A 72089-nucleotide genomic window follows, 5' to 3' on the forward strand; every position below is an offset into this window, starting at 1 on the left:
GCTCACAGAATAACAGAGTTGGAAGGGACCTTGGAGGTCTTCTAGCTCACGTTAACTTATGGTTCTGGCAGTTGAATGATAGTCCTCTTGCCTATTTGTAATAGCTGTCAGTTTCTAGACATAACCTCTGCTTCCCCATCTGTAGACTGTTTGTGTTCACCTTTCCTGCTGCACCCTCTCCTCCCCACCCTCCTTCCAATCTGGCTTAGCTTTTGCTTTTATAAGCTCAAAAGACTGGATGGGGTGAGGCTGCCTCCAGACATCAGACCATCTTTGAAAACACCAGGGTGTGTCTCACTTAGCCAGGCAGCTGGAACGCCAACTTGAATGCCTATGAGTGCACTTTTGAGAAGATAGATGAATGCCCTGTGTGCATAACTGCACTACTTAAGAGCAGGCAGCAACCCCAACCTCACCACCTCACCACCTCATCTCTGATATTATTGAATAGGCCATAAAACCATGGAAAGTCTCAGAGGGAAACAGTGAAAATGCTGCGACAATACATGGAGAAACAGCATCTTGAAATTCCTCCTGCTACCAACCAATTGTATGTTTTGCTGCTGCTGTTGGGTAAATACTGCCATCTGTGTAGATCTGTTGCACTTCATATAATTTCACTAACATGCAGGAAAGCTGAGAAAAGATTGCCACCTTGTGCTGGTTTGTAAAATTCCATACAATGTTTGTAAAATTCCATACAATGTTATTAGAGATTTATACGATGCAAGTGAACACACAATAATTTGGTCTTATTTCTTTCTATACACTTCATTTCTAATAAAGCTGTATTTTACAAAGATTTTGGTGAGGTTTATGTCATCCTTGCTCATATATAGGAATATAACTATACAAATCTGATAAGGATGGCTGATTGTTAAAATAATTAAACAAATTAGAAATATAGTGAGTTACTTTTCCTGATAAAAGGAAGAGTATGCATCCTTGCAACTTTGTAGATGTGCATCCTGGGAGACTCTATATGTTTCTGATCTTTTCCATTTCACACTCTTTAAAAATATTAATTTGGGAAAACAGGTATCATGTAGAACTCACAAATTTTCCTGCCAAGTTCACCATTCATACTTTAACATGAATTAATATAGTTCACATTGCCAAACCAGTATACAAATCAGAATAACATTATTCTCTTGTGCTTCTAGGTCTTTCGCTTTTTCAATACATTTCTCTGCTCAAATGGAAAATGTATTTGATTGATTAATGAAAATTCATTAGGGGAAATTTCATAATAATAGGTATAATAGAGAAAATGTGTAGAAAAATGTACCAGGGAAAATATTCACCAAAGAGCGCTTATGTACACTCATGTATTTGTGATCTTCAAGAATCAAGGCAAAATATATTTTACAAGCACAACAATAATAATGCATCAAAATGCACCCTTATTTTCCTGAGAATCTTTCTAAAAAACATTCACAAACTTAAGCAAAAATGATAGAAAGTATAACCTATGTAGTATTAGGAAATAATTAAATAATTAAATAATTCTTTTGTTTGTTTTTGTGGAAAAATCAGTAACATTGTCTGGTCTTTCAAGCTTTGGCTTACTAAGGTTCAGTTCATTCTTAGTATCTTCCACCAACAAGGTTAATTCCAGGATTTACATACGAGTAACTTTTAGTAACGATTGACTATTCACTCGCACAAACAGTATAATGGACGGAGACTGTTCTTCAGCTATACTGTCAGAATCCATTTATATCACATTTCATAAATGTATAGGTAGAACAATGTGCTTATTCTGGGGATTCTGCCATCTCTCTGAAGGGGGGGGAGAGGATAGACTTTAGGCATCTTCAAACAACAGGGAACAAAAGGAAGCAATAACCATAAAACCAAGGAGAGTTCCCTTTCCCATGGAAGGGCCTGACATCTGACCAAATGGATGAGGGGAGGGGCTGAAATGGGAATGGTTTATATAGGATTGAAATGTAACTTTTCTCAGATTCCGTCTTGTATTCCCACAATCGATTCCATCCTAGTAAACATTTTCCTTTTGGACTAAACTTGCATCCAAGAGTTCTTATTTCCTAAGATGTGGATTGAGGTGGGTCCTGACAGTAGACGGAATCTGCTTTAAGAGTCAACCTGGAAGGGAAAACCTTACCGGGGGACTTTGCAACAAATACAATGTCTGGCGACGAAGCAAGAGAGGAGGGAAGCCCCATGGAGGGGGAGTCTTCCCCCCAAATGGAATCCCAGAGACAATGGGAAGCTGAAGCAGCATATTCCCCCGGGGAAGAAGCTGTTGTGACTCAGGGCCAGCCTGTGGGTCCGACAGCCGGCTCCGACGTATCGGAGGACTCAGATGAGGGGGAGGAGGGAGACGAACCGGCTGATGATGGTTTGGAGGCTTTGCAGAGTCCTCAGCCGGGGACCTCTTCTCAGCTGCGTGAGCCCGAGAGTGCGGAGGATGATGACCCACAGCTGGCCCTGTTCAAGGACGCCCGACGCAGGAGGCAGTCGAGCAGGAACAAACAAAGAAAGGCTATGGGACTCCTCGGGAGGAGGCACAGGGAGACCACGCCCTGAGCTCTCTATAAAAGGAGTGTTTGGGGAGGGGCTGGTTGCTGAAAGCAACTTTTCCGCTTGAGAAGACAAGCTCTAGTGTTTTTGTTAACTGCGTAATTAAATCTTGGCAGAAGCTTTTTAGCCTTGGACGCTCTCCAGTCTCTTCTTTCTGATAAGGGGTTTGTTAGAAGAGGGCTGGTTCAGAACAGTTTGCTTTCAGCCTCCCACCCCTTACAACTACGATGGAGCAGCTTCTTGCCGAGAATGCTCAGCTCACCCAGCAACTCACTTTGCTGGCAGCTCAAGTGGGGCAACTACAAGCCCAGGTACATGCTGCACCCCCACCCAGGAGGAAATGTCAGATAGCTATGCCGGATAAATTTGCTGGCAATCCAGAACTGTTTCCTGCCTTCCTGGGACAATGCCAGCTTTTTATCAGCGTGAGAGCAGCTGATTTCCCCACTGACCGAGATAAGGTGGGTTTCGTGTTGAGCCTTCTGTCGGGAGATGCAGCTCGTTGGGGCACGCCTCTGTTGGCACAGCCTAGCCCTTTGTTGGATAACTTTGGGGGTTTTTGTGACCATATGCGCCTCATGTATGAGGACCCAATTAAGGCGCAGACGGCCACCCGACGCCTGAAAGCTTTGAGGCAGGGTCAGCGTCCCCTACAGGCCTACATCAGCGATTTCCGGCTGCTTAGCCAGGATTCCGCCTGGAATGAGGCTGCGCTCGTGGATGCCTTCCAGGATGGCTTGTCGGAGGAGATGTTGGATGAGCTGGCCCGCGTGGACATTCCCTCAGACCTGAATGGGCTGATCCATCTTTGTCTGCGGATCGATGCCCGGCTGCAGCAGCGAAAGAGTCGCCGTGCCACCCCACAGACCCCTGCCGCTCCTGTTGTGCGTGAGCCCCCAGTCCAGAGGGAGGAGCCAATGGAGCTGGGTGCCGCCAGGTCCCGTCTATCGGAGACGGAAATGGACAGACGACGATCGGGGGGGTTGTGTTTTTACTGTGGGGACCCTGGACATTTGGCTGCTTCTTGCCCGAAGAAGCGTCAGCGGGCGTCAGTGATCAAGCCTGCCCCGAGAAAGTCCCCTGCTTTGCTGTCGGGAAACGGCCCGAGCCCGATCTAGACGGTGTGAAAGATCGGGCGACCCACAACGACCACGCCGAGCGACGCCGTTCCGACGGTGCCTGTGAACCTCCACGGCATTTGATTCTGGAGGCACGTCTGATCCTTCCTGGCAAGCCAGAGGGGATTCCGGTCCATGCCTTAATTGACTCTGGGGCTACCACTAACTTTATGGATTCGGCCTTTGTGGCCAAATGGGCTGTTCCCCAGTGTCCAGTGGATCCGCCCATGCTTGTGGAGACCATCAATGGTCGAGTGCTCCTGTCCGGGCCTATTATGGCCGCCACGCAACCCGTGTGTATGGCCATCAGTACCCATGTGGAGGCCATTCAGTTCTACGTCACTTCGGATCTGCACTTCCCCGTGGTCTTGGGACTGGCGTGGCTCCGGGCGCATGATCCACAGATCTATTGGTCTCAGAACTTGGTCACCTTCCCAAGTTTGCAGTGCGTGGACCACACCCGCCATATCTGTGCCGGCCAGGTGGAGGGTTCCCCAGGGGTTTCCTTGCCTCCCGAACTGTCCGACTTTGCTGACGTGTTCAGCGAGTCAGAGGCGGACCAATTACCCCCGCACAGGCCCTACGACTGCTCCATTGACCTAGTCCCTGATGCGCCTCTCCCAGTGGGGCGTTTGTACTCCATGTCGGAGCCCGAGTTGGCTGCATTGCGGGACTTCCTGACAAAGAATTTGGCTCGTGGTTTCATCCGGCCCTCGTCCTCGCCAGTGTCTGCGCCCGTGCTCTTCGTCAAAAAGAAGTCGGGCGAGTTACGGCTTTGCTGTGACTACCGGAAACTCAACGCCATCACGGTGCGTAACCGCTACCCGCTGCCCCTCATCCCCGAGCTCTTGGACCGACTCCGGGAGGCTAAGATCTTCACGAAACTGGACCTGCGTGGAGCTTACAACCTCGTCAGGGTTCGGCCGGGTGATGAGTGGAAGACGGCGTTTGGTACTCGCTATGGACATTTCGAGTACACGGTGATGCCGTTTGGCTTGACCAACGCCCCCGCTGTGTTTCAGCATTTTATGAACGATATCTTTCGGGATCTGTTGGACCAGTTTGTCGTGATTTACCTGGACGACATCCTGATTTACTCCCCGTCGCATGAAGCGCATCATCAGCATCTCCGTCAGGTCCTGCAGCGCCTCCGGGAACATCGGCTGTTTGCCAAGTTGGAGAAGTGCCAGTTCTACCAGGTGACCATCGATTTCCTGGGTCACCGCATTTCTCCTGAGGGCATCGCCATGGAGCCGAGTAAAGTTGAGTCGTTGCAGAGTTGGCAACCCCCGCGTCGCGTGAAGGACGTTCAGCGACTCCTTGGATTTGCCAACTACTATCGGACATTCATCCCTGGCTTTGCTGCCTTGACAGCCCCCCTCACCCGGCTCCTGCAGAAGAAGACTCGGTTCCAGTGGAACGCCCCCGAACAACAGGCGTTCCAGGCTTTGAAGGACGCCTTCATGAAGGAGCCCATCTTGAAACATCCCGACCCGCAATGGCCGTTTGTCGTGGAGGCGGACGCCTCCGACATTGCCATTGGGGCCGTGTTACTCCAGGCGACGACGCCCAGCGGTACCCTTTTCCCTTGCGCGTATCACTCTCGGAAATTGAACCCCTCGGAGCGCAACTATACCATCTGGGAGAAGGAGCTGCTGGCCATCAAGGCGGCGTTCGAGGCTTGGAGGCATCATCTGGAGGGGGCGCGGCATCAGATCGAGGTCCGGACGGACCACAAGAATCTGGAAAGCCTGCAGACCGCTCGGAATTTGAATCAACGCCAGATCCGGTGGTCCCTCTTCTTTGCGAGGTTTGACTTCCGGGTGCGGTACATACCAAGCGGGCACAACCAGAGAGCGGATGCTCTGTCCAGAAAGCCCGAATACACCCGAGCGGAAGACAAGCTTCCGCCCAGGACAGTGATCCCCGTCGAGTCTTTTGCTGCGGTGCGGGAGCCGGTGGATATACGGGCTCGGATCCGGGAGGCGCAGCAGCAGGAGGCGTGGGTGGCTCAGCGGAAGGAAGAGGTGGGGCCAGATTCGCCTTGGTCGGTCACGGATGGACTCCTGTATTATCGTGACCGGCTCTATGTTCCAGGAGGGCCACTCAGGGGACTCGTCCTCAGCCAATGTCATGATAACCCGGCTGCGGGGCATTTTGGCCTGTTCAAGACTCTGAACCTGGTCTCCCGTACTTTCTGGTGGCCCCGAGTCCGACACGATGTCCAGTCTTATGTCACCTCCTGCATTCCTTGCAGGCAGGCCAAGTCAGCGACAGGGGCCCCGCCTGGTTTACTGCAGCCCTTGCCAACACCCAAGAGACCCTGGGGGGCTGTGTCCATGGACTTTCTGACGGATCTACCCCCATCCTCCGGCTTCACGACAGTGTTTGTGGTGGTGGACATGCTGACCAAGATGGCGCACTTCATCCCTTGTCGCGGCTTACCGTCAGCTCGCGCCACTAGTCGCATGTTCATCCAACAGGTGTTCCGGCTGCACGGCCTTCCCGATAGAGTCGTCTCCGAAAGGGGGGCCCAGTTTACAGCCCGCTTCTGGCAGGAGTTGATGTGGGCGTTGGACATTAAGGTTTGCCTCTCGTCCGCGCATCATCCACAAACCGACGGGGGTACCGAGAAGGTCATCGGCATCTTAGAGCAGTATCTGCGCTGCTACGTTAACCTGCAGCAGGACAATTGGGTGGACTATTTGGCCATAGCCGAGTTTGCCTTTAACAACTCGCAGCACACCTCCACGCAGATGACACCGTTCTTGGCCAACGTGGGTTATCACCCCCGGTTTTTCCCCCTTTCTCCCGTGGACTCATCGGAGCTGGCAGCGAACGAATTTATGACGGAGTTACAGGCGATCCATCGGTTGGTGCGACGGCAGCTGGAGAAGGCCAAGGCCGACTACAAGAGGTTCGCCGATCGGTCGAGAAGGGATACGCCTCCACTATCGGTGGGGGATCGGGTCTGGCTGTCCACCAGGAACCTACCATCCACTCGGCCGGCGAGGAAGCTGGACCACCGTTACCTTGGACCGTTCCCAGTCGAGGCCGTCATCAATCCGGTCGCCTATCGTTTAACTCTGCCACGTTCCCTGCGCGTGCACCCCGTCTTCCATCGGTCCTTGTTGGTCCCCGAACAACCGGCTTGTCCACTTCGCCAAGCGGAACCTCCCCCATCAGGACCTCGTGATGGCGACAGCACCCCCGAGTACGAGGTCGCCAGCATCAGGGATTCCCGCTGGCTGAAAGGTCGCTTCCAGTACCTGATCGAGTGGAAAGGGTACGGGCCGGAGGACTTCACATGGGAAGACGCGACCGCCGTTCATGCCCCTGCGTTGGTGACTGCTTTTCACGAACAGTTCCCATCCCGACCGCATCCGGATCGGCAGACCCGGGGGAAGGGCCCTGCGGTGCGGGATAGTGTTGTGACTCAGGGCCAGCCTGTGGGTCCGACAGCCGGCTCCGACGTATCGGAGGACTCAGATGAGGGGGAGGAGGGAGACGAACCGGCTGATGATGGTTTGGAGGCTTTGCAGAGTCCTCAGCCGGGGACCTCTTCTCAGCTGCGTGAGCCCGAGAGTGCGGAGGATGATGACCCACAGCTGGCCCTGTTCAAGGACGCCCGACGCAGGAGGCAGTCGAGCAGGAACAAACAAAGAAAGGCTATGGGACTCCTCGGGAGGAGGCACAGGGAGACCACGCCCTGAGCTCTCTATAAAAGGAGTGTTTGGGGAGGGGCTGGTTGCTGAAAGCAACTTTTCCGCTTGAGAAGACAAGCTCTAGTGTTTTTGTTAACTGCGTAATTAAATCTTGGCAGAAGCTTTTTAGCCTTGGACGCTCTCCAGTCTCTTCTTTCTGATAAGGGGTTTGTTAGAAGAGGGCTGGTTCAGAACAGAAGCGGTGGAGCAGTACGACCGAAAACCCCGATGGTCGATGGGTGTTGGAAGGAAAAGTGAGTGGGAAAAGGCTTCGGGAGAAGCGACCCTGAGGCAGAGTAACCACCAACCGGAATGGAGGCAAGAGATGGAGAGTTCCCTGCACGCCAGTGAGGAGGAGCGGATCCTGGAAAAGGCCATTGATCTGATGAAAGCAACCCTGAGCTCACTGAGGGAGGAGAGAGCTGAAAATCGCAACCAAGGCAGCGCCTGGGGACATAACTGGAAAGGTAACGGAGGGGATCCAACACCTGAAACCCCGGGGCCGTCCAATGGAACAGGAATTGCTGCCTCAGCAGTACCCACCCACCCCAGAACCACAGACGGGGACCAGGATGAGGAGCGATACCGGCCACGGCGCAGACAACACTCCAGCCAAAGACTCCCGCCCCTGGAAGTCAAATTCAAGGGGGAGCCATCACGACTGGGATTTTTCCTAACCCAAGTCCTCAGCTACATGGAAGAGTACGGACGGGACATCCCCAGTGACAAAGCACGCATCCGAATTGTGCAATCTGCCCTGGACGGGATGGCTGCAGACTGGGTGGTGAACTTGCATGACTCCAACGCCCCAGAACTCAACGACTTCAACCGATTCATGTCATCTTTGAGGCGGCGGTTCAAGGATCCTTTGGCTGACCGTAAGACCCGGGAGAGAATCAAAACGGTGAGGCAGGGCAGGCGAGCAGTGGCTGATTATACCCAAGAATTCTGAGCCATTGCCAGCAAGCTGAACTGGCCAGAAGACATCCTCCTCAGCCACTTCAAAGACGGTCTAAACTACGACCTGTATGACGCTTGCCTGCCTCGAGGAGACCCACCCCATCTCGATGACTGGTACATCCTGGCGGAGGAAGTGGAAATAGACCTACTGAAGAGACACTGCAGAGGAAAACCATGGGGCCTCCTGCCACCCGAGCAAACACGCGAGGGGGAAAAACCACCAGCCACAGCCAAAAAATCAACAGGTTGCTTCAACTGTGGGAGAGAGGGCCACCGTGCTGCAGAATGTCGTTCAAAAGCCCCCCCACGAAAACCAGAGGCATCATCCTCCAAGAAGCCGGGGAAGCCCCAAGGCAACACAAAAGAATCTTCCATGAAGGGGACAGAGGCTGTAGAGTCCACAATTCCTGCCAGGAACTGGGATTGGACTCCGGCCTGCACCGCAGGGACGGTGGACAACTCGGAAGACAGCTCAGAGGGAGAACCATTGGTAAGTGGACCCCTTCCACCCATACTTAAGACAGTGACTATATTAGCTTCTCCTATGCCTGAAGCAGCCAAAATAAAAGCTCTGATAGACTCTGGGTGCATCCGCTGCCTTATCAGCCCAACGCTGGTGGAGAGATTGAGCATCCCAGTGAGGAGGCTAAAACAACCAATCTCTTTTAGTCAATTAGATGGGACAATAGCAGGGGGAGGACCAGCCACCCTAGCCACTTTACCAATCCACCTATCACTGGGGCCCCATGAGGAGGACATAACGTTTATAGTGGCCCCAGGCATGGAATGCCAAATGATTCTAGGACTGGAATGGCTGAAGAAATGGAAGCCCGGGATAAACTGGAGGACAGCAGAACTCAATTTCCCAAAGGGTCCAATATATTTTGGTCCTAGTTTTTTACAGGGTTGGATTGATTTCAGGTATTTTGTGGATAAATATACCATCTCTCCTACCCTAAATGGTGTGGGATCGGTTCTTTTTTTGTCTGCCTGTGTCTTGTATGCTTTTCTGGCATCTTCCAACGCTTCCCTAACAATTGGCCATGTATTTTGTAATTGAGCAATCCATTCCTTCAGATCAGGGATAACCGGTTCTTTTGGGGTTAGTTCTGGTAGTGGGTTGAAACTCTGGCCTGTAGCTACTTGAAAAGGAGTGTAACCTGTGCTTGAGTGGACTGCATTATTATATGCTACTTCTGCGAAAGGCAGTAGGTCCGCCCAGTCGGACTGCTGAAAATTAATAAAGCATCTCAGATATTGTTCAAGTATATTATTAAGTCTTTCAGAAGCTCTGTCTGTCTGAGGATGGTGACTAGATGACAGTCCTTGGGTGGTTCCTAAGAGGGATAAAAATTCTTTCCAAAATGCCGACGTAAATTGCACCCCTCTGTCAGATATGATGCGTTGTGGTACCCCGTGCAATCTGTAAATATGCTGTACAAAAAGTTTTGCTAATGCTTTTGCGGTCGGGATTTTTTGGCAAGGTATGAAATGTACTTGCTTAGAGAACAGATCTGTGACAGTCCAGACTACGGTGTTTCCATTACTTTCTGGCAGTTCTATGATAAAATCCATGGCTATTTCTTTCCATGGGGCTGAGGGGTTTGCCACTGGTTGTAACAGACCTGGCGGTTTCCCTTGCAGTCTTTTGGCCATCGCGCAAATTTAACAGCTACCCACATAGCTTTCTATGTCCTTTTTCATAGATGGCCACCAAAATTGCCTTTTAGTTAAGTGTAGGGTTTTTACAAAGCCAAAGTGTCCTGCTGATTTTGTATCATGGCACAGTTGCATGAAATTGATTCTCTGTGTGGCAGGTATATATAGCTTCTCCCCCACCCATGGCAGTCCATCCTTAATTGTGCACACATGTCTATTTTTCTGGAACCATTCATCACTTTCCAAAGACTTCCCCTCCTCAGAAAATGAGTGGGTTAACAAACTCCATGTTAAAGCACCTAAGTTGCTTAAGAGGTTTCATACAGAATATCCGAACAAACCAGGCTAACATTTATATGTTTTCTTTCCCCACAGATGGACTCATCTTTTTTCTGAAAGGAGAGCCGAATGTCAGAATCCATTTATATCACATTTCATAAATGTATAGGTAGAACAATGTGCTTATTCTGGGGATTCTGCCATCTCTCCGAAGGGGGGGGGGGAGAGGATAGACTTTAGGCATCTTCAAACAACAGGGAACAAAAGGAAGCAATAACCATAAAACCAAGGAGAGTTCCCTTTCCCATGGAAGGGCCTGACATCTGACCAAATGGATGAGGGGAGGGGCTGAAATGGGAATGCTTTATATAGGATTGAAATGTAACTTTGTTAGATTCCGTCTTGTATTGCCACAATCGATTCCATCCTAGTAAACATTTTCCTTTTGGACTAAACTTGCATCCAAGAGTTCTTATTTCCTAAGATGTGGATTGAGTTGGGTCCTGACAGTCTATACTGTTCCCAATCTATTTAAGAATTTATAGGTTAAGAAACCTGTAATCTCTTGAACTGGATTCAAAAATAAATGTGAACATTACCATTGTTTTAAAATGTATGAGACTATTTTTCTCCAGAAAAGTAATTTTCCATTATTTTTCAAGAAGAATTAATACTATGTTCATAGTACTACTCATAAATATGGGGCGATTAAATCTTTGTAATTTTAATTGTTGTCCAGATACACCTTTTCCAGAATGGAGTGCAAGTGACAAACTATCTCAAACTGGGCAGAGGCACCGGGACCATTATGGTGACCTGCCATTCAAGAGCAGGGTTGGGGCTGAAAGTACTTGCAAGTTATATAACTGATCTTTTAGAAAGAATGAGTCCCCATTCGTAATAGCTGTATCCCCATTATGAGTTATCCTATCCACAATAGAGATTTCACCAGACAGTCATAAATGGTGATTAAGACAGTTAAAACATCCTTCTTTCCTAGGTCCACTGCACTCTTACAAGATTGACCATCAGAAATTTTCTTAGTGGTTCATAATGATTACTTTTGAAAATTATATAGTCAAGCATTTCAAAGCTAAAATTGGTCATGATTACTTTGACCTCAACTCCACTGTTTTGCAGATGATAATGAAGTAGCTATGACTCCATCAACTCAATTTCTGTTTTGATGAGTTTCAATTGTTGTAGCCCAGAACAATAGTGGATCCTTAGCAGTGTTCATTTAATACTTTGGTTCTTCAACCTTTGCCTTTATCAAATAAGGAGGAGCTACTGGTTTTGTTGGCTGGTTCCAAGTAAATGCTTTCTTATGGGAAATATTTATTCCCACCACCTTGAAGGGATGGACAGTTACTTCTGAAGAAAGTGGCCTTAAATTCAAATGAAGTGGAATTAACATTGGGCAGAGAAATTCATCAGTATTTTTCCCCAGTGATTCTCACTCAATTTTATTAGATAAAATAGGATTTATTTTCAAAAATTATTTCAAAGGAAAAAAAAAGACTGTTAGAGCAGTCCATAGGGATGGCACATGGAATTCATATACAGATAGTCCTTAACTTATGACCACAACTGAGCCCAAAATTTCTGTTGCTAAGCGAGATAGTTGTTAAATGAATTTTGCCCCATTTTATGATCTTTCTTGCCACAGTTGTTAAGTGAATCTTTGCAGTTGATAAGTTAGTAACACAGTTGTTAAGTGAATCTAGCTTCCCCATTGACTTTGCTTGTCATAAGGTAACAAAAGGTGATCACATAACCCTGGGACACTGCAACCATCATAAATGTGAGTCAGTTGCACAGTGTCTGAATTTTGGTCACGTGACCATGGGGATGCTGCAAAGGTTGTAAGTGTGAAAAATAGTCATAAGTCACTTTTTCAGTGCTGTTGCAACTTCGAACATTCACTAAATGAACTGATGTAAGTCAAGGACTACCTGTATCTCGTTAATGGAAAAAGAGTCAGGGAATGTGTGGGGAAGACTGAACAAAAGATTATATATATTTTTCAGGCTTCACATAGTATCAATTAAATCCTTACTGGAATTAATTCTCACTAAGACTCCTGTCCTTGAGAAATTATTGGAGAATTTCACTTTTTTCTGAAGTGATTTGAGACATTGTCTGTTATCAGGTGCAAACAACCAGACCCACACTTGAAGAGTAATTAGATGTTTTATTGCTCAAGCCCATACACAGGAATATGTGTATGGGCTTGAGCAATAAGAGTAAGAGTAAGAGCAGTTCGAAAGCATGTAAAAATACAAGTAGAAAAATAGGGACCACTACGGTGGGAGGGTAACAGTGTTCCGTGCGCCTTTGGCATCTAGTCTTGCTGGCCACATGACCACGGAGACGTCCTCGGACAAGTGCTGGCTCTTCGGCTTTGAAACGGAGATGAGCACTGGCCCCTAGAGTTGGAAACGACTAGCACGCATGTGCCGGGGAACCTTTACCTTTACCTTTAAGAGTAGATAAGGTTCAATGGTATTCAAAGGGGGAGGTAGGACTTCACCCTCTTGTGCCCACCTAGGGATTTCAGACTAAGTCTCCATTTGATTCCTCCCCTGGCTCAGCCAGTCCCTCCCCTACATCTATCTAGAAAATTGGTGGAGAATTTTAGGTTTGTATAAGACAGAAGCAGTTTGATGTAGTGGTAAGACATCTGACTAGAAATTGAGAGACTGTGAGTTCTAGCCCCACCTCAGGCATGAAACAAGTTACCGTATTTTCCGGCGTATAAGACGACCCGGCGTATAAGACAACCCCTGACTTTTGAGAAGATTTTGAAGGTTTTTCGTCTTATACGCTGGAAAATACTTACATGCCAGTTGCCAAGTGTCCGACACAAGCCCGATTCAGATTAAGCCCCATCTGATGCAAATGGTGCAAAGCCACGCGCTCTTCCAGGCCAGACTCTGCAAACAGCATGCCAGAAGCCGCAACCACCGCGGGAACTCTGAGTCCCCGCCTTTTGGCAGCCTGCACGGCCAAGCGCGATTCGGCTTTGAGATAGCATTTGCAGACGGAGCAGCCGCCGCATCTGGAGCCAAGCCCCACCCAGGAGACGGTTGGCCAGGTGGGCCCGGAAGACGCGCTAGAGAGCTGAGCTTGGGGCGGCCATGCCGAGGCCGGCTGGCGAGGGCCGCTGCATGGTCTGCGGGCAAGAGGGGCGCCAAGTACCGCTGTTCCGCACTCCGTGACCAGGCAAGCGATTCTTCCGGTCGGCGCGGGTCAGGTGCTCCCTTCCTACTGTCTGTCACGGCCTACGGACGCGACATTCAGTGGGGCCCCTCTTCGCAGCACGCCGCATGGGCCTCACCTGTCTCCCCATGGACGCGCTTCCCTCACTATGGGAGCCACCCCCACCATCCCTGCACGCCACAGACGCAGGCCCACCTCGACTCGTCGTGAGCCTGCCTTCCGTGCATCGGCTGCTTCTTCCGACCATCCGACGCCACCTCCGTCCCTCCAGCGATCGCCGGCCTGGCTCGGAGACAGGGGAGGCTCGCGAAGAGGAGGCTTCTCCCTCCCGTCCGAACCCCGGTGGCGACGGCGACAGCGGCAGCTCAGCTCCAAGCCGTTCCGTCCCCTCCCCCGATCCGATGAGTGATTGACACACCGACGCCTGGCAGCTGGCCAGCGTGCGCGCACGCAAGACAACTCTGCCGGGTGTTGCCCGGTGCCAGCGGGCTCCGCGGCGTCCTTGACTGGGACCGGACCCATCCGGGCTGCAGTGCCTAGACACGGTGTGGGCTGGGAAGTTTGGCGGCGACATGCTGGCTGGGAGGCGGCTTCAGAGCGCGTTGCCGGGGACTGCAGATCAGAGAGGTGAATAGTATTTTCCAGCGTATAAGATGACCCGGCGTATAAGACGACCCCCAACTTTTGAGACGATTTTCATGGGTTAAAAAGTCGTCTTATATGCCGGAAAATACAGTAGATGCCCTTGGACCAGACACTATCTTTCAGCCCTAGAAAGCAGGCAATGGCAAACCACAATCTTGCGACAAATTGCAGGGACTAGTCCAAACCATCACCAGGAGTAAAAAACTGACTGGATCTCTCTCACACACATACACACTGTATAGGATAATTGGGTTAGAAACGGCTGGAGCAGCTATCAAACCTGAAGCTTAATTAAAGCATCTGTAATAGATGGCTATTAAGTGCCTGTTTGAACTCAACCAGCAAAGGGGATCTACTATCAAACTTCTTTTTCAGTTTTCCTAATATTCATTTGGAAACTGTCTTCCTGTCTTTAGGTCATTATTTTGTGAACCGGAGTCTTGCACGTAGATTGTTTCCAAGTTTCCAAGTTTTATTTAATTTGTATACCGCCCTTCTCCTTGGTAAGGACTCAGGGCGGTTCACAGGGCATATATAAAAAAAAGACAATACAAAAATTAAAAAAGATTAAACCCATGCCCAGTTAAAAACAGTAATACAAATCTAAAACGACAAATTAAAACCCATAATCCCCTGTCAGGCCAGACCAGCCATTTCAAATAGGTGGGTCTTCAGGCCCCGACGGAAAGTTCGGAGGTCTGATGCCGTCCGGAGCTCCACCGGCAGTTGGTTCCATAATGCCGGAGCGCCCACAGAGAAGGCCCTCCCCCTGGGGGCCACCAGTCGGCATTCCTTGACTGGCGGCACCCTGAGGAGGCCTTCTCTGTGGGAACACACAGGGCGGAGGGGAGTTGATGCCGGCAGCAGGTGGTCCCTGAGGTATCCCGGACCCATGCCATGTAAGGACTTAAAGATCGTAACCAAAACCTTGAACCTCACCCGAAAGACAACTGGTAACCAATGCAGCTCGCGGAGCAAACTCCCAAGACAACTCTCGCGGCCGCATTCTGTACCAGTTGGAGCCTCCGAGTGGTCTTCAAGGGAAGCCCCATGTAGAGAGCATTACAGTAGTCAAGGCGAGAGGTCACGAGCGCATGAGTGACCGTACACAGGGCATCCCGGTATTCTTTTTGTGGTATTCTTTTAGGTAACATCTTTTCACATATGAGTATCTTTTGGAGAATAGCTAATAACTTTTCCTGTGCTTCAGTAGTACAACAAATGGGCTAGAATGATCAGACGGATAGGTTCTCCACTACCAGTATAAATTCATTTAATCAGGTTGGATGCAAGGAGCATATAAATTCAAACCTTTCTGTTTTCAGAAGATGGAATAGGGGAACTGATGGGATCTATTTTGTTTGACCTAAGGTTCCCATTAATAGAGATTTTTCATTGTTCCCACCTACAAGAGTGAAAATAAGAATATGTAGTAGGCATACAGCAGGTATATCTATATGAGTATATATTAAAAGAGGATTTCACTTGCTTGTCATTTTACTTGTCATGCTACTTTAGATCAACATACCTGCCATCCAAGTTAAACTGAGATGCTTAGAGATAGAACTTCATCAGATTACATCTTCCATGCCTGGCTGAAGGATACAGTTACATTTTTCATGTCCATGAATAATTTTTTACAAATACCGATTTAAGAGAATTTTGATGAGTCTCTAGAAAGCTTGGCAAGCATTTACAGTATTTTCTTTTTCCTCTTTGGGGCTTTAACAGATAATAAGTAGGCTTTAAGCATTGGCCTCACATTCCTCTTAAACACTGACAGTTGTGGCAGTTGAGGCTGTTATTTAAAATGATTATAAACTGTTAAAACACAAATTGTCAACACCACATGTCAAAGCAAATACTCTTTAAAATCAACTGGGGAGCAAAAAAAAAATAGAAATGTTATTGAAGAAAGGAAAATGTTTGAGTGAACAGAATGTATTTGGAAATGTATTTGAAAAGCTATATCTTAAGCGTGAAGTGGACCAACATATAGGACTGAGGTTGGAGACAGCAGAATGTTATGGAAAATACAACAGAATAATATAGAGTGGTACCTAAAGCAAAAAGGGTGGCACACACAACATCACTGTTACATAAGCTGCATTGGTTGGTAGTTTGCTTCCGGTTCCAATTCAAAGTGTGGTTACCACACTTTTGAGGCTCTTTGTGGCATGGAACCAGAGGGGCTAGCCAATGGAACTAGAACTCTCACACTGGCAGAAGAGGCCCCCTTCAGACCCCATTGGTCAAGGAATTCCACCTAGAGGGGTCAAGGAGAAGTGCCTTCTCGGCCATGGCCCCTGCCCTTTGGAACATCTTAATGGGGGCACACTATGTTATGTTGTTGGAGTGAGAGACAAAAGTTGACCCCCATATCATCTGTGCTCTTGGTTTTAACTTTTTATTTAATTTATGTAATTTCATTATTGTTAATCCTAATCTTAATTTTAATATGTTTAATGTTTTTATATCTATGCTTCCACCCAGAATCACTTGGGACAGTGAGATTCATGAATGAATGAATGAATGAATGAATGAATGAATGAATGAATGAATGAATGAGACAAAATTACAACTTCAGGAGGCAAGCCATTCTACTGATTAATTGTTCTTACTGTCAGGAAATTTGTCCTTAGTTCTTTAATGAGCTTCTACCTGTTACATTTCGTCATGCCCTCAGGTGCTTTAGAAAATAAATCAGTCCCTCTTTTCTGTGACAGCCCCTCAAGAACTGGAAGACAGTTATGATGTCACCCCTAGTCCTTCTTTTCATTAGACTTGAGATACGTAGTTCCCCTAACCATTTATTATATGGTTTAGCCTTATCATCTTTTTTGCTCTTCTCTGTACTCTTTCTAGGGTCTCAACATCTTTTTTGTACCATGGTGACCAAGACTGGATTCAGTGTTCCAAATGTGGCCTCACTAATGCAGTATAAAGCATTTTATACTACTAGAAGGATCTGTGGTTCCACAATATAAGAGAAAATCTAAATGTTAAGCAATGGAAAAAGCAAGTGCAATTTACAGTGAGTCTTCCTGCCAATAATATTGCAAACAGAAGAGGGCACCAGAGATAACAGAACTGGGGAAAAATTACTAAATAGGTCATTCTATTAGGGAACCTGTTCTATACTGAAGCTAGGCAAATCCTTTAAAAGAAGTGCTTGGAAATAGATAAGAGTCCATAAGAGACATCTCCTCTCAAATTTCTAAAACAGGCACATCTTTATCCACATTACTGCAGCTGCTTCAGAAGCTCTCCCAATTGCCTCTGCATATGTGTACATCCCAAGATCCTGGGAAAAGAAAACAGCGAAGTGGCTTTGCATGCACAGAAGCAAACTCTGAAGTTGCCTTGCAAAACATGTAGCTGTTCTAGCTACTCAGAAAGAGGTGCTACAAAGGACTCCTACTCCCTCTGAAATAGCCATTTTGAAGGATTTTCACTAATTCCAAATATGTAGTGGCCTCATTGTGCATTGTGGAGAAGCAGATGAGAAATTAACATGGATTTCTGACTGGGATTATGTTATAGTACAACACAGTTATATTACACCAGACTATTTAGCTGAAAGTTATCTCAGTTGTGATTGGATCTCACAATCTTTTTCCCCATTGCCTGGGCAGAATGAGCTTCTATCTGGCATTAAAAAAAATCTGTAGGGTAAGCAAAGCACTAAGAGAGCACCTCATAATCCTTCTTATCCAGAAAACCTAGCTAATTGATGGGCAAGTATTGCTCCAGAACACCTATAATTCAGACATTCCCCCTATGGAGCAGTTGACTGCTGATCCTGATAGTAATATTTCTCTCCAAAATATATATTTTTATTTCCCTAAGTATACTTGCTAGTTTGTGGCCAAGTGAAGAGTGTACTTCTTGTTCAATATAACCCCTCCAATGCAGTTATTACCACTCTAATGCACAGGGTTGGATGTCCCCACCTCCCTTCAAAAATGGCATAAACCTAGAGGTAAGGCGTGCTCAGCACTGCAACAATGCACAGGGGAGGAAGGATTGTAACATTATCAAACTTGCTGTAAAGAATCTGGTCGCTGCCTGTTCCTTTAATGACAACTGCTATTTGTGTCTTCTTGAAGAGTTCTGCCACTTTAGCCGAGGAAAAGAAGGGAAACATGAAAAAATAGACTGTACTCACTGAAGAGAAGAGAACAGGAAGTAATCAAACAATCTTTCTTTTGTTTCTATTTTAGATGCATAGGATAATTAATATTCTAATAGTAACTTAATTGAGAAATCTTGTGCACAATTGTAACTTTCAGGAAGTCACCAGTTTATTGATTGCTTATCTTAAGATATATTTCCTTGCATTTCCTAAATATGCAAGAGTCACAATACTGTAGTAATAATGATAAATTAATTATAGGATTATAAATTTCCAATGCAAACCAAATTAGAAATCACATTCATTTGGGATTTCATTCCACATGGTTGGGTATTCCATTTTCCAAAACTGCTTCTCAGATTCTTCCATTCTGTAAAAGTGTGAGGGATGGAGATGGTAAGGAAGAAAATTAAGAGCTTGAGACCATTTTGACATCACAAGCAACACAACCAATGGACCAGCCTGAAAATGGTTTGCAAACAGTCTGTTACAAAAGAGAGATAAAGCTAATACAATCCTTGGTTGTATAAACAGAGGCATAACATCAAAATCACGTAAGTATTTACTGCTTTATAAAGCCTTACTAAGACTACACTTGGAATACTGCATTCAGTTTTGATCACCACATTACAAAAAGATGTTGAGACTTTGGAAAAAGTGCAAAGAGCAACTAACATGATGAAATGTCTGGAGACTAAAACATATGAAGAAGGATTTGGGTATGGCCAGTCTAGAGAAAAGAAGGACTAGAGGGGACATGACAGCAGTAGTCCAGTATTTGTGGGGCTGCCACAAAAAAGAGGGGGTCAATTTATTTTCCAAAGCACCAGAAGGCAATACAAGAAACGATGGATGGAAACTAATCAAGGAGAGAAGCAACAAGGAATTAAGGAGAAACTTCCTAACAGTGAGGACAATTAACCAGTGGAACAGCTTGCCTCCAGAAATCATGGGCGCTCCATCACTGGAGGTTTTTAAGAAGAGACTGGACAGTCACTTGTCTAAAATGGTATAGGGTCTCCTGCTTGAGCAGGGGATTGGACTAGAAGTTCTCCAAGGTCCCTTCCAGCTCTCTTCTGATTGAATTGAATTGAAAGCTCAGGATTTAGCATAATATCTTTGAAGAAGCCTTTGTTACTCATCACTATCTTTGTTGTTTGTATGGGCAATAAAGTTTCATATCTACTTGAGTTCCTGTCTTCCCACAAAAGAGTCAAGTTCCAGACAATCAGTTCCATAATTCTAGAGGATCTCAGAAAAAGAAAAGGAACATCTTTTGTTTGGAGATATAAAATGCTTTTAAATATGTTTTATGTAGTGAGTTGCTTCAATAGGCAAGGAGTGACACAGCGTCATAGCATAGCTTTATTGCAACGAGAACGGAACTGAGGGAATGACAGGAAATGGCCGGTACTTATACCTTAAACCCTCAGGTGTTCACCCAATTACCTGCCTGGAATCTCCCACCCAAATACGAATGTTCCCGCCAAAATGATTGTGACTAACTGTCGGGGTCCCCTGAAGGCTAGCCTTGGCTTGGCAGGAAATACCCACTTAGCCTCTCCACAATAGGTGGGGGTCAAGTGGCTTAGCATATTTGCAATACAGTACACAACACCCCTCCCTCCTTAGATGGCCAGCACCCTCGGTCTGTTCAGCACTCGTAGTCCTTGAGGTAGGGTGGGGGAACCTCGCATCCTAATGAACCTGTGCAATGTCTGTGAGGCATCCGACTCAGGGGGGTTATGATCCTGCTCCAGTCTAATGGACTTGCACTGTCTGTTCAAGTCGCCCACAACTGCCAACTACTCTCCCGACCTTTTTGCCTCCATCTCTCCGGAGGCGGCCATGGCAGGCCAGGGCAGACCCAGGGGAGTGTCATCACCCTGGGAGTCTGAGGAAATATCTGGTACTTCCTTGGAATCCACCCCCTGAATGGTCTCCATTTGCCAACGCCATAACAGTCAATGTAGCATCTAACCACATGCTCATCACCTTTCATGACCTCATACGACAAGGGCCCCTTTATCTTGGTCACCCTGGCCACCACCCAAAGTGGCCCTTCCTCATAGTTCCTGGCCCAGACCAAGTCACCTAGCCGCATGTTCCTGGGTGGCTTAGGCTGAGCCATCTCTGCCGCTACTCTATCTGGATGAAGTCAGTCAAGCTTCATCGTGAGCCGGTGACCCCACCTCAGCTCTGCTGGACTGCAACCCATCGCAGTGCAGGAGGTTGTGTGTTAGCACAGGAGGAAATTCGCCAGGCACTGATTCCAGTTCCCCATGGTTATCCACTTGAACGCCTCCTTTGTCATCTTGACCATCCGTTCTGCCTGGCCGTTGGAAGCGGGGTGGAATGGAGCAGACATTGGCATTTAGGAAAGTCTGAAACTCTCCTGCTGTGAATTGTGTCCTGTTGTCAGACACAATCACATCTGGCAGACCATGCATGGTGAACAGTTGGCGCAACTCATGGATGACTCTGTTTGTTGTCATCAATGAGACCAGTACCACTTCCAGCCACTTTCAGTAGCTGACCACTACGATGAGGAATATCTGCCCTTGGAACGGGCCTGCAAAATCAATTTGCACACGAGACCATGGGGTGTGTGTGGTCTCCCAGCAATGCACTGGTGCGTGTGGCATCTCTGGCCAGGTTTCTTGGCATGCCTAGCAACTCCTAACTCGGTCCTCAATGTTTTTGTCCAGGCCTGGCCACCACAAGTAGCTCCTGGCTAATTCCTTCATCCTCACGATTCCGGGGTGCCTTTCGAGTAAGCAATCCAGCACCCTGGAGCACAGGCTGGATGGAACAATGACCCTGGTCCCCCACAGCATGCAACCCTTGTGGGCTGACAGTTCATCTTTCCTGCACACGTAGTGCTGGAACTCGGTGCCTGGCTGGGTTTCTGGCCATCCCCTCAACACCCAGTTGAGAACGTGACTGCGTCAGTGGCAGTTTCAGCTGCTACATCCCCTGTGTTTAATGGAGTTTCTGGTAAGTCTGGATTGCCAGGATACGCGATGCCAGAGCTGGGTCTGGATCCATCTGCGGTAGGGGCAGTCGGCTGAGCACATCGGCGTGGCCCATTTTCTTCCCTGGCTGTATGAGTAGGCAGCCATGAATATTGACTATTGTAGCATCCACGGGGACAGGATCTGCAGAGTCTGCTTGTCAGCTGTGAAAAGACCAAGCAGCAGTTTCTGTTCTGTGTAAACAGTGAAGGGTCACCCATATAAGAAGTCGTAGAACTTCTTAATACCTGCAACAATGGCAAGAGCTTCTTTGTCAATTTGTGTGTAGTTCCTCTCAGCTGATGATAAAGTTCTGGAATAGTATGCAATGGGGGCCTCGTGATCATCTGCTGTCTGATGGATTAGGACTGCCCCGATGTGAAGCATCACAGGCTAAAGTTACTAGCAGCTTCTTGTTGAAGTTGGCCAGCACGGAGCTGGAGGACAGCAGCAACTTGACTGCCTTAAATGCCCTATCGTGGGTGCTTGACCAGACCCAGGGTGCTTTTTTGTCCAATAGGCGGTGAAGTGGTTCTGCCCGTGCAGCCCTGTGTGGCAAGAATGAATGGTAGAAGTTCAGCAAGCCCAGGAATGCTTGCAGCTCCCCCTTGGATTTGGGTCTGGGGGCTTGTTGAATTGCCTTCAGTTTTGCCTCTGATGGGTGGATCCCGCAGCATCTATCCAGAATCCCAGGGACCCTGTGGATTCCACACCAATTTGGCACTTGTCATTTTTTAGCCTTAAGCCTGCTTCCCAGAGACATTGAAGAATGGCCATAAGCTGTTCTTCCAGGACTGCTGCTGATTCTTCTGTGATCAGAATGTCATCAAATTACGGGCAGACGCTGGGTATGTTTTTAAGTGTCCGTTCCATGATGCTTTGGAACAACCTGGGGGCTACGCTTACTCCAAACTGCAGGCAGCACACCCGGAATGCCCCTCTGTGAATGACTATGGTTTGTGTCTCAGCAGTAGTGTTGTTGACTGGCAGCTGTTGGTATGCCTGGGCAAGGTCTAGCTTAGCAAAGATTCGACCTCCTTGCAGCAAGGCGAGTATGTGGCTTTTTATATCAAGTGTACCAGCTACGCTTACCGGGACCAGGTAAGCATGCTGTTGCAGTGCCTTGTTTATGGTGCATTTATAATCTGCACACATCCCCGTTGGGCTTGACTGGGGTCACTATTGGATTCTCCCACCAGTTGCTGTCCACAGGTTGGAGCACTTCTTGCTGCACCAGCTTGTCGAGTTCTGCGTCTATCTTCAGCTTCAATGCGAAAGGAACTCTGCACGGTTTTAGTCGGATGGACATTACCATTTGGTCAAGGTTGAGGACAATGGGCACCCCCTTGTACTGCCCCAGCTTCAAACTGAACATGTCAGCATATTGCTAGCATACTCTGGCTAGCTCATCTATTTATGTTTGAATATGTTTGATGGATGCCAGTCATGCTGTTGCCCAGGGCCTCAAACCAGTCCAGCCCTATGAGGCTGGTGTGTTGTCCCTCCACAACCACTATGCTGAAGGGACCCTCAAATTCCTTGAATGGCACATTGACGATGGCCTCCCCCCTTATGGGGATGTGACAGTATTGAAAGTCCGTTAACACCAAACTGGATGTTTTAAGTGGGACCCACTATCTGCTTTGCTTGCAGATGTGGTCAAAGGTTTTGGAGGAGATAATGGACAGTGCTGATCCAGTATCTACCTCCATGGGGCCTGGGATGCCTTGCATTTTTTGCTTGAGGGTGCATTTAGTTCCTGTGCATTGGATCCGCTGTCTCCCCAAAGAGTATTTGATTTGGGTCTACCCTGGGGACCATTCCCCTCTTGGCTGTTGCGTTGGGGTTTTTGTGTCCCGCCGTCGGCCTCGGCAAACCTTGGCAATGTGGCCCTGCTTCCCACAGGCACGGCATATAGCTGTGCAGAATCTGCACTCTGCTGGTCCCCGCAGCTCATGCAGCTCAGTGCTGAAGCTGCTTATCCCATGGATCATGGCCAACGTGGTGGCTCTCGTCGCAGCAGGTTGATCTCTTTGTCCTCGCTGGCTTCTGTGGAGCCTTCGGTGGTCTCGTGGTTGATTGCTGCAGGGCTGGTGTTTGTTTTAGGTGGCCAAAGAGTCTTCATTGCTCCTCCGGCAGCCTTGTCCATCATGACTTCCTTCAGCGCATCTTGGAAGGTCAATTTTTCGATGGTGAAGAGGCGTTGTTGCAGTTCTCTGTTCCGCAACCCGCAAATGAGCCTGTCTTGGAGATAGTCTTCCAGGTCAGGGAACTCACAGTTGCATGAAGCTTGGCAAAGGGCTGCCACAAACTCTGCTGCTGACTCCCCTGATCTCTGGTCACATCGCTCAAATGCATGGCGCCAGGCAATGACTGATAACCGGGACTGGAAATGTTCTCTGAGTCTTCTTTTTAGGTTGGCGTAGGTGACCATTTCTATCCTGGCCGGGGCTATTAGGTTCTCCACAACGTCAAATGTGTCTTGCCCACAGACACATAGCAAAGTTGCCACATTCAGCCCATCATCCCTGATCTGGTTTGCACGGAGATAATTGTCCACCCAGGAGACGTACATGCTCCACTGTTTGGGGTGGGTTAGGTTGAACTCTTGAATTCTTTCCAATTTGGCCATTCTTGGGATGTCGCTTGTGCAGGGTCTTGGCTGTGCTGCTGCACTTGGAGCTTTACTGATCCTAGAAGTCCGGGGGACAGATCCTCAGGTCTGTTGTGCCTCCAGTGTGTCTTACTGGCAGGCAGGTGGGGAGCGGGTTCCACCAGGGCTCATAGCCTGATCTCTCACCAGTCCATTGATCAGCAGCAGCCTCTTTCCCTGCAGAATCCCACCTTCGTCACCAGTTTTATGTAGTGAGTTGCTTCGATAGGCAAGGAGCGACACAGCGTCATAGCATAGCTTTATTGCAACAGGAATGGAACTGAGAGAATGACAGGTAATGGTCGGTACTTATACCTTAAGACCTCAGGTGTTCACCCAATTACCTGCCTGGAATCTCCCGCCCAAATACAAATGTTCCCGCCAAAATGGTTGGGACTAACCGTCAGGGTCCCCTGACAGCTAGTCTCGGCTTGGCAGGTAATACACGCTTAGCTTCTTCACAATAGGCGGGGGTCAAGTGACTTAGCATATTTACAATACAGAACAATATGGACATTCTATTCCGGCACATTCTGCCTAGCACATAGAACTTCTAAGCATGGCACTACCATGGAACTAGTAGGAAGAAGCAGCTTGGATAGAAACAGCCTGGAAATTGTGGTGGGAAGATTCAGTCAGATGCCAGGCCTTGCTGATGCACTTTAATAGGTATCTCCTGCATTTGTTTCATAAGACAAAATCATGCAACTTTTCCCATACTGAGTTGCTAGGCAAAAAGTAATCCAATGAACAACAATAGTAATAAATGGAGGGTGTGCTGTGCCCTATCCTCATGATCATGTTTGAATATGGATATGCACATGCTCATGTACAGCTGCAAAAATCCTCTGCTCTTTCCCACATTTGATCAGCCGGCTAACATGAATGACATGGACTGCTGTGAGAAACTTCAACTCTTCACATTGTTTGCGTGCCTATAGCTCAGCCAGATCTGTTAGCCCGCAGATTCCAAGCCAACTACAAGACCCATTTTTCTTTCCTGTATGGGCACAAAATACATGTAATGTTTATTACTACAGAGGCTTTGTCTTGTGGATCATCCTATCAGCTTTCCATACAGAATACTGTCAGCTTAATCTGGGTAGGTGCCAAACAATGTAGAAGACTATTGAAGAAACAGATGCTTAAGATACAGGAATGGACACATTCTCTACATTCATTTGTGTGCCGTTCAGTATTGGAATTTTTCTATTTCACTGTGATGTGTTGGTTGTTTTTTTTTTAAAAATGCAACTTTAATATAATGACCTTGAGGCTGGGTTGCTGGTATCCATTTCAGATAATGAGAGAGAATGGATCTGTCTATCAAACTGTTTTGTACTTATTACTTATTATCATTATGTCTCTGTAAATTTTTTTCTTCTAGTTTTGTTGGAATAACATCCAGTAAAAATGCATAGCACAAATGTTAAAAACAAGTGGTTTTTTTAATGTTAAGTAGCTTATTTTGGGGGCTAGAAAGCACTAAAATAATATTGTTGGCTCACAGGAGAAAAATATTTCAGGATGGGATTTAATCTCAGGTAAATTTTATTCACATCCCATAATTCCTTGTCAGTGTGACGGAATTATGGGGAATGCAATCCACCAAATATGTAGGAAATCTAATCGTAGAAATCTGTTTCTCCTGTCCTAGCCTGTTTCCTCAATTAGTTCCACAGATTAACCATACCCCAGCTTATAAAAACAAAATAGCACAGTTCTATTCATATTTAATCAGAAAAACATGGCTTCTTCTCTAACAGTGAATCTGAAACTGCAGTTTCTTCTAATTTTTTTTTAACAAAAATTGCTTGAATAAGAAATAGTCTAAAGAGATATTTTAAAAAAGAATACATTGTATGTCGCTTTTCTGTTTGAAATGAAGAAATACAGCTTGTAATTCCAGGACTTGATGTGGTTCTGCCTAGGGATCCTCCAGAAGTTGCCGTATTAGAAAATTAAATATAACATAAGGTGGAAATGTGAATAAATATGTGGTAAGCATTAATTGCATTTTAATTTAATTAAATCATTTTTTTAACTAATTAAATGTATTGTTATAGTCCTACACATGTCACTCTAAGGCTAAAAGCAGCCTGGTTTAAGAACACCGCCTATAAGTGGTTGAAAAGGATATAAATGATGAATCATTGAGCTCTCTCTCTTCGAGCTCTCTGGCCCAGGCTGAGAATTTTTTAATTTTAATTTTAATTGGGTTTTTTACTGTTCTCAGGGTTTTATTTAATCTTTTTAATTTGTTTTAACGTTTGTATTGACTCTTTTTTAAATGCCCTGTAAACCGCCCTGAGTCCTTCGGGAAAGGGCGGTATATAAATCTAAATAAAAAAAAATTACAAGAGAAAAAATTGTTATTGCTGCTAGGGTGATACTTCTAACAAATAATGCAACTAAAACATGCCTTAAACCAAATAATGTTATATAAAAAGTAAAGGATTACAGTACTAAGAACAGAAGAAAGTCCTACTGATTTTTTTTTTTTAAAAACACATGTATGTCATTGACATAATGCCAAAGGAAAATCTAAGCTAAACTAAGCTAAACTAAACTGAGGCTCCTGATGGTGTCTATATTGCAACAAATATATACTCAGACATATGTCATGTAGATAAAAATGCAGATAATGGGTTTTCAATATGGGAAACATTCTTGGAGTGAAACATTGTTTAGAACCCAAGTGTGGTTTGGAATGCCAGCAGCCAAGACCTAAAATTCTTTGTGTAGGAATTATAACAACAGGAAACTTAAACAATGGTTCTGAAACAAGAACATTTCCGAGCACTTTGGGGATGGTCGTTCCTGCTTCTTAAAGTGGAATCACGCTATGTGACAGCTAAAAGAACTGTTCAGAATTCTGACAATTGGGCTGCTGTACTCTTGAGCAAAAGCTCCATGTAATTTCTATATTGTTGGCTTCATCGTCATTATAACATTGACTGCATCCATATTTTCCAAGCATGTACATTCTCTTGGAAATCAAGATTGGCTTGAGCTGTTTGATCACCTTCTGACCTCTCCTCCTCCTCTTCTTCTGCCATCAGAACTGACGACATATGGCACGTCCCTGCTGGAAAGCTGTCTACACTTCCTTTATAAACTTCAAGCGCTGGCCAATGTTTTTCTTCTACTTCTATTCTAGTAAGAAACTTCTAGAGACTTTGTTGGTATTTTTTGAGAATTTTGCTACATTTTATGATTTGTCTGCTTCTGTTTAGAACTATAATTTCTGGCTACCACAAAACAAATCTGTTTCCCAAAAGTTCTGCTTTTTCTCCTTAAACATATTGATCTAGCCATTAAACAGAGGTAACTCTTCCAGAATAGGAAGTGGTTCGTGGGCTTTTATACTGATTCAGACTGAAATAGCTAAATTAGTGCATTCTGGGAGGAAAAACGGAACATTTCCAGGAAATGTCAGAACATCCTCTGGCTGGTAGTCAAAAGTACACTTCTCAATGTTTTTGGGATGTGACATTTATTCTATTATTACTAATTTTGCATGTTTGTATAGTGAACTATTTTGTAATTATGATAAAGGGTTGTGTAGGAATATTTTCTATCAATCAATCAATCAATCAATCAATCAATCAATCAATCAAGAGGCTATTTTTAATATCCAGTGCAACATCTTTTTTTTTATTAAAGAGTTTTACAAAAACAAAATTTTACAATATATCCCAAAATCCCTCCCACCCCAAACCCACCCACTTCCCCCCCCCACTTCCCAGAGCTAAATACAGGATTATAGTTACAATAATCATATTCTAAATAAAAATTATACATAATATACAATTAACCAAATTCATAATGCTCTTTAACTCTCTTTAACATAACTACCAACAACGTACCAATAACAATATCCCACTAAAATCTACTCATAAGCTAAATGGTACTTTTTAGTCCCATATTTGTTTTGAATATAATTTATCCATCTCCTCCAAACTGAAATATATCTTTCCTGTGAATGATCCTTCAGATAAGCAGAAATCTTAGACATTTCTGCAAGATTCGAAACTTTAAACACCCATTCTTCTACAGTGGACAAACTATCCTAATTCCAATATTGTCCCACCAGTAACCGTGCTGCCATTATCATGTTCAACATCAAGTTAGTTTCTTTAACATCACAATCTACAACAATGCCCAATAAAAACAATTCCGGGGAAAACTTTATCTTTCTCTTAAAAATCTTTTGAATGTTCCACCAAATTTTAATCCAAAAAGCTTTTATATTTCTACAAGTCCACCACATGTGAAAATAGGTAGCTTCTAAACTACCACACCTCCAACATTTAGACTGTAAATTAGGATACATGTTGGACAACTTCTTGGGATCCAGATGCCATCTATAAAACATTTTATAAAAATTTTCTCTTAGATTTTGAGCCTGGGTAAATTTAACATTTCTGACCCAGTGCAACATCTTAAAGAACAAAAGTTGCAGTAGAAATGGTTTATAATAGTAATAATAATAGCAGTAAAGTTGGAAGGGATCTTGGAGGTCATCTAGTCCAACCCCCTGCTCAGGCAGGAAACCCTATACCATTTCAGACAAATGGCTGGCCAGTCTCTTCTTAAAAACTTCCAGTGTTGGATCATTCACAGCTTCTGGAGGCAGGTTGTTCCACTGGTTAATTGTTCTAACTGTCAGGAAGTTTCTCCTTAGTTCTCTCCTTGATTAGTTTCCATCGGGCGCTTTGGAGAATAGCTTGGCTCCCTCTTCTTTGTGGTAGCCCCTGAGATATTGGAACACTGCTATCATGTCACCCCTCATCCTTCTCTTCATTAAACTAGACATATCCAATTCCAGCAGCTGTTCCTTATATGTTTTAGCCTCCAGACCTCTAATCATCTTTGTTGCTCTTCTCTGTACTCTTTCCAGAGTCTTAACATCTTTTTTGCATCGTGGTGACCAAAACTGGATGCAATATTCCAAGTGTAGCCTTACCAAGGCATTGTAAAGTGGTATTAATACTTCACGTGATTTTGATTCTATCCCTCTGTTAATGAGCCTAGCACTGTGTTGGCTTTTTTGGCAGCTGCAGCACACTGCTGGCTCATATTTAAGTGATTGTCACTAGGACTCCGAGATCCCTCTCACATTTATTATTTATTACTGTTGAGCAAGGTACCCCCTATACCAGTGATGGCAAACCTTTTAGAGACCGAATGCCCACACTGCAACCCAAAACCCACTTATGTATCATCGGGTGCCGGGTGGGCATGGACCATTGGATGGGCGTGGCCCACTGGGTATGCGTGGCTGCGGTGGTAACGGCAGACTGGGTGGGACTAAAAAGTTCAGTCAATCAATTCCAACTTTGCAAGATCTTTTTTTAAAAAAATGATAGATTGTCTTTTATTTTATCTTTTAATTTATTTAATTTTTTTGCACACAGAGGCAGAGGCCTAAAGCAAAAAGGTTTCATAAAACCCAGCTGAAGGCCTAGGACTGGGGTGGCAGCATGCGTGCCCACAAAAACGGCTCTGCGTGCCACCTGTGGCACGCGTGCCATAGGTTCACCACCACGGCCCTATACTATACCTATACATTTGGTTTTTCTTGCCTAAATGTAGAACCTTACTATTTTCACCATTGAATTTCATTTTGTTAGATAGCGCCTAGTGTTCAAGATCCTCCTGTATCTTAAGCCTGTCTTCTGGAGTGTTAGCTATTCCTGCCAGCTTGGTGTCATCTGCAAATTTGTTGAGTTCCCCATCTATCCCCTTATCCAAATTTTTGATGAAGATGTTGAAGAGTGGGATGGGTTTGACTGATGTTTGAATGATTTTGTCAGCAGGGGTGTTGGAGGTTATTGCTTTTTGTTGTTTTTATATGAGATTTTTAATCTTTGTAAGCCATCCAAAAACACTAGAGTTAAGAGTGAGATGGGCAGCCATATAAATTTTCTTAAATAAATAAAATCTTGCTCAAACTAAATAGAATTGCTTTTCAAACTGAGAAAAAAGATAAGCCATGGCTTCTTCTAGTCATTGCTTGATGAATAAGTCAGATTCTGGATCCTTCATTCACAAGAAGCCAGAATGAAACAAATCACATCACTGTACATTTGGTTTGGTGGATTAACGCAGCTTAAAATACCTTTAACAAAATAAAACTGAAGAAGAACAGAGAGGAAAACAAGAATCATTGCTTAAAGTTGCAAAATTCTTATTCTGATCATTTAGAGTAGCACAACACAAGGCGAATGGAGTGGAACTGGAGTCTTCTTTCCAGCCATCAATAGGTGACATTTGAGTGTGATTTGATAAATCTTGTAGAGGTCTGATCCACATGGCACTAATGTTGTGCCTTTCCTTCTCAAAACATAATACAGTTTGTGTAACTAGCTTCAGAACAGTGTGCAGATGTATTATGTATGTTTTGAACTGCCTGAAAACCTTTATGCTGTGCAATATTAATAAGAAGCATGTGCTTATTGAGAAGAATCTATCAGACTGATATGGACATCAAAAAGAATAAATTCTTCTGTACAATGAAGGTGACTATTTAACCCCAAAGAGCAGTCAGAAAGAATGTCTCATTCCAAACTGAATGCTCCTGATCACCTCAGGTCACAAAGTGATGGAAATAATGTAACATGCAGATCTGAACTACCAGGAAGATGTTCCCATGTTTCTGTGAGACTACAGTTGCTGGCCTATTTCTGAAGAAGGCCAAACAGAGAAAAAGGCAGTACATTGTGGTATGTAAAAAGAAAAGTTTTCTTTGGAATTTTATTCTTCCTGCAGGAATGTGTTTTGCCATTGTGTGAGATAAGCTAGGAAGGGGAAGCTGTTATTTTGAGGAAGATCAGAAATCTACTTGAGTTTTCTCAGGACCCCATCTGATGATCTGTAATATATCTCACATCACTCTGAAGAAAATATGGCCCTGGCATGAGGAAAAAAGGGGTTGGTATGATGGCTCAGTAGTTAAGATGCTGCATTTGTCAGCTGGAAAGCTGACAGGCTGGGTTCGAGATCTGACATCCCGCAACAGGGTGAGCACTTATCTTCGCCTAGCTCCTCCCCAAGTAGCAGTTCAAAAGCATGCAAATACAAGTAGATAAATAGATACCACTTCCGCTGTCCACGTGACCACGGAAACATCTTTGGACAGCGCTGGCTCAGTGGCCTTGAAGTGGAGATAAGCGCTGCCTCTACAGTCAGTCACGACTAGCAGAGTAAAATCTGCAGGAACGCTTTTCCTTTTCTGGCATGAGCAAAGAGAGGATCAGCCTTCTCAAACCAGAGTATTCTGGTTGATTTGAATTCCAACTTCCATTATCTGAACTGCAGGCCTTGAATTCTCAGTTGTGTGAACCAGCCCTTTTTCTATCTTTACTAGCTTGAGAAAGCTCCACATTCTACACCCTCTCCCAGATCCATATCAATTCAATCACAAATAGGAGCAAGGCTGAGGATGCTATTCATGAAATCATAATAGGTGGGCATTAACCTGATAAGCAGTATCAGCTTTCCCAGAAACCCAGCCTAACCTCATGAAACTGAAAAACAATAGATTTATTGAAGGCTTTCCTAAAATAGGAGGAAATTATTACTCATTTGAGTTCTGTTCGTGTTAAGGTCAATGGGCTTCCCTCCACCCCCTCCAACTCTAATTGTTAATATTAGATGAAAGAACATTTCCTTTTACATTGTATTTGGCCCAGTAATAGCTCTAAGAAACAGAACGGACACATATATTACACCCCAAAAACATTTTCTGGACTTCACATTGTTTTCTGTTTAGGCCGTTAGTCATTTTCCTTTGACCTTTAAACTAATAATGCTAGACTCATGTAAATGCAGGCAACAAATGGAGGAACTGAGGCACAAGGCAATTGGGAATTGCTTCAAGATAATCACGTAGGAAACCTTAAATGGAGCAAGAAAATATGGCAATAGCCAACAAAGTTACTTGTTTGATTAATTTAGCTCTTTCAAATTAATTTTGAGCACAGTGAAGAATATTAGATCTTAAAATGAAGATAGGCATAATATTAGAAGAGTAACAAGTCCACATTTGAAAGATAATTTGAATATATGAACTCAACTCTTAACACTTTCAATTGGTTGCTATCCTTACCTTTCTCAACCATTTGGGACAATGAATTACAACCTTGTCTAATCTCCACATGAATGCAAATGCTTAAAAGAATTGGGGGAGGGGGGAGAATCAGATATAGAGACCTGCAAACACCTAAGTAAATAAGTACATATGTGACAGCCTTCCCAGATAGATCAGACAGGAAACATAATCAGATGAGTTAATTCTACTTTATTTTAAGAATCTTACAAATCTGAAAGTACAAATCTCCCACTGACTCCTTTACAGTCTGAGAAGCCAGGGAGGGTCCCTTCTGAGCCTTTTTCTCTAAGCATTATGCAGCTGTGGGCAATGCCATCTCTTATCTGACCATTCCCCAGGTAACATTTCTTTGCCCCATCTCTCAAGGTATTTCTCACATAGAGTTGCAGTGTGTTAAATGTTTTAAATGGATGGATAACATATCCAAAGTCTACAGGAAAGCTGAAAGAAAACCCAGCATTTATTTACAAACGCTGGATATCCATTACTATCTTGAGCTCCTGGTTCAAGCCTTCTATCAGCTATGGAAACTCAACAAAACGACTTTATGCCAGCAATTCTTTCTGGTCCAACCTACCTCACAGGACTTTTGCACTGAAAAATGGGAGGAGCATGTACTATCTATATATGTTGCCTTAACTCCTGAAATAGAACTGGAATCTTTGCATGATTGATTGATTGATCGATTATGTGACATCAAGTCATTGTCAACTCTGACCACATAGATAGATTTCTCTCCATGACAATCTGTCCCTAACCTGGTCCTTCAGGATTTCCAACACCCAAACTACCACCATTTTAACTGAGTCTTTTTCCATTGCTGATGCTAATCTTCTTCTTCCCCTTTGTTCCACCTTTCCCAGAATTAATGCCTTGTCTAGAGAACTAAGTTTAAAAAATGTAAGATACAAAATAAATCTGCATTTAATGTAGCAGTTTAGAAAACAACATTAGCCAGTTGGGGGAATTTATGTGGAGAAAAAAAGAGGGTAAAATAGTAGAAGGCCTGAAAAAGCTATCATAAAAGAGAAAATTATGTATAACTTTCTTAAACTACATAATGATTGCATTAATTTTCTTTATTTCAGTAACAATTATTTATGCCTCCTTTAAAGCTCAGAAACACATTCAAGAAGTGATAAAATCACCTCTGATAACTTCCAAGGGTTTGCATTAACATGTTTTAAAGTCTGCCTGAGGGTCTTGTTCATCTGAATTAGCTATACTTTATTTCCTTGACTCATTTTCTGTAATGAAAAACTGCACTGTTTTGTGTGCTTACTCTAATAAAGGTGTCCACTAATCCTTTTATGACAGCAGAGGCCTTTTTAATTTTTATAAAAAAGAAAATCCTGGTACCTCTTTTGCATGCAGCCAATTTACTTCCTTCATTTTGATTCTAATGTATTATATATTATCAATTTTCCGTGAAGTATTTGGATTGTGAGAGTCACTTCATCATTCTTTATGTTTTATTGATTTTATTGTGACTTCTTTGGTAGTGGTGAGCTGCCCAGAGGGCTGGCTAACATACAAGTCTAATAAAAAATAATTTAATAAATTATTATTAGTAATCTCCAGTAAATTCACAGTATAAGACTGGTGAAAGCTTAATTATTCAAGTCCTAGCCAAAGACCTAAGAATTATTATCCTCAGTGCCTGAGGATATAGGCAATTCCAAGCAAGCTAGTTATTATTTTTATTATTGTTGTGGTTCATCACATAGTCAGTCAGATGTTTAGACTGGATTTGTCATAAATAAAATCTATCCTATGTCAGTGGATTTCTCTACTAAAGGGTGCAGTAGATTTTAAAAATGTAGCTGTAATATATCGGTAGTGTCAAGGCTGATCACAAAGGTGAAAGATTGGAATTTCAAAACCACTCAGTGGTTATACACACAACTCTGCTAGTTTGGAATTTGCTTCCGCCACCATCTAATTTCTAAGGAGATGCCTCTACTTGGCATCTGTCCTACAACTCCAGTGTTTGACAAAGAGAAATCCTAACCTTACTGTTCTTCCTTACTAATTGAAAAAAATGATAAAAAGAAAGTTTATAATATATTGCTTGAGGCAGAGAAATCTATAGTAAGAATGCAATGGACTAAGAATAATGCCCTGCCAATGGAACTCTTCTCATCTTAAGAAGGCCTTGGTGCTTTTCTGTACTTTTAAATCAACATGGCTAGTTTACATAGCTGAAGTTTTCCTTTTATTTATTTATCAAATTTATACATCACCCATCTCACTATTTAAGTAGCTCTGGGCAGTTTACAGATAAAAATCACAAAACTCTATAAAAAAGAGATTGTCTATTTAAGCTGAGTTACAAACAGAGGTAAAAGCAAAGTTAGAAAAGCAGAGGGAACACCTTCAAGCCAAAACCAGCCACAGTGTTTCATGCCACTCACAGATCTGCCACTCTGCTAGTTAGCAGAGCCAGATCTTCACACTCTTCTGGAAGGCCAGTAGAGTGGGGGCCACCCTCACCTCTGGAGGCAAGATGTTCCATCAGCAGGGGCAATGGCAGAGAAGGCCCTTTTCTTAGATTTTCCTTTTTTGAAACACAACTCTTAGATATTTATATTGATCAATTTGTTCAATTATGTTATTTTTAATCAATGATTTGTATTTCTGTTTACTATTTGAAAAACTAAGATTTGGGTTTTACCATAATAGGCATACTCATCTTTGTAATAGTTTGCCAGAATTTTCAGTGCATGCCTCATCCCTGCTCGCATTTGGGAGAGTTATATTGCATCATCCTCATAAATCAAAATTGGGATTTTTCTATCAGAGAATTTAGGAGCATGACTATCTATTGAATGAAGGAACATTTAAACTGAATATTTGAATACTTGAAAACTTGAATAGCCAAGTCTTATTTGGTGCTGAGCACAAAGCCCTTGAGATGGTAACATTCAATGAGAACATTTTAAAACTACTATTTTCAACTTGATATATTTGCTTGTCATTATCACATACCCACAAATTATTATTTTGATTTTGCACCCAGCCCAACCAGATTTCATATTTCATTAGAGCGTGAAGATTCCTTTTTGAAACTTGTTTAAAATATCCTGCCCTTTAGCCTCCCTGCCCTTCCTCTTGTATGGTGACAGGCATAAAGAATTCATCAGAGTGATTTTGCCTGGATCCAGTGAAGAGAATTGAAGGAGGGACAGCTGGATAAGTAGAGGGGAACACGGGGTCAGGTTGCATGTGTCTCATCAAAAAGAGCCACAGGTCTGACCTGCTGGAATGAAAGAGACAGCTGAATGGGGAGGGGGAGAGTTATTTAAAGGGTAGAGAAACCATCATCTTCTCCAAAATGTTAAAACTAGGTTGGTATAATGAACACAAGAAGACAAGAAGATTTATTTTTAATCTCTTAGACTTGGTTTTTATTTAGGTGATGGCCTAAAAAAGAAAGAAGGATCATAAAAAGAGTCATGCTGGATCAAAACAAGGGTCTCCTAATCCAGTATTCTTTTTTCATTGTCCCCCTTGAAGCATCAGAGGCTCCCAGGAGTGTTGGTTGTCTCTGTTCCTGGAAACAATGGAGCCATCTACCAATCATGAACTGTGGTCCCTGAGACCTTTAGTCTCTGCAAGTTTTCCTACTTGCTTTGCACAGCCTTCTAAAATAGTATTCCCACATTGCAAGGCATGCTATTACAAGGGAAGAATGCTCAATCATTTCACTTGCACTGTGATGCCTTTTGGCTGATCCTGTCTTCCCCTTAATGGGGTGGGGCTAGCATCTCTGCAACTAGCTGGCATGCTGAGTGCTGACAGAGTCTCCCTACAGTATGTTCCAGAAACCTACATTACCAGAGTACATAAGAGTTCAGGGAATATAATGACCTTTTTCTTTCTTTCTGAACATGTTAAAGCTTCTGAAAACAGAAATTTGCATATTTCTGATGCTAATTGATCTAAACTGCAGACAGACACTGGGTAGGCAAGAATTTGTTGTTGTTTGTTGTTGTTGTTGCCCATCAGAGAATCACTAATTCATTATTCTTTTACTGCAGTCCTTGTTTCTGATTAATTACTTAATTTTTCTCAATCCAGTTCTATCCACATGCATGGGAGTAACACGTATTTGGAGGAAACCAAGTTGAGAAAGACTAGTCTATAGGTTGACCCAACAATTTAAGAAAGGGTGAGTCAGTTCCTGCTCTTGCCACTGTTGTTTTAATTTTTGTAAACAAAAAAATGCATATAAATATGTAGTTTGATGTATACTGTGAACTTTTGCTCAAATTAAAGTGTTTTAGGTGCATTTTCACAGGATTCCTTTTTGCCAAAAACTGTCAGAACTTTCAGAAGAAGTAAGCCTGGGAGAATCTGGGCCCATAAAATCAATATTAGGACAACCCAAGAAGATCAGCTTCCCTTACTCTAGTATTTCTTCTATGATAAGAGGAGTTCCCAAACCTCTTTTTCACAAAAAACACTAATAGGGGCTTTGACTGTTGACCTCAGATAACATTTTACCTGGCCCACCATGGAGAACAGTTTCAAACCTCTCATTTCTGTAATAATGATTATACAAAAGGAAAGACAAGTGAAGACAAGCTTTGGAGATAGCTAAGGGCAGGTTTCTTTCCATGCTGCCTTGAGATTCATCTTCCTGTTTCGAAGACATGTCATTAAAGTCTGTATTGCTGCAGGGTGGAGCAAAGAATATATGTTGTGGATAAATACATGGTAAATTGCTTTACTCATGCAAAATAAATCCAAGATAGGGAATAGCTTGTGAGGTCTGTGCCAGTATTGTATAAGCAGCTTCAGGCAAGACTGAAGTTTGATCCACCTCTGATAAGAATCTGCTCCAATGGGGCATCACAGACTAAGATCCACTCCCTCTACTCCCTTTTAATCTTGCCCATCTCTTGGTTTAGCATAGAGTCTAAAGCCTGAGAGTCAAGCTATGGACTTTCCTAACTCTGAATTGTTCTATCTGAATCCCAGCTTCAATGTACAAGGTCTCCCAATGCACAGGACAAACATACCTAGGCCACCATAGATAAGCTACTTTAACATGTCTTCTTTCCAAGGAACTTAAGAATTATAACATTGTGAGGAGAGGCAGTGCTACAATATACCCAATAAAGAATGCTCAGCAGCTTCGGTGAACTATCAATCTCAAGTTCCTTTGTGAGAAGCCATAAACATGTGGGGATATACATTGACATTGATTATATGGCAGAAGAGTAGAATACAAGCACAATAAATCAACATTTTAGTTTTGCCCTAGGCCTCAAAAAACCTCTGGGTGGTTCTGACAAAAGGATGTTTACAAAGGATTTCACTACTTCATTCAGTTAGTGTGAGTCACCTTGTCCCAACTCATGAGTAATAAACTTCTTCCATATATCAACTCAGAAGAAAGGAAGAAAACATAAAAAGATCAGCCAGATGTCCAGCTCTCGTTTTATGTAACTAAAGCAGCATGTAACTCTCTCAGTGTAACTGAAACTTCCTAATCAAATATACAAAACACCTCTTATGTCCCATTCAGCAGCTGTGCCTTAATGGTGTTTGCAGGCTATAAAATTCCAACTGGGTGGACAATGCCAGATAACCTCAACCCTAGTTTCCATATTATAAGACAAAAACCTTCAAAGGTGCTGCTGACCTAAAAAGTTGCCCCTGGAAGCCCCGTGTCCTACTTTTTTTGCCAGCAGCTGGCATTCAGCTCTATACTGATCTGAATATGGAGTTTTATACAGTCATGCAATGAATTCATTGATGGTCTGGTCTTCAGGAATTTGTCTAGTCCTCCCACAAACCATCTGAACTAAACTTATGGCAGTAGCACTGAATTATATAAGTTAATTATGCTTTGTGTCAATAAATGCATTATTTTGTTATTTGTTATACTTTTTATGGGAGCAAGCATGCTCTTTTTGTTGAAATATGATGCCTAAACTTTAACTGCAGCATTGAAGGAATTTACCAGCATCAAATTTTTGTTGGTTTTAAACTGTACTTGGCAAAAAAATATTGTTATTTAGGTACAGTAACATCAAAAACCAAATAGGTTTCAACTCTTTTCCTTTTTTTCTTTTCAGTTGCTCCATCAAACCATTGTTAATACAAATCCTGATTTACAAACACACTTCAAACCATGTTCTCATATTCTGAGGCAGCAACTGGTCACAACTCTCAGTTTGACCATTAGACAGGGCACTTTTATGTTTCCACAATTAGATATGGTGGCTGACCTGCCTTCCCAGCTGTCCTAGGTTTCAGAACGAGCTTTCCTCCCAGCAATTTTCAAAACAGGATCTTCCACAAAATGTCCAGATGATCTTTTGTCTAATTTGAATTAGACAAACATTATGGCAATGTTTTTCAAATTTGGCAACTTGAAGAGGTTTCCAGGATTCCCAGAATTCCCTAGCCACATGCTAGCTGGGAAATTCTGGGAGACAATATAGGTACAGAAGCAATCTTCCACACTTTCAATTCGGAGCAAATAGAATTCAAAAATATAGAGATTCTAATAAGGGAAGTAATATTTACATATGATTTAGTAATAGGAGCAACAGCCATCGCTAGACTTTGCTCAACAAAAACAAAGTCTAGGAAAATGCATGGGAACTCAGCAATATGAATTGGGAATTTTAAAAGGTAGCAGTAAATAGTCCTTGGCATGTTAAAGTTGTTGGCTTGTAAAAGTTATCGATGAATGGATAAACCAAAAGGATATAAACTTCCACACCTATTTTTTTAAAACAGGATTTATATTTGCTGTGAAACTTTTTAAAACTTAGGTATATCTGTTTCCTCTGTGTGCTGTAGAATTGTGTGCATTCAGTTAGAAAAAAAATGAGTCATGACATTAGTATCTTCTGTACAACATACTATATCCAAAGATGCAGAAATGTAAAAGAAACAATTTTCCATTATCACAGCACAATCTCACAATGGGGGCTATCATGACCCTGCTCTCTGTCACTGTTTACTTGAACATCTGCCATTAACTTATTAAAGTAGTAATATGTTCTATCCCCCCATCTCTAATCGGACTGAATCACTTTATCTTTTACTCTTTAATTTGACTGTTAATTTTTTTCCATAATGTTACAGAAGTTCTCAAATATCTCATCCTGCAACCATTTAATTTGTTTTGTCTTGAATTTATCTAGAATGAAGTTTTTTAGAATGATGTAACCCTAGACATGTTGCAATCTTATGGGGAATGGAAAAGAATAGACTTAACTGATTAGATTTGAATTGACAGAAGAACTTTAGCCTGAAATTTGTGATATTGTTAAAGAAGAAGCAAACCAATGGACAAAGAACTTTGGACATAATATAGAATTAGAAAATTGGCAAAGATTATGGGAAAGAAATGCTAAATTAATGAAAGCAGTGGCTTACAAAGAAAACTTATACAAAATGTTTTACAGATGGCATCTAACACCAGTGAGATTAGCAAAAATGTTTAAAAATACATCAAAGAAGTATTGGAAATGTAAGCAAAAACCAGGTACTTATTATCATATCTGGTGGACATGCCCTGAAGCTAAAAGATTTTGGTCAAAAATACACATATGGTTGAAAAAAATTACTAAAAAACGTATAGATTTCAAACCAGAACTGTTTCTGTTAGGCATAATAGGAGGAAACTATGAGAAAGATTGTATATATTTAATTTTACATGTATTAACTGCAGCAAAAAGAAGAATTAATTAAGAAATTTTTAGATTGTGCAGAAATGAACAGATTGACATTAAAGATAAAAGAGAAAGAAGACTCAGTGTACTTTAGAACATGGGACAATTTTTACCAATGGCTAGAAAAGCGAGTTAGAGAGAAAGGAACATGATATGTACTATGTAACATTGAATATATACTAGTAAGAAGACTATTGAGTGATTAACTAATATATTGATTATGATAATATAGAAATTAACTCTTACTTGTTTTTTTAAATACATGAACCCAGACAATATGCTATTTGCTAAATATTAAGAATCTTATTTTAAAAAAACCCAACACTAACACTAACCCTACAGAAATTAATAAAATATGTACAAAAAAAGAAGAAGAAAACCAAAATATCCTAAATCACGGGTGTCAAATTTGATCGCATCATGTGACTTATTGTGATGTATCATAGCGTTTTTTGCCTTTGGATCTGGGGTGGGCATGGCCTGCACGTGATGCATCTGGCCCGTGGGCTGCCAGTTTGACATCCCTGTCCTAAATATATATATAGAAAATGAAATGGCTCTCTCATGAGGCACCAAAATAACTGGCCACTGTCTGAATGAAGTAAAACCAGACAGAAGTACTAAAAATGAAATTAAATATTAAATATGGTGGACATACAATGCAAAAGCAAGAATCACCTGATTCTTGGAAAAATAAAAGCAACTGAAAAAGAGGCAATTGGACAACAACATGGCAAGCTAGCTTTATTGATGATACAGGCTAGAGGTTACAAGAACTCAGAGAATCAATTAGCAACAGACATTCCTGGAGAGATGATGTTATTGGGATATGAGGAGTCTGAAGTGACAGAATGATTAAGCAACCACTTTTGAATATGATGAAAAAATATCCCAGAAGATGGCAAATAACAAATTGTTTCTGTAATGCTAACAACAAAACTTCATAGGTTCAGTCATGAGGAGAGCTTCTTCATCTTTAACCCAACACAGATCCTTTAGGCAGGGTTTCATGTTTCTGAAAGATAATCACCTGATGTTTGACTATTACTTGGTCACCAGTAATTTTTGAGCCTTTTTTTGCACACAGATAAATTCCAAAATTATTATTATTTTTCTTCTAATCTCCATTCATTATAACCCTAAAGACAGGGTCACTCAGCAAAAGGCCTCCATAAATATTGTCAGAAAATATTTAGTTTTCTATTAAAGCAACCATCTTTAAATACATCATGCATTTAGTTTTGCTCAGCTTAATGACAGCCTTGTATCATGTCAGAACATAACCAGCTCTCTTAGTTTGCTTAAATTCCATAACAACTGCAGATCTGGGAAGGGGAAGCGTTGATATGGAGATAATTTCTGAAGGACAGAAAGTTCATGTCCTAGATTCAAGCCCTGTCTGATGCAATCAGTCAACAAGATTGCATCCAGGTAAATACTTTTATTTGACTCAGCATGAGTTCCCTTCTATTCTTATCCATTCTGCAAGTATTTTTTTCTTGTCAGGCAGATCATTTTCCCTTTCCCTTTTGTCAGAGTACAAATTTACAAAGCTTGTTTGCATGCTCCGTGCTGGATTTTAATCAAGTTCACAGTGAAAGGAGATAATTGTTGAAGAAGAAAAAAAAAAAAACCTCACAATTACTTTGCAGCTGACTTCATCACAAAAAGAGCTTTCCCCAATGACAGATGGTTGGTAGCACTTCTCTGTCCACAGCCATCAGTGAGGCTGAATTAATCACAAGAAAGTGTGTATATACTACCATCTTTGATTTGGGACGTCTCTTGTCAACAATTATGTTTTATTCATCAGAGAAACTGGACCCTGCATTATTTTTTATTCAGTACAAGGATAGGAGAAAGGTGCACTTCATATGGACATTTTCTAGATGCTCTTCCAAGTTTACAGCCCAAGAAGGTAAAAGCAAAAATGTTTTGAGAAATACTATTTGACAGTTGAAAGTTACAGATTATTTTTAAGAGAGGTCTGACTCAGAAGAGATTTACCAACTGAACTGATCAGAACAGCTGAATTTTTGTATAGCTGCAGCCACTGCTAACTGTAGCAGAATGATCAAGACAGCCTTGAATGGAGGCTATTTATAACTTGGAAAAATTCAGAAAAGATTTCTCTTGTAACTAGAGATAGGCAATTCTATCCAGTTTCATTCAGTTCTTAAAATTAAGTTTGCTTCATCCTGTTTTTAGATCTGTTTGCAACTGTTTTTAAGACTGTGAAAATCTGTATAAATTCTCATGCATATTTCTGAATGCATTTTAATGCACCTTTCCTGATATACATGTTTATTACAACTTTAAATACACTTTTCCCTCATATACATTGAAGCGCAGTTGTTCAGTTACTGCATTATAACATTACATTGTGGAACATGATTTTTAACTATATTCTGGCTTGCTATGCTAATGGTTTTAAAAGTATGGATTACGAATGTTCACCTTAAAATATAAATGTAATTAATATCTTTCTCTTTTTTAATTGTAAACATTATTTGAAGGACTTTCACCAAAAGATGGCCAGAATTGTCATGCTAAGTAGGGATTGCTGAAGGCCTTATCTGTTGGCTTTTATTTTATTTATTTATTTTATTTAGTTATATTTATATACCGCCCTATTCCCTGAGGAGGATCTATGTGTCGTCTGATCTGACGGTCCCCCTCCATCCCTACAATGTAGGACAAAGGCCCAGTTCTGTCAGCCACCACCCCCAGAATCCATGCATGTCCCGGCCCATCGTTCCGTGCCCAAACCAGGTCATTGGTGAGAAGTTCTCTAGAGGGCTTGGTTTGCTCAGTCTCTGCAGCCACTCTGTCAGGGTGTAGCCTGTCCAATTTGGTGATGAGGCGCCTACCCCAATGAAGTTCCACTGGGCTCTTTTCCCTGTGGCTGTGCAAGGTGTGGAGTGTTGAGATAACAGGAATTGTGCCAACCTTTGATGCCAGTTGCCACTGATGATGTGCCTCAATGCATCCTTAGTTGTTCGTACCATGCGTTCTGCTAATCCGTTGGTCGACGGGTGGAAGGGCGCAGCTGTGACATGCCTAATCAAGTTGGCCCTGGTGAATGCCTGGAATTCAGCAGAGGTGAATTGAGGCCCATTGTCTGAGACCAATACGTCAGGGAGGCCATGTGTGGCAAAGAGCCCCCTGAGCACTTGGATAGTTTTGGCCGTAGTCATGCTATTGACTGGTATCACTTCTAACCATTTGGAATGGCTGTCTACCACCACTAGGAACAGCTGTCCTTGGAAAGGACCAGCATAATCAATGTGGACTCTGGACCAGGGTGTGTGTGGCCTCCCATTTGTGTACAGGTGCATGGGGCATCTCTGGTCTGGACCTTTGGCAGTCATAGCAACTATTAACCTGTTCCTCTATGGCCTTATCTAAACCTGGCCACCACAGGTAGCTCCTAGCTAATGCTTTCATCCTGACTATTCCCGGGTGTCCTTCGTGTAGTGACTTTATGACTTTGTTTCTCAGTGTCTTGGGAATAATGACCCTACTTCCCCACAAAAGGCATCCCTTGTGAGCAGACAGTTCATGTCTTCTATTGAAGTAAGCCTGGAATTCTGGGCCTGGACTCTTTTCTTGCCACCCCGTGACTACCCAAGACTGAACTCTGGTCAGGATTCTGTCTGCTGTTGTTTCAGCGGCTATGTCTTTTGCCTGTAAGGGGCACTCGGGTAGGTCCTGGATGGTCAGTATTTGGGCTGCAGGCACCGGATCAGGTTCTGAATTTGCTAAGGGTAACCTGCTTAACCCGTCTGCATGGCCCATTTCTTTACCTGATTTGTGAACCAGTTTGTAAGTGTATGCAGCTAGGAATATGGACCATCTGAGCATCCTAGGCGACAGAATTTGAGGGGTTTGTTTGTCTGTTGTGAACAACCCCAATAAAAGCTTATGATCCATGAATATGGTGAAATCTCTGCCATAGAGGTAGTCATGGAATTTTTTGACCCCGGCCACTATAGCCAGGGCTTCCTTGTCAATCTGGGCGTAATTCCTTTCTGCCCCTGACAATGTACGGGAGTAGTATGCACTGGGCACCTGTTCTCCATTCTCCTCTAAGTGGCTCAGTACTGCGCCCACTCCATAGGGAGATGCAAATGGGCTTTGACTCTATGAAGTGGGTGACAGAGGAATTACTAGATAGACGTTCCTTTAGGTTTTTAAATCTCTTGTCATGGACCTTGGTCCAGTTCCATGCAGCTTGTTTGTCTAGAAGCCTGTGCAGAGGCTCAGCTATGGCTGCCTTGTGTGGGAGGAATGAATGGTAAAAATTCAGAAGCCCCAGAAATGCTTGCAGTTCCCCCTTGTTTTTGGGGGTAGGGGCCATTTTGATTGCCCTTACCTTGGATTCTGCAGGGTGGATTCCCTTGGCATCAATCCTGAACCCTAGGAATTCTGTGGATGCCACCCCAATGCTACACTTGTCTTTTTTGAGTTTGAGCCTGCAGAGTGGACCCTACTTAAAACAACCTGCAGTCTCTCAGCCAATACCTCCTCAGAGCTTCCAGCGATGAGGAAATCATCAAAGTAAGGGCACACTCCTGGAATGCCCTTCAGAGTCTTCTCCATCACCTCCTGAAAAATTCCTGGAGCTACAGAGACACCGAACTGCAAATGGTTAAATCTGAAAGCTCCTCTGTGCATTACTATGGTTGGAAAATCTGCCGTCTCCCTGGTAACTGGGAGCTGCTGGTATGCCTGAGCGAGATCCAGCTTCGCAAAGATGGCACCGCCCTGGAAAGAGGCGAGAATGTGGCTGACCGTCAGAACTGGGTAAGTGTGCGGATTAAGGGCCCAGTTCACCAAGCACTTATAGTCAGCACAGATCCTCACCTCCCCGTTAGCCTTTAGTGGGGTAACTATAGGGGTCTCCCACTCTCCCCCTTCTACTGGCTCTAACACCCCTTGCTCCACTAGCCTATCTAATTCGTTCTCAATTTTGTGTTTGAGAGCGAAGGGGACTCCCCGGGGTTTAATTCTAACAGGCATGATGTTGGGGTTCAGTTTGAATTTAATGGGTGGCCCGGTGTACCTTCCTAACTTGCCATCAAATACGTCTGCAAACGTTTTGCAGACGGATTCGAGGCTCTTGGCCTGGGTGGATGGATCCCTGCGATCCCTATGTCCAGAGCCCCAAACCAGTCCATCCCCACTAGGCTAGTCCTCCGGCCTTTGACTACTAGGACGTCCAAGTGCCCATGGAACTCCCTGAACCCCACCAAAAGGGTGGCCTCCCCCTTAATTTTAACAGGTGCATTTTGAAAATCAGTTAGATTGGTAGGTCTTAATTTTGCCCACTGCTAGCTCCGGTCACACACAAGTTTAAATGTCTCGTAAGAAATTATAGAGATGGCGGAACCAGAGTCGAGCTCCATCTTGCAAGGCACACCTTGCAAAAGGACCTCTAATTTGATTTGGGGGATGAGCAGCCAATGGACCCCAGTGTGGGATATGGCTCTCAGACTCACGAAGGCATTGGAGGTGGTGACTAGTGGTTTCCTGATACCTTTCGCCAATGCATCCTCATCCCGTGAATGACTCCAACAGACCACTGCAATGTCCAGAACCTCTTGCAGGCTCATTGTAGGCTTCACGAGCAATTTCTGTCGCAGCCGCTGCTTGCTTAGACCAAAAATGATCCGGTCACAAAGCCTATCCTCTAAATCAACAAACTTTATAGCATGGCTGCTATAAAGTTGGCCGTTGGTTCTCCGGGTAACTGGATCCACTGGATGAACCGGAACCGCCAGAACATTTCGGACCTCCGAGGCATGAAATGCTTGTTTAGTTTGGCCATGAGACCGCTATAGGAAACGGTTCCAATAGCTGTCAGTGAGCACAACCCGACGGCTATATCGTAAATGGCAGGCCCACTGATGAACAGCAGGGCTGCTGCTTTAAAATGGTCTTTGATGATCCGGTTGACCAGCAGGTATCCCTCGACCTGGCCCAGATACGATTCCCAGCGTTCGGGATGGCTGACATCGAATTCGCGGATCTGACCGAGTTTTGCCATGCTGTGTCCGGTCCTGTGGATGCTGCTTCGGTAGAAGGGAATCGGAGAAAGATACTCTTTCCTCCATTCCTAGTGACTTCAGCTAGTGATTTCAGCTAGTGATTTCAGCTCTGAGAGAAGCAGCATCCCACCTTTGTCACCACTATTGTGTAGTGGGTTCTGGACTGCATGGAAGACAACAGGCAGATTAGTACAGCAACAGCTCTTTATTGTGGGTAGGACTGTATATACCTTGCCAGGTACGCTCTCGGCCAATCCGTTCATCTGAATCTCCCGTCGAAAGCTAACCAGCCAATACGGTAATGGTACAGCGCCACCTGGTGGTTTTTGCTGAGCTGCTGCTTAAACCCCATACATAACAGATATGATGCTGGAAGATGAGCCCCTCAGGTCGGAAGGCATCCAATATGCTACTGGGGAAGAGCAGAGGGCTAGTACTCGTAGCGCCAGAAAGAATGAAGCGACTGGGCCAAAGCCGAAAGGACGCTCAGCTGTGGATGTGTCTGGTGGTGAAAGGAAAGTCCGATGCTGTAAAGATTTTTTCTCCATAGGAACTTGGAATGTAAGATCCATGAATCAAGGAAAGCTGGACGTGGTCAAACAAGAGATGACAAGACTGAACATCGACATCTTAGGTATCAGCGAACTAAAATGGACAGGAATGGGTGAATTTAATTCAAATGACCATCAGGTATACTACTGCGGGCAAGAATCCCTCAGAAGAAATGGAGTAGCCTTCATAGTCAATAAAAGAATAGGAAAAGCAATACTGGGATACAATCCTCAAAATGACAGAATGATCTCAGTTTGAATCCAAGGCAAACCATTCAATATCACAGTAGTCCAAGTCTATGCCCCAACCACCAGTGCTGAAGAAGATGAAATTGACCGGTTCTATGAAGCCCTACAGCACCTTATAGAACTAACACCAAAAAATGAAAATGGCCTTGGAGTACAAAATGAAGCAGGGCACAGGCTGATAGAATTTTGTCAAGAGAATACGATGGTCATAGCAAACACTCTTTTCCAAGAACCCAAGAGACGGCCCTACACATGGACATCACCAGACGGTCAACACAGAAATCAGATTGACTATATGCTCTGCAGCCAAAGATGGAGAAGCTCTATACAGTCAGTAAAAACAAGACCAGGAGCTGACTGTGGCTCAGACTATGAGCTTCTCATTGCAAAGTTTAGGCTTAAACTGAAGAAAGTAGGGAAAAGCACTAGGCCACTCAGGTATGAATTAAATCATATCCCTGTTGAATATACAGTAGAGGTGACAAATAGATTTAAGGAATTAGATCTGATAGACAGAGTGCCTGAAGAACTATGGACAGAGGTTCGCAACATTGTACAAGAGGTAGCAACTAAAACCATCCCAAAGAAAAAGAAATGCAAGAAGGCAAAATGGCTGTCTGAGGAAGCTTTGCAAATAGCTGAGAAAAGGAGGGAAGCAAAAGGCAAGGGAGAAAAAGAAAGATATGCCCAATTGAATGCAGAATTCCAAAGAATAGCTAGAAGAGATAAGAATGCCTTCTTAAATGAACAGTGCAAAGAAATAGAAGAAAACAATAGAATAGGGAGGACCAGAGATCTATTCAAGAAAATTGGAGAGATGAAGGGAACGTTTAATGCAAAAATGGGCATGATAAAGGACCAAAATGGCAGGGACCTAACAGAGGCAGAAGAGATTAAGAAGAGGTAGCAAAATTACACAGAAGAACAATACAAGAATGAGCTTAACGTCCCTGATAATCACAATGAGGTGGTCACTGACCTCGAGCCAGACATCCTAGAATGTGAAGTGAAGTGGGCCTTAGAAAAGCTGAGGAACAACAAAGCTAGTGGAGGTGACAGTATTCCAGCTGAGCTATTCAAAATCTTAAAAGACGATGCAGTAAAAGTGCTACACTCAATTTGACAGCAAATTTGGAAAACACAACAGTGGCCACAGGATTGGAAAAGATTAGTTTACATTCCAATTCCAAAGAAAGGCAGTGCCAAAGAATGTTCAAACTATCGCACTATTGCATTCATTTCTCATGCTAGTAAAGTTATGCTTAAAATCCTACAAGCTAGACTCCAGCAGTATGTGGATTGAGAACTACCAGAAGTACAGGCAGGATTTCGAAGAGGCAGAGGAACTAGAGATCAAATTACCAACATACGCTGGATCATGGAGAAAGCTAGAGAGTTCCAGAAAAACATCTACTTTTGCTTCATTGACTATGCTAAAGCCTTTGATTGTGTGGATCATAACAAACTGTGGCAAGTTCTTAAAGAGATGGGCATAACAGACCATCTTATTTATCTCTTGAGAAACCTATATGTGGGCCAAGAAGCAACAGTGAGAACTGGACATGGAACCACTGATTGGTTCAAAATTGGGAAAGGAGCCCGGCAAGGCTGTATACTGTCGCCCTGCCTATTTAACTTATATGCACAGCACATCATGAGCAAGGCAGGGCTAGATGAATCAAAAGTTGGAATTAAGATTGCTGGAAGAAATATCAACAACCTAAGATATGCAGATGATACCACTCTAATGGCAGAAAGTGAAGAACTAAAGAGCCTCTTGTTGCGGGTGAAGAAGGAGAGTGCAAAAGTTGGGTTGAAACTTAACATTAGGAAAACCAAGATCATGGCATCTGACCCTCTCAATTCATGGCAAATAGATGGGGAAGAAATGGAGGTAGTGACAGATTTTATTTTCCTGGGCTCCAAGATCACTGCAGATGGGGACTGCAGCCAAGAAATTAAAAGATGCTTGCTCCTCAGGAGGAAAGCCATGGCAAATCTAGACAGCACACTAAAAAGCAGAGACATCACCCTGTCAACAAAAGTGCGTATAGTCAAGGCTATGTTCTTCCCAGTTGCAATGTATGGCAGTGAAAGTTGGACCATAAAAAAGGCTGAGCGCCAAAGAATTGAGGCCTTTGAACTATGGTGCTGGAGAAGACTCCTGCGAGTCCCTTGGACTGCAAGGCGATCAAACCGGTCAGTCCTAGAGGAGATCAACCCTGACTGCTCTTTAGAAGCCAGATCCTGAAGCTAAAACTCAAATACTTTGGCCACCTAATGAGAAGGAAGGACTCACTGGAGAAGAGCCTAATGCTGGGAAAGATTGAGGGCAATAGAAGAAGGGGACGACAGAGAATGAGGTGGCTGGATGGAGTCACTGAAGCAGTAGGCGTCAGCTTAAATGGACTCCAGAAGATGGTAGAGGACAGGAAGGCCTGGAGGAACGTTGTCCATAGGGTCGCGATGGGTCGGACACGACTTCGCAGCTAACAACAACACTTAGTTCTTCCCATTTTCCTTAAAGACTTCATAAACACAGTGGGGGATGTTGCCCACGCCATAAAGCATTTAAGAAATTGGGCACATGAAAAGTATGTCTTCATTTATTTGAAGTGACAATTGTTCTCTAGGGCATAACTGATGTCCAACCAGGTACCTACAAGATCATCAAGCACAAAAAAATGTGTGCTGCCACTGGAAGCACAAAACAAACTGTTTCCCATAGAACAGCTTTGCTATTTGTCATTGATTAAATAAATGAAAAGAGTCAAACAGGTTCAGCAACTGTAGCTAGGAAATATATAGCTTTACTTTCCACTTACTTACATTTTGTAACCTCTTTTATTAAAATGTAAACTTTAAAAGCAGCATTTATCCAGAATCTTCCAAGGGTTTCACACCTGCTCCTGTAGTCAAATAAGCAGTTTAATTGCTTAGAAGTATATCATTTCTAGAAATATGATCACCTTCTTTATTCTGCATTGTTGATCTAATTGTTATTATGTTTTTGTTTTCTGCTCCACATAAAGCTGCATTTTGGAAAGCTATAAAGCTACAGGAAACGTGCAAGGTATCCATTAAAGCAGGCTGCAGTAAAATTAGATTTGTTATTTTTTTATTGTTCATTTTAAAACATTCTATAAAGCAAGAGTGTTTTAGAGATCACAGAGTTGGTTGCCAGGACAACTACTTGCCTGGCAGTACAGATATTTTAGGACACTCTTGTCCAACTGGTGCCCTGCCGGTGTATTAAGCTGCAACTTCAAAATTACCAAACAATATGCTTTGATGAAATTGTACAATAAAGAAAATGAATTAAGAGAAATGAAAAAGTAAAATTTTATTCACAATGATACTTCCATAAAATCAGCAGGGATTGGTTTCAAAAGGATTTTGCCATATTGGAGTTTTAAAATAACAGAAAACCTAAACTATTTGAATGTGCATATTAATTTCTCAGAATTGAATTAAACATAGGACCAATTTCCTTAAAATTTAAATCTTTTCATTTTAAGAATAATATGATGAATATGTATAGATAGTATAAAGAATCAGATCCTGTATAGGGTTATATAAAGGGTTATATATAGGGTTACAGAGCCATTGTATAGGATATAGAAATATAGGAAACCCTTCAATTTAACAGGCTAATTGGGTATAAGGTTTTATAAAGCAGAAATGTCCATTAAATCCAAATGAGCTTTACACATTTTATATATGCATAAAATAGCAAACGGGATTTTGCACAGGAATATACAGTATAAGGAAAAATTTGACTATTGTATCCAAATACTGCTAAACTGAAGTATGTTTGTGCTAAGGATTTGTTGTACATTAATTCAAATTCAGTGATATAAAAGAAGATGACATAGAGCTAAAACTATTGTTCAATAATTAATTTTAGAAATAATTGTACACATATAAGTGCAAAATTAAATGATCTCCCCACACTCATTATAGATATTTTATTCATAAGGATACTGTAGTTGATAATGGTATAAAAAGTGTTTTCATTTGTTTCTTTTTCCACAAAGTGAAGCTATTTCTATCTTTAGACCTCATACATCATATTTCAACAAATGGTTTACCTTTCTCAGAACTGAATATTTAGAAAGCATTGCTCACTCCTGCTTCTAGAAGCCATTTTCAGCTGCTGAACATACATAATTAATATAGAAAGTAGAATCAGTCAGAGCTAGTTAGGATGCAGATTTCTGTCTCATGCTCATAATATCCTTGTTTCCTCTTTCTTACCCTCTTTCAAAGATTCTTGACTAGTCTCTTATGTTCAGGTTCTTGGATCTCTGCACGTGTTCGTTTCAACACATATACCGCCACTCCAGTTCCCTTAATTTCTTTTTTCAAGTTTTGATTTTCATTCCATCAGTGTCAATAATTCCTATTCTGTGCATTGTTCACTGGAACCCTAGGGTCATAAACCTGATCTATTCCTTCCTGCACCTATAAGCTCCCACATGCTGGGTATCACCCATGGTCCTGTACCCAATACCTCATTCACTTTATTGAGGGGAAGGCATTCTCCTCCCCCCATAAGATTCAGCACAGAGTCATTTGGATTGGCTTTTAACACATTCTTCCCAATTCTTTGAGTATCTAGAAGTCCCTTATTGGAGATTGGCACTATCAGCATATCCATTTGTTCACTGTAGTTTTTTCTCTTTTCCTGGGCCACATCCTTGACTAGAAGCAGTGAGGAAAAAAACTCTTTGTGCCCCCCTCCCCCAGCTTCTTCATCCTATAGTCCCTTGCAGCATCTTCAAAAATATGGTGTATTATTTGGCTTCACTGGTCCTTAAATTCCTCTTTTCCCCATCAAAGCTGGATAGCAATTCCAAGCAGCTTTAAGTTACCAGTTCACTAATATTCCTTAATCAATGGGAGCCCGAGTGTTGATTAATACAGAGCAAGTGAGTGCAAGTATGGATAGAATTGTTAGCACTCCTTTATCTGAACCAAGAGGAAGCCTTTTGTGCTTAAGAGCACAACCCATCTACAGGCACGGCACAGGTAAACAAGCCTTTGTAATACACAGACAAGACCAACCATAAAGCAAAATGAAAATGATTTATGGTGATCAAAAAAGAAAAGAAAAGTCAGTATAAAGGCAAGTTCCAACAGCTAAGGTTTCTGCTGGGAATTTGAATAGGCACCACTACTCTCTTAATAGTAATAAAACTAGTCTGGATTGTAAATTCTTGGCCAGATTTTCAACTGATATAAATTGGCATCATAACTTTCCTTTAAATGAAGGTTCCTCTTAAGCAATTATAGTTCTTGTTTTTACATTCAGGAATATCACATGGTAGATCCTTCTAGAGACAGAATTTCAGAATGATGGAAGTGGAGTTTTGAGAATTATAAAATCAGAAAGTCAGGCCTACTTCTGCAGCTATTTACCTAGCTCTCCCCATGATGACCAGTAGATGAATGTAGCCTGCCATTTCCAATCATCCATATTGTCTTACTGAAAAGTGTCATTTGAGAGCATTAAAGGAATTCAAAATTGTTGGGACTTCAATAAGCATGTATATAAGATCTAATTCCAATTAATTCTTTCTTATGTTTCTCCATTGGGGTGATCATTCTTTCTTCTACTCCTAAAGTCCTGGAAATCTGATTGCAAGAAAATAAATCCTTGACCTATAATATTTGAATAACCTTGCATATTATGGTTATGTTTGCAAACACCACGACACTGGAAAAATCATCTGTCTGTGCATCTGGGATTATATATACCATTTAGTGCAAACAACTGAGAAGTAATTGAGGAAATTACTTTAAGAAATGTCATATTCTTCATACCAAGAGCCATATATATATATGTGTGTGTGTGTTGTGTGTGTGTGTGTATACACACACACATACACACAGAGAGAGTGCTTTTTTTGTTAAAAAAAAAGGTGCCGGAACTCACACACGTCATATAACCCGCCTTGCCTACCCTACAAGGTTCCATCCAAAAAAGGTACCGGAACTCCGTTCTGGGCATTCTATGACAAAAAAGCTGTGTGTCTGTGTGTGTGTGTGTGTGTGTGTGTGTGTGTGTGTGTGTGTGTGTGAGAAGAAATGGAAGTAGTGACAGATTTTATTTTCCTGGGCTCCAAGATCACTGCAGATGGGGACTGTAGCCAAGAAATTAAAAGACGCTTCCTCCTCAGGAGGAAAGCCATGGCAAATCTAGACAGCACACTAAAAAGCAGAGACATCACCCTGTCAACAAAAGTGCGTATAGTCAAGGCTATGTTCTTCCCAGTTGCAATGTATGGCAGTGAAAGCTGGACCATAAAAAAGGCTGAGCGCCAAAGAATTGAAGCCTTTGAACTATGGTGCTGGAGAAGACTCCTGCGAGTCCCTTGCACTGCAAGGCGATCAAACCGGTCAGTCCTAGAGGAAATCAACCCTGACTGCTCTTTAGAAGGCCAGATCCTGAAGCTAAAACTCAAATACTTTGGCCACCTAATGAGAAGGAAGGACTCACTGGAGAAGAGCCTAATTGTTCTGAACCAGCCCTCTTCTCGCACCCCTAATCAAAAGAAGAGTCTGGAAAGCGTCCAAGACCAAAAGGCTTCTGCCAAGTTTTAATTACACTGTTACAAAAATACAAGAGCTTGACTTCTCAAACGAAAAAGTTGCTTTCAGCAACCAGCCCCTCCCCAAACACTTCTTTTATAGAGAGCTCAGGGCGTGGTCTCCCTGTGCCTCCTCCCGAGGAGTCCCATAGCCTTTCTTTGTTTGTCCCTGCTCGTCTGCCTCCTGCGTCGGGCGTCCTTGAACAGGGCCAGCTGTGGGTCATCATCCTCCGCACTCTCGGGCTCACACAGCTGAGAAGAGGTTCCCGGCTGAGGACTCTGCAAAGCCTCCAAATCATCATCAGCCGGTTCGTTTCCCTCCTCCCCCACATCAGAGTCCTCCGATACATCGGACCCGGCTGTCGGACCCACAGGCTGGCCCTGAGTCACAACACTATCCCGCACCGCAGGGCCCTTCCCCCGGGTCTGCCGATCCGGATGCGGTCGGGATGGGAACTGTTCGTGAAAAGCAGTCACCAACGCAGGGGCATGAACGGCGGTCGCGTCTTCCCATGTGAAGTCCTCCGGCCCGTACCCTTTCCACTCGATCAGGTACTGGAAGCGACCTTTCAGCCAGCGGGAATCCCTGATGCTGGCGACCTCGTACTCGGGGGTGCTGTCGCCATCACGAGGTCCTGATGGGGGAGGTTCCGCTTGGCGAAGTGGACAAGCCGGTTGTTCGGGGACCAACAAGGACCGATGGAAGACGGGGTGCACGCGCAGGGAACGTGGCAGAGTTAAACGATAGGCGACCGGGTGGATGACGGCCTCGACTGGGAACGGTCCAAGGTAACGGTGGTCCAGCTTCCTCGCCGGCCGAGTGGATGGTAGGTTCCTGGTGGACAGCCAGACCCGATCCCCCACAGATAATGGAGGCGTATCCCTTCTCGACCGATCGGCGAACCTCTTGTAGTCGGCCTTGGCCTTCTCCAGCTGCCGTCGCACCAACCGATGGATCGCCTGTAACTCTGCCATGAATTCGTTCGCTGCCGGCTCCGGTGAGTCCACGGGAGAAAGGGGGAAAAACCGAGGGTGATAACCCACATTGGCCAAGAACGGTGTCATCTGCGTGGAGGTGTGCTGCGAGTTGTTAAAGGCAAACTCGGCTATGGCCAAATAGTCCACCCAATTGTCCTGCTGCAGGTTAACGTAGCAGCGCAGATACTGCTCCAAAATGCCGATGACCTTCTCGGTACCCCCGTCGGTCTGAGGATGATGCGCGGACGAGAGGCAAACCTTAATGTCCAACGCCCGCATCAACTCCTGCCAGAAGCGGGCTGTAAACTGGGCCCCCCTATCGGAGACGACTCTATCGGGAAGGCCGTGCAGCCGGAACACCTGTTGGATGAACATGCGACTAGTGGCGCGAGCTGACGGTAAGCCGCGACAGGGGATGAAGTGCGCCATCTTGGTCAACATGTCCACCACCACAAACACTGTCGTGAAGCCGGAGGATGGGGGTAGATCCGTCAGAAAGTCCATGGACACAGCCCCCCAGGGTCTCTTGGGCGTTGGCAAAGGCTGCAGTAAACCAGGCGGGGCCCCTGTCGCTGACTTGGCCTGCCTGCATGGGACGCAGGAGGTGACATAAGACTGGACATCGTGTCGGACTCGGGGCCACCAGAATGTACGGGAGACCAGGTTCAGAGTCTTGAACAGGCCAAAATGCCCCGCAGCCGGGTTATCATGACATTGGCTGAGGACGAGTCCCCTGAGTGGCCCTCCTGGAACATAGAGCCGGTCACGATAATACAGGAGTCCATCCGTGACCGACCAAGGCGAATCTGGCCCCACCTCTTCCTTCCGCTGAGCCACCCACGCCTCCTGCTGCTGCGCCTCCCGGATCCGAGCCCGTATATCCACCGGCTCCCGCACCGCAGCAAAAGACTCGACGGGGATCACGGTCCTGGGCGGAAGCTTGTCTTCCACTCGGGTGTACTCGGGCTTCCTGGACAGAGCATCCGCTCTCTGGTTGTGCCCGCTTGGTATGTACCGCACCCGGAAGTCAAACCTCGCAAAGAAGAGGGACCACCGGATCTGGCGTTGGTTCAAATTCCGAGCGGTCTGCAGGCTTTCCAGATTCTTGTGGTCCGTCCGGACCTTGATTTGATGCCGCGCCCCCTCCAGATGATGCCTCCAAGCCTCGAACGCCGCCTTGATGGCCAGCAGCTCCTTCTCCCAGATGGTATAGTTGCGCTCCGAGGGATTCAATTTCCGTGAGTGATACGCGCAAGGGAAAAGGGTACCGTTGGGCGTCGCTGCCTGAAGTAACACGGCCCCAATGGCAATGTCGGAGGCGTCCGCCTCCACGACAAATGGCCGTTGCGGGTCAGGATGCTTCAAGATGGGCTCCTTCATGAAGGCGTCCTTCAAAGCTTGGAACGCCTGTTGTTCGGGGGCGTTCCACTGGAACCGAGTCTTCTTCTGCAGGAGCCGGGTGAGGGGGGCTGTCAAGGCAGCAAAGCCAGGGATGAATGTCCGATAGTAGTTGGCAAATCCAAGAAGTCGCTGAATATCCTTCACGCGACGCAGGGGTTGCCAACTCTGCAACGACTCAACTTTACTCGGTTCCATGGCGATGCCCTCAGGAGAAATGCGGTGACCCAAGAAATCAATGGTCACCTGGTAGAACTGGCACTTCTCCAACTTGGCAAACAGCCGATGTTTCCGGAGGCGCTGCAGGACCTGACGGAGATGCTGATGATGCGCTTCACGCGACGGGGAGTAAATCAGGATGTCGTCCAGGTAAATCACAACAAACTGGTCCAACAGATCCCGAAAGACGTCATTCATAAAATGCTGAAACACAGCGGGGGCGTTGGTCAGGCCAAACGGCATCACCGTGTACTCGAAATGTCCATAGCGAGTACCAAACGCCGTCTTCCACTCATCACCCGGCCGAACCCTGACGAGGTTGTAAGCTCCACGCAGGTCCAGTTTCGTGAAGATCTTAGCCTCCCGGAGTCGGTCCAAGAGCTCGGGGATGAGGGGCAGCGGGTAGCGGTTACGCACCGTGATAGCGTTGAGTTTCCGGTAGTCACAGCAAAGCCGTAACTCGCCCGACTTCTTTTTGACAAAGAGCACGGGCGCAGACACTGGCGAGGACGAGGGCCGGATGAAACCACGAGCCAAGTTCTTCGTCAGGAAGTCCCGCAATGCAGCCAACTCGGGCTCCGACATGGAGTACAAACGCCCCACTGGGAGAGGCGCATCAGGGACTAGGTCAATGGAGCAGTCGTAGGGCCTGTGCGGGGGTAATTGGTCTGCCTCTGACTCGCTGAACACGTCAGCAAAGTCGGACAGTTCGGGAGGCAAGGAAACCCCTGGGGAACCCTCCACCTGGCCGGCACAGATATGGCGGGTGTGGTCCACGCACTGCAAACTTGGGAAGGTGACCAAGTTCTGAGACCAATAGATCTGTGGATCATGCGCCCGGAGCCACGCCAGTCCCAAGACCACGGGGAAGTGCAGATCCGAAGTGACGTAGAACTGAATGGCCTCCACATGGGTACTGATGGCCTTACACACGGGTTGCGTGGCGGCCGTGATAGGCCCGGACAGGAGCACTCGACCATCGATGGTCTCCACAAGCATGGGCGGATCCACTGGACACTGGGGAACAGCCCATTTGGCCACAAAGGCCGAATCCATAAAGTTAGTGGTAGCCCCAGAGTCAATTAAGGCATGGACTGAAATCCCCTCTGGCTTGCCAGGGAGGATCAGACGTGCCTCCAAAATCAAATGCCGTGGAGGTTCACAGGCACCGTCGGAACGGCGTCGCTCGGTGTGGATGTTGTGGGTCGCCCGATCTTTCACACCGTCTAGATCGGGCTCGGGCCGTTTCCCGATAACAAAGCAGGGGACTTTCTCGGGGCAGGCTTGGTCACTGACGCCCGCTGACGCTTCTTCGGGCAAGAAGCAGCCAAATGTCCAGGGTCCCCACAGTAAAAACACAACCCCTCCGATCGTCGTCTGTCCATTTCCGTCACCGATAGACGGGACCTGGCGGCACCCAGCTCCATTGGCTCCTCCCTCTGGACCGGGGGCTCACGCACAACAGGGGCGGCAGGGGTCTGTGGGGTGGCACGGCGACTCTTACGCTGCTGCAGCCGGGCATCGATCCGCAGACAAAGATGGATCAGCCCATTCAGGTCTGAGGGAATGTCCACGCGGGCCAGCTCATCCAACATCTCCTCTGACAAGCCATCCTGAAAGGCATCCACGAGCGCAGCCTCATTCCAGGCGGAATCCTGGCTAAGCAGCCGGAAATCGCTGATATAGGCCTGTAGAGGGCGCTGACCCTGCCTCAAAGCTTTCAGGCGTCGGGTGGCCGTCTGCGCCTTAATCGGGTCCTCGTACATGAGGCGCATATGGTCACAAAACCCCCCAAAGTTATCCAACAAAGGGCTAGGCTGTGCCAACAGAGGCGTGCCCCAACGAGCTGCATCTCCCGACAGAAGGCTCAACACGAATCCCACCTTATCTCGGTCAGTGGGGAAATCAGCTGCTCTCACGCTGATATAAAGCTGGCATTGTCCCAGGAAGGCAGGAAACAGTTCTGGTTTACCAGCAAATTTATCCGGCATAGCTATCTGACATTTCCTCCTGGGTGGGGGGGCAGCATGTACCTGAGCCTGCAGTTGTGCCACCTGAGTGGCCAGCAAGGTGAGTTGCTGGTTGAGCTGGACATTCTCGGCAAGAAGCTGCTCCATCGTAGTATTAAGGGGTGGGTGGCTGAAAGCAAACTGTTCTGAACCAGCCCTCTTCTCGCACCCCTAATCAAAAGAAGAGTCTGGAAAGCGTCCAAGACCAAAAGGCTTCTGCCAAGTTTTAATTACACTGTTACAAAAATACAAGAGCTTGACTTCTCAAACGAAAAAGTTGCTTTCAGCAACCAGCCCCTCCCCAAACACTTCTTTTATAGAGAGCTCAGGGCGTGGTCTCCCTGTGCCTCCTCCCGAGGAGTCCCATAGCCTTTCTTTGTTTGTCCCTGCTCGTCTGCCTCCTGCGTCGGGCGTCCTTGAACAGGGCCAGCTGTGGGTCATCATCCTCCGCACTCTCGGGCTCACACAGCTGAGAAGAGGTTCCCGGCTGAGGACTCTGCAAAGCCTCCAAATCATCATCAGCCGGTTCGTTTCCCTCCTCCCCCACATCAGAGTCCTCCGATACATCGGACCCGGCTGTCGGACCCACAGGCTGGCCCTGAGTCACAACACTAATGCTGGGAAAGATTGAGGGCAATAGAAGAAGGGGACGACAGAGAATGAGGTGGCTGGATGGAGTCACTGAAGCAGTAGGCGTCAGCTTAAATGGACTCCAGAAGATGGTAGAGGACAGGAAGGCCTGGAGGAACGTCGTCCATAGGGTCGCGATGGGTCGGACACAACTTCGCAACTAACAACAAAATACACACACACACACACACACATATATATGTTTGTGTGTGTGTGTGTGTGTGTGTGTGTGTTTTCTGAGGTTTTCGCGGGTGTTTGTATGTGGATCTTTGGTCATTCGGGTTTTTCCCCGCGTAGAATTGAAGGTGTAGGAGCAATGTTTTGACGGAATCCCATCCGTCATCCTCAGGCTGGTGGCTTCAGCTTCCTTCTTCTGGAGAAGAATATATATATTAAGAATATATATATTAAGGATATATATACTGTATATATCCTTAATTGTTCTAAAAATTTGAGTCCCAGGTATACTCATTTAAAATTTGCTAAAACCACTGATCTCCAGGACAAAAAAACTTTTATTAATAATCAAGCTTTTGTCAAACCACTGTTGTCGTTGTCAAAGTATGAGCTAGTATCTGGAGGCACTTGTTCTTATAGTGTTTAAATGTTAACGATCTAGTCATCAAATACTTCATCTCTCTCTCTCTCTCTCTCTCTCTCTCTCTCTCTCTGTGTTTGTGTGTGAGTGAGTGTGTGTGTGTGTGTGTGTGTGTGTGTTTGGACCTGCCCACCTGGTGGAATCATAGCATCATCAGGTTACTTCTGGAAGGAAGGAGTGAGGGAGCTCTTGGCCACAAAAACTTTGCCCACTCCTGAACTACAGCCTTAATCCAAATTTCTTTAGCAGAAACACTTCAAACCAATGTTTTCATAAGCACATACTTACACATAGAAACAGTCTACAAATAGGTGCAACTCCCACATTTTTCTAAACATCAAAACATTCCAAATGCATTCCTGGTTGGCACTAGAACTGATAAGAAATCCTATCAAGGTTTCTTTAATGCCACAATGCTTGTGATGCTACCTTCATCTATTACCCAGTAGAGGTCACTACAGAATGAACAATGAAAGTTAAATTCCTTGAATGAAACATTTAGAAAGCCATGGAGCAGGTCTTACTTATAATTTTGTTGTAGCCTCATTCAGAAGCTCATTATTGAACATCAGTTCCAGTGATGCTGGGAACACAGTGTCTATTACAAGCAATGAATCATTTGGAATCATTTGATCTTGTGTGATTAAAAATAAAATAAAATAAATTTACATTAACCACTTTACACTTTTTCCCAGAAGGCACATATTCTGTGGAATATGAAATAGGTAGCTGTTATCAAAGAAATTATTCACTGTGTATAATATGTATTGTGTGAGCCCATATCAGGCTAAAAATCAAGATACTGTGAGATTTAGCCCTACCTTAGGCATAAAGCCAGCTAGGTAATTTTGGGCAGGCTCTCTCTTTCAGCCCTAAGAAAAAGAAGGCAATGGCAACCCACTTCTGAAAATGCTGCCAAGGAGCTGCATCAACTTGTCTATGTAGTTGCCCAGAAGTCAAGGCTGACTTGAAAACACAAAGTATGCTAAGTATTATATAACATAATATAATGTAATAACATACATATTATAATATAAATAACAATATAAAACTATCTCCAGTGTCTCTTCTGTTTCAAATAATAAATATGAGCCAAGTTCAACTCAATCTGAGCCAAGATTAAATTAGAGACAGGAAGGTGTGTGCGTGGAACGATAGAATACCTGGCAAATAAAACAAGATTATATCTACAATCAACAGGAACTATCCAGCAAAGTGCCATCTGATGGGTCACCCAATGTCTTTTCTCCCGAGCATCAGCAATGTATATGTCCTTCATTTAACATCCTTCATGAAGCTCCAACATAGTGATGCTCATGGGCATTGTAGGAAATTAAAAGTTGGTGGAGAGCTTGCAGCCATATGCCCCAAGAAGAACAAAAGCACTGAAGCTGTCCAAGAATGTCAGAAACAGTGTCAGCCATGGCATATAATTAGTGATACCTAGTGATACTGTACCTAGTTGCCTCTGCCTTGGCATTCTTCTCTTCATCTAAGGTGACTTCAACTGAGTCACCTTAGAATTCATCTTTTGTTTTAATTCTTAAAAAAATAGGTTGTAATCTTTTGTTGGTTATTGCTTGATTGAATCCAAGGGACTTAATCTCAAGGCCACACTTGGTTTTATATGCAAACACTGGTAAAGCACCAACAACTATTATTTCTTGGAAGAAACAACCATGTTCAGACAATATTCAAGGTGCTGGTGATGACCTATAAAGCCCTAAATGGCGAGGGTCCGGGATATTTGAGGGAACACTTGCTGCCAGCATCAAGCTCCCTTCGTCCAGTGCGCTGCCACAGGGAGGGTCTCCTCAGGGTGCCGCCGGTTAAAGATTGCCGGTGGGTAACACCCAGGGGTAGGGCCTTGTCAGTGGGTGCGCCTGCCCTGTGGAACCAGCTGCCTGTGGAGCTTAGGACTGCCCCCAACCTCAGTTCATTCCGCCGGGACCTGAAGACCTGGCTCTTCGAGCTCTCTGGCCCAGGCTGAGAATTTTTTTAAATTTTAATTTTAACTGGGTTTTAATTTTCTCAGGGTTTTATTTAATCTTTTTTAATTTGTTTTAACGTTTGTATTGACTTTCTTTTAAATGCCCTGTAAACCGCCCTGAGTCCTTCGGGAAAGGGCAGTATATAAATCTAAATAAATAAATAAATATTCTCACTATTGCTTTTTTGGGGAGGGGAGAGTTCCTATGCTTTTGGAGTCCATTGCATACCTGGGAAGAGTTATCTTAATTCCATGCTTGCTCTTTGACTTAACAAAAAATTTTTACAAGCTACAAAGCAAAGGATAGTTTTTAATATCACTTTTGTTTAGAAGCATGCTTATCTGGCCAGAAAAAGGAAAAGGGAAACATGGAAGCATCCTGAAGGGGAGTAAATGAAAAAGATTGGCAGGTGCTTTTGAATTGTCATGTCCCCCTGTGACACAGTGTGACAGCCATGTTGTAAAATGATAAACCCCTGGCAATCATTTTTAAGGTTTTCTAGTCCAACCCCTTACTCGAGTAGGAGACCTTATATCATTCCAGACAGATGGCTGTTTAAGCCAAATTCAAGATTTGCATTTCATGTATACCACCCTAAACAACTTGGAATCGGGTTATGTACAGAATGTGTTCCTTAATTCACATCACTATGCTTATCTAGAGGGATCTAGTTTTTCTTGAGAGACTTTCCATTCTACAAGTTTTATTTCAATACTACAACAAAACAGTCATGAATGTCTGGTTTTCCCATTGCCTCCCTTCAGAATCTGTTCTATGCTTTAATCGCCCCTAGCTGAATCTTATTTGCTGTATAAAAATGTTGAATATAGAATATTTCTCTGAGGAAATATTTATTATACTATATTATAGTAGAAAGCAACAATGCATCTTTTAAAGTAAGGGTATTAGCATGAGCTTCTGTCACTGTATATATATCCTGTCTGTAGTTGCAAAACATTTTATCAAACAACTTAAATAGAAAACTTTAGCCAATAGATTCTATAGTATTGTGGGAGATTGGATCATTGTTTGACCTGTGTAACAAATGGTGAGATATAGATAATGGAAAGGTTCTTCCCATGATGTTCTTGTTCATCTTTAGCACTTGGCTTGCAGTTGGTTAAAGTAACCTCTGTATTAAATGTTGTGTTTTAGGCTTCATCAGAGTTTTTTTCTCTCTTCAAAATGTAACTTCGAATCGACTCTTTTCTAGCTGTATTTTTAAATAAATTGAGTTATTTCAAATATAATGAATGTATGTTTCCATTTACTGGTAGATGAACTAAGACCACACTCTATATTTAAGACTATTATTTTGGTTCTGAGCATTTTATTTTTAGATAAAAGTCCTATTCTTTTAGCACTTTGCTTACATCAAGAGCATCTCCTCCAACAAGGAATACTATTAATTCAAATCTCCAATACCCATAGAAGCCTAGGGCTGACTTTGGCCCTGCTTACTCCTGTGGTTGGTATTCCCTGCCATTCTCAATAAAGCTATTTCAGGCTACTTGACCTGCATGACCAAGATTTCAACCTTGAGTACAGACTGAGCTATAACACTTGATAGATCAAAATTATCCACCAGGGAAGAGTCAGAGAAACCTTACCAAATCTATTACAAAACACCAAGGTGTATCTCCTAATCCAGTTTACATTCTTCCATTTTGAAAGAACAGATGAGGATCAATCTTTCTCAATCTGCTTGATAGAGATTTCCACAAAGTTGTACTCTAGGTTTAGCTGCAACCAGGTTTCTAATCCTAATTGCAACAAAAATACAAGACAGCCTCCTTGCCGCTCTCAAGCCACTCAGCTAAAATGAATATCGCCTTGGTGACAAAACAATGAACTATTTCTTTCTATTTCTATCTCTATACCTAAATGCCTGTCTATATGCCTACAATTTTACCCTTTCAAACTTAAAAAAAAATCCTTCCACAATTCTTTACTTGTAACTGGAATAGCAATCTTCTTAGTTCAAGCTATCTCTTCTTGATTTAAACTGATTTGTTAAGGAGTCATCTGCTAGATGCCATTTATGTTAAGTTTGACTAGAGATTTCTGATGAAGTTCCAGGTCAACTTTATGATCAATGTATACTTGTAACATGATTGACTGAACCTATAGGCCACTTCAGTCAGAACCAACCCTGACTGGCATACAATTTTTCTTAAATAAGTCCAGATAAAAACAACACAAAAGACAATATACAGCTACAATGTAATTCATCTATATAAGACCCAGGGATGAAATACAATCGGCACATTCCAATTTCTCAACAGACCCAAATTAACACCTTGCAAATGGCTCAAGGAAAAACCAAATCATTCAGTCCCCAGGGCCTGTTTAAATAACCAGATCTTAATGGCCTTCCTAAAGGCCAGAAAGGGAAAGGAGTTCATGAAATGTCTTGGGGAGCAGGGAATTTCCATGAAGTAATACAATATTCTCAAAGGCCTGTTTCCTACATGACAAGGACAGAGTTGTTATGACCTTAAGTAGAGCTTCAAATTCACACACTTTAGGATTCAGTTCTCAAGCCACAAGGAAGCTATTGAAATTTCCAGGCTGGCATTTCACCTCAATGATACCTTGTGTACCACCAATAAACAATTGTGTATGGCAATAGGAGGGCAACACTGAGTTGGGAATGCAGTGTAGTCAATGTCTGCAGCATTGTCAAAGGGGAAGCAGTAGATTCACATATTCCAGCAGGCAGTTCTTTATTTACTAAGCTGTGAATCCCAAGTTAGGAATATATTGGAGCAGTTTTCCATATTCCTGTAATCAGGTTTTCATGCCATTTGTACCAGTGATACTGGCAGAGAGCTGAGAATGAATCACATGATCAGGGAGATCTCTGTAACTGCAGTCATGCAACAGATACTTAAGTTCAACTATTGATTTGTAGATACTTTTCCAGCATGCCAATCACAATATTTCGCTTTTGGGCTTTTTGTGTATGTTGTTCATGTATACAAGCTTTCCTGGCTCATGCTGCAGATTACATCCAATTTGCAAGTTGGTTTGCTATATCTTAAAGATATTCTGTGGACATTATTCAGGTAAATGGTACTTTTTCTACTTGAATTGCTATCATAACAAGCTCTCCTAAGAGGCAAGTTAATTATTGATTAAATTAACAACTGTGGAAACATGTAGTCCATGAGAACAAGTAACTGCCTTTTCCAAATGCATGTGTATATCGCTAACCACTTAGAGCTTTTGATTCAACTACTACCCCACACAAAGAGGTTGCTAACAACATCTTATTTCCAATACCAGTGTATTCCAACGGCATCAGAGGCTTGTCTGCTGACTACAAGCAAGTTATTTAGGAAGCCGAGTCTGGTTCATTAACCTTTAAAAAACATGGTTTTATGGCTGGATTGAGAGGGAGCTACATGTGGTAGAGATGTAGATGTAAATTTACTACATTGTTTGGTGGCAAAGATATTCTGAAAGTATGCAAGGCTGAAGCGATTGTTTTCTTTCTTCCCTCAGTAAATGTCTCAAACATTTCCAGAAGTGCCATGATCTCCTCAGAGGCAAACTTTCCCTTGCAGAACTTGCTCAACTGATTGGGTAACCAGACATGGCCCCATGTTCATTCCAATAATTGTGGCCAAGGGATAGCTTTTTGTAAAGAGCTCCACACTGTCATTACACAGATGATTTTGCTTTGCAAAGAATAAAAAAAGGTGAAGGTGGATGGACCTCTTGAGCTGGATTTTTTTTATGGAAAGGAATGAACATTAACCAGACTTAATTCTTGCAAGTGGTTGTCTTGCCATGGATCTGTTGGGAATGAAAATCCCCAATATGTTTTTAGTGAGATGTATTGTCAACATTCTTTTACATATGAAGTGAAGCAGTTGTCTCATGATTTCATGATCAAAATTCTAGATTAAAGCTTTAGAGCTATTAAAATCAATTAATGAAAGAAAAGATCTCTAATGTAATTCAAAACAAAACATATTTAGGACAAACAAATCTATGAGTGTTTTTTTTTCCTTCCCAGGAACAAAATTAGAATTATAAGAACATTGAAATGCAAACCAAGTTGTAAATAAACTGTTGTTCAAAAGATACTTGCCAAGGTTACATTTTTTAAAATCTTTTTCATACCACAGGCTGTTTATGATAATATTTGTATTGTGGTCAATTCTGAAAATTTTTGAAAAATGACCTTGTTTAGGAGAAGGAAAACTGATGACAATAGACTTAACTTGTAATAAAAGAGCATCATAAAAATCAAGGTTTCCTACCACAAAGACCAACTATAGATGAAAAGGGGAAATGGTGAAACTCAGAAAACAAAGCCTTACATCCGGTTGCCTTTATTTGGAGATTTAATGTGAATTCTGAGATGATTCAGACTCCATGTAATAGACCTGGTATTTTTAACATGTGTAAGTCTGTTTAACTATTTAATTGATATTCTTTTCAGTTAAAATCCTATTAAAGCTTTGAACAGATACTTAAGAGGATTAGATTTGATTCTGATATTCCATTCAGGACCATTCTTAATATTTGGGTACAATGAAGCAAATACTTCAAATAGTGGAGTAGTTGGAATTGTTCCACTTCCAGGAACAATTGCTTGAGTGTTTCTATTCCACCTTGTTTTCCTAGATGAGTCGCTGCCTCTATATCCACTGTATAAATTCTCTCAGAAACACTGCTCAGCAGTGAGTTCTGGTACTGTTTCTAGTAAGGCAGATCAGTCCAGGAAGGACCATGCAAGAGGAGAGAGTAAGTAGCAAGGGACAGCAGTGGCAGAAAGGACAGAGGGGAGTTGGCAGATCCTCCTCCTATCTCAGGGGCAAGTACTCCTAGACTGCCCATACTGAAACTAAGTTCAGCACTATAAAAAGGGAAACGTGGGAGAGAGGTATGAGGCTGAAATGGAAGACGTGGAGGAAGATCAGAATGTACATGGTATACATGGTACACTAAAAATGATAGAAAGAAAAAGCTGAACTGAACAAGATAAGGAAGCTGAGTTTGAACAAAAGGTTTGTAAAGCTCTTTCTAGATCAGACTAAAGTTGAGAAATATGTACAGTCCACTGCTTCAATAGATCCGAGGTAATATTCAAGAGAAAGAAAGTAAAATGGGCAATGAGAGTCAGTTTGGAAATTGTGGGCACTCCATCACTGGAGATTTTGAAGAAAAGATTGGAATGGCACAGAGTCTCCTGCTTGAGCAGGGGGATGGACTAGAAGACCTCCACGGTCCCTTCCAACTCTGTTATTCTGGTATAGTGATTAAGGCACCAGACTAGAGCCTTTGAATTCTAGTCCTGCCTTGGGTACTCTTGGACTAGTCATTTTCTCTCATCTCTAGAAAGAAGGGAATGGCCAACCACTTCTGAAAAACCTTTCCAAGAAAACTGCAGGGACTTGTCCAGTCTCAAAAAATCGGATACAACAGAACAGAAGGAAAAGAAGAAAAAAAAGAATGGGCAAAAGCTTGATACAAGAAACCCTCATCTGTATCCTCTGTCTGCTCAAAAAGATGCCTTAAACTTTCACATTTTTCTGGTCCCTCTCTTTGGCTTCATATTTGGATCTGTGCTTTTACCATCCTCTACCTTTTATTCTAATTTAATACCCTCTAAAGAAGATAGTGAGGTGTCTATTAAATACTTCGTTCCCAGTTTTTGTAAGAACATCTCATCTCATCCCAAGTTCCTTTCATAAAAGTAGCATAGGCCAGATTCTAAACCCTTCTTGATGACACTATCTTCATAGCTGGTTTTTTAATTCCAGGAGCCTGATTTGTTTTCTTGTGCCTTGAACTTTTATTCAAAGAATTTATTAAAAAAAGTATCTGTTCCCAGTTCTTTCCTCTTCCTCCTGAAGGCCTTATAGTTTCCTTTCAAGGTTATTTCTGCTATGTGATTCATTCACATTGGGTCAGTTATAAAGGACAACTGGTAGGTTTTAGAATAGATAGTCTTTCCGTCACATCCTATACGCAGGCATTCGGAAGACAATTAAACTTTCCTGATGTCTTACCAAATCCACACACAGGTGTTTCAGTCCTTTCAAAAGGAATCAACACACCTCTTCTTTCTCAGCATGGCTCTTGAATTTCCTTAAACCATGGAGAATCAAATGTCTTCTACACTATTTCATGGCATGGTTTGTTCAGGCAGTTGTGAGGAAGATCCTTGTACCTGATTTTCATTGAGACTGAGTGGTTAGTGATCTTCCTCCTTTGGGTCACATGCTATCTATGCAATTAGCCTGCTGCCAAAAAAAGATTTTCTTGTTTCTTGGTGTTTGCTTATTTCTCTGCCTCTCCTGGAGAGCTTCAGCTGTTCTGTATAGGAATCCCTCTGTTTCCCTTTTTCTGGTCAGGCAAGCATGCTTCCAAACAATTGTGTTATTAAAAGCTAATCTTTTCTTTTGTAGCAACTCTCAGTCTTCTCACTTCTCCTCCAATAAGGAAACAGGCTTACAGGTGTGGTTTTGGCCCTCTTCAGGAAGGAAAACAAACATTGCACATAATTTGCAGATCATAATTATGCTTCCTTTCCTGTCCATGTTACTGGATTATTGCCTGACATCTCCTTTACCTAATTTATTCTGTTTGCTCCCTGAATGCTTGTTCTGGTTACAAACTCCCAGAAGATTGCTCTTAGGATGAGGACTAACCTGGACTAAAAGGAGGAGGTGGGAAAAAGTGAAAAAGAAGGGGAAAACACTCCTTTCTCACAGACCTCCCTTGCTGGTGGCTACCTTCAATGCCCTTTGTGGCTTGGAGCCAGGTTACTTACAGGACCATCTCTCCACAGTGGTATCTATTCATCTGATTCGATCCAGCAGGAAAGGCATGTTCCAGATCCAGTTTGTCAGGGACTCTGGCAGAACCCAGGAAGAGTCTGGGTCTTTTTTGTCATGACTCTGGCATCCTGGAACACCATTCTCTCAAATATAACAAATGAATTCCCATGTCAAGAAAATATATCTACTTAATCTGAAAAGACAGTGGAGCATAATCAGGACACAGGATGAATTGGGAGGGACTCTGTCAATGTGCCCGCAAGCACATTGAAGATCAATACTAAATTAAATTTTAAATGTCTAAAAATATCCTAGTTGATGGGATGGAGAATCCACCAAACACTGTCCTGTCCTACAGTAAAGCAGTAAGTATAGCCCCATTTGCATGCCTTCTTGATGTTGCCGTTTATGTTGATATATCTTTCTGCCCACCAAAGAAGTAGAGCAATGATTCTTAATCTTGGCAACTTTAAGATGTGTGGACTTCAACTCCCAGAGGATCCAGATGGTCACGAGATTACAACAAAGCATTAGAGTTTTATGTATCTTCTTTTATCTCTACTCACCTGGATTTTTGCACTTTTATAATGAGTGGGGATAAATACACAGTATGTTTCTTCAAGTCAGCTTTCTCCACTGAAGTTGTTTGGGGGTAAACAACTCCTCCATGCTAACATCCTTTACAATTCACAAGGGGTTCTTCCGCCCTCTGATAACAGACTTCAATAGCCATTTAGCTGCCACAGCTGGACTTTCTTTTTAAAGTTCAAAACTCTCAAATACCAAGTCTGCAATTTGAGGGCAGAATTACTTCTGATTATTCTTTATCTTGTATCTTTCTCCGCTGCTCTTAAAAAGTATTGTTCTTTGTGCAAACTAGTTTAGACTTGATGGGGAAGGGAAGGTCTACACACCAGGCTCCCTGGTGCCTGCTTCTCCCACCCCAGCCCTCGGTGAAACTACATTTCAAAAGAAAATCTTGATATAACCTCCACAACAACTGTGGCCAATAAAGTTCCCACCCAATGAACACAGCAACTAGGAAAATATATTGTTTTAAAGAAGTCAATATATAAAACTCCACAGGGCTTTCTTTTATTTCCCCCTCCCTCATCTACAAGATGCAACTAGATTTTATTGAAACAATCGGCAAACAATTCAGTCAACAATATTCTTATCCTAAAGGTAGTTATCAGCTGAGGCAGCTGTTACAATCTTTCACTGGAATACTTTAAAAAGCTCACAGTCCAATTCAATAACGTATTGTTTGGGTAGCCGTGTTTGTTTAGAAGTAAATCACTCATAAATGTGTAATTTCCTGCTGATACCTAATAGCGTTTGGTGACAGGAAGCCATTTAGAACAGGCTGAAATGCCAAGATACGCCATTCTCAAAATTTACTCCAAAATTTGACTTCAGCCTGACTAGAACAGCCAGACTTTCTCCAACCTAAAATTGGCATATAAAGACATTATAATGATCGTGTCTAATTCTCAGCTTAGTATGAAATTAGAAACATGTTATGTTCACCATTTTCCAGTTGCATATAGTCTTTTCTTATCAACAATGAACTGATTTTCATTCAATCTGCAAGCAGTAATAGGCTCCTTCATATCCTGTCTGTCCATCTTCCTGGATACGCTGACGATTAAAATGTTGATTAAAATTTGAGCCATGTTGCTGGTGTGGCAGAGTTGCTGGTATGGAGAAGGTTGACAAAAACAGGAAGGCAACAGATTGCCTTGGTCAAACCTGTGACCTAGAAGATAACCTGATAATTTCCATACAGCCTTAAGAGGTAAGATGGGGAAGAGCTCTTTGCATGGAGTTATGAGCCATTGTGGCATCAACAGCTGTCAGGCCAGACTTTGGCATCTTATGTGCATGCAGTTTTGAAGATTATTTTATGAGCTTCAAGAAGACAAAAGATAAGAAGATAAAGGGAATGGAGAAGAAAGTGGTGAAAGCAGAATTTTGCAAACCTAGATTAAAAAGACTAGTCTTGTTATGAGCTTTGTTCTGAAGTCCTGCATTCCTTTTTCCAAAACATCTGCCCGTAACTTCCAAAACTAAATATAGCCAAACACATAAATAACCTTCTGAGCATTCAACTGAGCATCCTGAGTATTCAATTGAATAGAAAAGCAGGACATGGACTGACTAAATTCATAAACTATTTCATCATGATCTATTTCATATGTTATTTATTTATGCATTACACTGCCATCCTGCCTGTTCCCCAGAAGCCCAAGGTGCAAACATAGTATTTCCTTCCCCATCTCCATAATAACAATATGGGAGATGGGCGAAGAGGTAATGCAAGAGCCAAAGCCTCACAGGGACTTTCCATCATTAAATATAGACCTGAACCCGAGTCATTCAGTCTTGATCTAACTATTACATCACACTAGTTATAGCAGCATCTATAAACTGAATCGCTTTCTGCTGGCAGCTAGGAGGGCCACATATAGTAGTTGTCAGAGAACAAGACTGACCACTCAGTTTGGTTTAAAGAAAAGGGACACAATAGAACAGGGGTGTCAAACTGCTGGCCCGTGGGCCAGATGCATCATAGTGAAACCGCGCCCACCCCATTGCTGGCAATGGCAAAAAAAAGTCGCGATATGTCGCAACACATCACATGATGTTGCGAGTTTGACACCCCTGCAATAGAAGGAGCAGGAGCAGGTTCAAAGTTCCCATCAAGAGAACAGACTTTATCAGGTAGAAGAAGGTTCACAAGGTCAGAATCAGATTAATCCTCTTTTCTAGGATAAAAGTCCTGCATTTCTTCAGAAATTAATGCAATAATTTTATTTTATTTTATGTATGCATATACGTATATCAATTGGCATATGCATATTTATGCAAATCTATATCTTTTTTTAGGGGATGTTATGATGCCTCAGTGCCCCCCCTACTGGTAACCCGACCAATACGACAAAAAGAAATAATCACACTATATATGTTTTTAGTTGTCTTTCTTCTCTTTGACAATCATGACATGAAATCCAAGGAAATGTGCAATTTGAATACCTGCTTTTTCCATGCCAGCTTTTAGAACTGTTTCCTTTTCATGTTTCCTGAGTGGTTTAAATAAAAGACAGCCTGGCTATGGCTGATTTTTTTTCCCCAGGAAACTCCTGACAGTTAAAAGAAGAATAAAACATTCAAGGAATGTGCTGTAGAGCTACTTTAAGATCTTTAAAAACAAAAAATGTAGCTATTTAAAATGTGCTATTTAACTAAACAATATCAAGATTTTTTCATACAATTTGTAAAGTATTCTTACTTATTGCTCTTACTAGCTGCATTTTCACAACTTGGCGTCAAGTTGTGTTGTATTTCAACTTACAGAACCCCTAGCCAGTTAATATAACCAAAAACTATTGAGGCTTTCTTATGGAAAGCAAAGCACAATGCATGTTAAGATAAGAATGAGCAATTATTGAAGTTCAAACTTAAGAAATATAGCAGATGACCTATTGCTATATTTGGGGAATGAGGGGTTTGTGATAGTGCCCTGTAACTGACTTGCATTTTTTTAAATTAAGCCCTGACAAGTGCAGCCTACTAAAATAGGCTCCTCCTCCTATTTATTCTCAAGAGCTATGAGATAACAACCTTCCAGCACTAATCCCAAATAGAGAATTATTTCCCTCTTTTGTCTTAGCAAGCACCTAAGATCTGCTACAGACTTAATCTTTATTATTTAATCCTCCTTTGCTAGTGCCTAACCAAGCAACTCAAGGGGTAAAGGGTAGAGAGTGCCTGAAGGGCTACAACAGTTGCCTAATGAAAGCAACAGCTTTGTGGGTTATATCTATAGATTACCCCCTCAGTGAAACACAGACTCATTGTGGTGCACTGAGGGGAGTAAATCTCTGATGCTGTAAGTACAGAGACCATTTTAATAAAAAATTATTAACTGTAAGCATTCTTGACTGCTTCACTAATGTTCATATTTTTTATATCTGATTTGCAATTACGCTAACCAAAACCAGACAGTTTCCCAAATTCTGATCTCCAGCTTCAAAAACACACATACTACATTCAGAAACCTAATATACTAGGAAGATCAATCTCAACTTGACAAAAATAATAAGAGGACAGGGTGAACATAGGACACTCACCTCCTGTTGAATCTGACCCAGGAGATCACAGGTCCCAGGGAGTACAGAGGAGTTGTTAGAAGACAATGTATGTCCCACATCCTAACCACCTAACCACTTAACCCCCAGTGTTGAAAAAACAGAAGTGAAAATCAGCTTGCTTCC

This window comes from Vipera ursinii (genome assembly GCF_947247035.1).
Source record: "Vipera ursinii genome assembly, chromosome: 1".
NCBI classification, from domain to species: Eukaryota; Metazoa; Chordata; class Lepidosauria; order Squamata; family Viperidae; genus Vipera; species Vipera ursinii.